Consider the following 68409-nt stretch of genomic DNA (forward strand, 5'->3'; position numbering starts at 1 on the left):
ACACATTTAATCCACCTTTCATCTCCCTGTCCTGCTTCAGCTGAAAATGCCCTCTACCATGAATTACAAGAAAACACTCTTTTGCTGTATTAGACTTTATGTTCATACAAATGGCAGAGGAAACTACTGAGCCAGCTTTACTGCAGTCTGGAGCCACAAAGAGAGCTGTAAGGAGCCAGCACTCTGGTGAGCCCACCTGGGACTCTGCTGGGACTGCCCTGGCTGCAGCTGCTGCCTCCATGTCAGCAAAGAGCACCTTCCTAGCCTGGGCTGGCTCTTCTTCACTTCTTGCACCTGAGAGCTGCTACAGGGTGGCAGTGCTGCCCAGAGCAGGCAGGAATAAACCACTGATGATGCCACCCTTCTAGGGCTTCCTTGGAGAGAGTGGAGAGTATTCTCTGCTTGGGAGAAACAGAGATTGTGATTGTCAGAGGCACTTAACACCTCAGTGTCTAAATGCATTTCTCAACCTCGAGGAGTTGCTTCCCCACACACCTCACAGTGTTAGGAGAGACTCAATATTCTTTAAAAAAAACATTAAAACCACAACTGATGCTCAAAACACCTGGCTGCAATAAACCCTAACCTCTCAAAGTAGCAAGTAATACATTCTTCCCTTTATGACAGCTTAACTTGACACTTCCTCCTAGATCGGGTCAACTCGGTGAATTTTATATTTTAGGGTGTGGTCCCTCAAGTTTGCCTTAAAGCATTGTTTTTTGTGTAGCAATTGTGTGGCAATTTATGATTTTATAGGCTAGGATACCTCATGAGTCTACAAAAGTTTGTAAATCCTGGTTTTGTAATTCTAAGAACCCTCTAAATAAACCAGGAATTTCAAAGAGATGACTCAGCCCTATTGCTTTATTCACTTTTCTCTCTTACCTACTGATTCTGCCTAGGTTCAGGCACCCTGAACAGAATTCTTTTCCACTACAGCAGGAGTAGGAATGAATGGATATTTCTATTGATTCACAAAAACATTAGGACAAGTCTTTAGGGAAAGAGGATTGGAAAGAAACTAGGAGCTTTTTCTTTTCTCTCTGCTTTGCAGGTAAATACCCCTGACCCTGAATATGATTTCTGTGCCAAAATCCAGTTTTTGTGAAATTAAAAAAAAAAAAAAAAAAAAAAAAGGTTTTTGTGAAATAGAAAGTTTCATTCCTTTCCTAAATAAGATTTTTCTGGAAGAAATAAGAAGAAATAATGAGAGTTTGTAGAACATTAAGTGAAATTGAAATATGTAAAGCTTACTCATTAATCTACATAAACTCCTCTTCCAGCTTGTGGGGTAAGGTGATTTTGTTTTATGTGGAGAAGGTGGAGTCTGTAATGGTAATTTCTTTAATGGGATTTGCAGACAGCTGGGGTGGGAGGAGTGTCCTCCTGTCTGGCACCTTCCCAGAGCTCTCTGTCTTTTAGGGCACGTTCCCACATGTTCACTCACCTTACAGGTGTTTTGCCTGCCTTGCTCAGCTGTCTATTTCCAAATTGCTTACACGTTGCTTTCCAGAGGAATTCAGAGATACAAAAGGAGGATGATTGCTTCTAAAGTCTAGATTTCAAAATGAAAATAGTAGAAGCCTAGGACCTTGGTGCTGTGTGAATTCTTGAGTGCTGGACAGGGTCTTTTTGAGGGGCAGGCTGCTGGCAAGCTGCTTCTCCATCAGACACACCTTTGGGTTGGGCTATTTTGGAAACTTAAGTAATTGATGAGGCTCAAGGTATGGTCTGCTAGGAACAAGTGATTTTATTGTGTGTTTTTACACCTCCTTCGGTCAGCTGATGCAGCTGAGTGACAGTCTCCTCTGTCAGTATCCGAGGGCGGAGGAGCGCTGACCTGCAGTGAGCCTTTCCTGCCTTTTTCCCGAAGTGGGGATTGCTGTTCAGGCAGCTGGGCAAGAGAACAAAAGGGGCGTGATATGGGGGTGCCTTTATTTGGGGAGAGCAATGCCTTCTACTCCCGGATATGGAACGGACTAAGTCAGAAACTGCAAGGCAAAAAATCCTGGGATAAACATCTGGATGAAATCTACTTACTCCAGCAGAAAAGGTACAGTGCACTTCAGCCTTCTTGTCTTCCCTTTCTTCTGCTGCTCTCCCTCCAGCTGATTCTCACTCTTTCCCCTTAGGCTTTTCTGCCGGTAGATAAACTTTAAACAACCCTGGAGCACTTTTCTCTATCAGATTTCTTCTTTCAAGGTGGAATGCTTCTGGAGTTCCAATCTTATCTGCTTTCACATGTAGATTGACCAGGTTGCAATTGAATTACCCTGAGTGCAGGACTTCAGTCACAAATTAATAATGTATTATCTTGTCTTTCCTGCTTCATTGGTAAAGCTCACAGGAAAATGCGTGAAGGTTTGTTTTTAATTATTATCATTATTGTTATTATTATTATTGGCATCACTGTCATTAACACTATTATTATTATTATTAGGAGTGTGTGTGATGCATAGGGTGCAGTCAGCTGAAATAGTGGTGCTTTTTTGTCAAGATTTTGCTTTCTGCCTCTCTAAAGGTTGCTCTTACTGTGGGATAGAATAGACTTAATGTTGTTGAGCGTTTTGGGGGTCAGTCACCTCCTGGGTCAGACTGTGGTTTCTCAGCCCTGTGACCTGGGTGTCAACATGTACAGTGACTCCTCTCAGACCTTAGGCTATCCAGAAGATTGGCTGTGTCTTCCCATGTGAACACTGAAGGCTGTTTGTTCCTGCTGTGCAGAGTTGTTCCCTCCACACACAGAAATTTAGGGCTATTCATGGAAATACAGCTGGATCTGGTTTTCATTGTAATTTCTGCATGCACAAATGCTGCAGTACTCAAATAACAAACTGCTTCCAGTGGCTTGTAAAATCTGTTTTTTCTTTCCACATATAACTCTGAACATCTGCAGGGACAAAAAGGTGACTGTGTGGGACAAAATCTATCTATACATATGTATATACACATATGTGTATAGAAATATGCAAAGAAGCAGGTTAAGAGGGACAAAAGTACACCTTTGGGGAAAGAATTATATTGTGATCTAACTTCTGATCAAGTAACAAAGCCTGTTCCAGTTTACTTCAGAGCAGTGGGACTTCAATCCACTTGAAATGGGAGGGACAATGGGAACAATAGTATTTCTGTGGAATGCTGAAGTGTTTACAATTTGATGTGTAATGAAAAGCGTCACAGGTAACTGAAAAATAAGTTCTCATCAGATTCTCTGAGGTCCAAATGAGTACAAAATAGAATTATAAATATATTAATATATTAAATTATTTATATTGATGATATACTAATAATTGATACCAATAAGCAAGAAATTATAATACAATATTTTTTTATGATTATAACATTATCTTAAGCCAAAGAGATAGAGAAGGAAGCTCTGCTGATCTCCATCTAACCTCCCTCTTGAAGCTGAACTATTGCCAGCAAGAGATCACATTGCTTAAGCTCTGTCTAGCTCAGTCTTGAATGCTTCCCAGGACAGAGACTCTGCCATGACTTTAGGTACCTGTTATAGTGCTAGTGAAAGAGGGTTTTTTCCCCCCCAAATATTCAATCTGAACCACCAAAATAATAAATAATAAATTTTGATGATATTCCAGTCCCTTGTTTACCATCTGCTGTTGCCAAGAGGGGTTTGGTCCCTTCCTTTCTGTTGCTCCTTTTCACACAGGCTGCTATTAGCTTGCCACTTCTCTTTGCTCATTAGTCCTCATGAGTCATGTGCTACAGGCCCATGAACATCTTGTGTCTTGTGAATGATACAGGAAAACAGAGAAAATGCCAGTCATATAAACCCTTCTGCATAAACTCCTCTTAGATCACTGCAGTGCAATCCCACTGGCCCCAAAGTTGACTTTTCTGTGTTTCTTTATAAAGCTCTCTGTAAAACACGTGCACAATACTCACTGTGAAATCAGGGCTGCATGGGGACATGGTTGTTCCCTTCCATTTTAGGTCTGTATGATTCCCCCAGCTTTCAACTAACACAAATTAGCCTCCTGCTATGTGGTCACAAATTACGTGGTGTCAATATGTGAAAACTCTTTTCCTAAAGAGGGACAGGACCAGTTCTTCCTCCTATTATCCCACTGTTTCCTTTCTTGTCCCCAGGGATGGTCAGAGTTTGAGGAGGAAAAAAATGAATATTTTGCAGAGGACTAGAATCAGTTTCATTGCTTTTGCATTTTTAGTTATGTACAGATAGAAAAACACAGCAGGAAAACCTTCTTTGGTGACTGGTGTGTGGGAACTACTCTTATGAAACCTCTGCTTTTGTGGAAAACCTGTTGTAAGCCAAAAGGGCTTTTGCTGTGTCCTGTCATTTTGTGGTACAGAACTGCAGTGTTGTGGCTTCAGCCTGAGTTCTTCTTAGTGAAAATGGTGTTGGAATACATACAGTAATTAGCAGACATTAAATTCTACTATTGTCTTACTGAAAGCCAGTGGTAAATATGTTACTATTTAACTGGCATTCTCTGATCACACACAGAAAGTTTGCAAGAGAAGAACAAGGCTTTTTCTCCTGTCTGACGACTGGTGATAATACCTGAAAACTAATTGTTTTGGTATTTGTCACCTTCCCTGGCACTGAAGTTCATTCTCTTTCTTTGTGTGAAACTGTCCTTTGAATCTCACTAGCAGTAGATCTCAGCATTATTCTCAGGAAGGGATTAATATGGCACTCTACAATACTTCCCCAGGGGAATCCAGGTTCAGAAAATGCAATACAATCTACTAACACTGAAGAAGACTTTGAGTTTATTTGGCCTTAATCTTCTGGTTTCTCTCTGTTGAAGCTTGTCCTTTTTAAGCAGCCTGTAGCTCGGTGTGGAGTCCCAGGGGCAGTGGTCACATCTCATATGTCCTCTCTAGAATCATGTTGGGAAGCAAACTCTGGGATCTACACAGCCTGAAGCATATGAACATAAACCCTCAACATAATTCATAATGATGGAGAACAGGAAGATGAATACTTATGAGAATTTGGGCCTGATAGAGGTGAAGAAGAATCACATCTGTCACAGTGTAATAGATCTTCCAGAAATTATTTTCAGTGCAAGAGTTTCTAAGGAAATGTGAAAAAATTCCTCCTAGATTGGGATTTTAGAAATTCCACCCTATAAAAATTGCACTGTTCATAAAAAATAAACAATCTATAAATTAGAGCAAATGAGTACATGGTTGCAGTACCTGTAAGAGTATAACAATCATGTAGTATTATCCCTCCTGCTATTGCCTGTATCCATAACTCTGATTGATAAATAGTAAGTGATACATTAGAGATGCCTAGAGCAACATGCATAATTTGCAGAGAGCCATGGTCATTCCAAAGATGTCACAATAAAACCTGTATTTTCCAAATTCTTTGATGGCTCTTTAGTCTCCCAGACATGCTAGTGAGGTGCTTTGCTTACCCTGGAAACAAATGTGGCACAAATAAAAAAGCAGCTCAGCCTAACACAGGTAAACTGGTTTGTTTAGAAATTGTACAAGACACAGAGAGTCTTCAACTTCTGTATAAATCTTTCTCAAGCTGGTAGTGAATGAAATGTCTCCATAGTTTGGCTGTTCATTTGTCTAAACAATATTACTGAGTTTTCATACCACAATTTAACATAGGATTATGCTGTCTTAAAATCCACAATGCCTGTCAGTATTAACTGGTTCTTTTGCTACCAAAGGTGGCAGTGAGATAAAGATGCCAGCTTCCAGCTCCAGCACCTCATTTACAGCTTGTTTCAACAACAGTGATTCTGAGTAGTCAAGATGCACAGAATAATTGGCTGCTGTGCATAAAATAAAATCAAAAGCATCAATAGCAGCATTTCTGCTCTTTTCTTCTACTGCTACACCTTCATCCTCATGAAAGTTTTGAGACTAATAATGGAAAGCAGGTTCCCTGGTTGCACAAGTGTAAAGGCCCTCCAGAAGTTGTGTTTCCCCAGCAATGCACTGACATACACACACCTGATCTCAGCCTAAGATACATGTCAGGCTCTTAGATTTAGGAAGTTATTTGTAGATTTAGGAAGTTATTTCCAAAACTTGGCCATAGCTTTCCTTATAAAGAAGAAAACATGAAAAAGACCCCACTCCAAATTAAAAAGCTGTTAGAAAAAAATTATTGACACAGGGTAAGGAACACAACTGGAATAAAAGTACAAGAAAAACCCTATTGAGGAAAGCTGGAAGTTTTGATGCAGAATGAGGTTGTTCATCAGAGAACAAATCTGTTTTATGACTGCTTCAGTGATAATGAATAACAGCTAACAACTTCTGAACCATTAAAACAGTTCTACCATGAGATTATTCTTACAATGGTCTCAGATGCAGAATTAGAAAAAAAAAAAGTTAATGCAAGCAGAACACCCTGCTAGTAGTGGCTGATGAAGATTTCTATTGCTTTGTGTGGCAGATAGCTAAATATCTGAAGGGATAAGAATTCCCTATCAGTTTCTTGTCTAGTAACACTGGCAATTATTAACCTGTTTAATTTATTTCCAGAGGAGCTCTGTTTACTCTCAGCTGAAGGGGCTTTGACATACACCAGCAAGAGGTCCCAGTTAACTTGCTGAGTCTTGTTGCTGGTGCTCAAGAAATTTGCTGAGCCTGTTGATTGTCCAAGCCCCTTTTATCTGGTTCTTTTTCACTTTGTGCAGTTATTCCCCAACTCCTTCTTGGGCATCTTGCTAGGTGATTGCTTTGATCCTCTGTCAGCTGGTTGGCTTCCTCTGAGAGCCCTCTGCTCTCCTGAAGGTTTTCACACATTTACATGCACATGCTAGCAGAAAGAAGGGAGAAGATGATTCTCCTCTGGAAATTTCATTATTCATTCTGGGAAATGAACAACAGGGAAAGAAGAGAAAGCTAAAATAATACTCTGATGATGAATTTATAGCTTAAGTTGAAATAACTGCTTTAGAACCTCAGGAACCTCTATGGGCATAAAGCTTGAACAAACTTAAATTAGAGCAAAGAATAGGGAAAGTCCATATAGTGAATGATTGAAGTTGTAGAATCTGATAAGGGAAGAATAGAAAGAGATGCTTCACTGCTCTTCTGGTGAGTTCAGTCTTGAAATAGAATTTTCAGATTGGTTGTTGTCTGGAGAGTTCACCTATGTAATATATTTCCCTGTTCAGAAAGAATAACCATAGCAAGCCAAATTCTTCTTTTTATAATGAAATTAAAACTTATTTACTATTCTTTGCATTCTCTATTTCTCCATAAGTGAAGTGCTCCAAAAGAAGTGCTTAAGAATCTGTAAACCTGAAAGGGTACATGTTACCAGCAGAAAGTGCTTGTGAAATCTTTAACCTTCTTTAGAACTGTTTTACATGACTCCCTCAGTCAGAATCTGACCTACATTTTATCTTCTCTTTGTTTCACAATGGTTTGTTGGGTGTTCCTGATTTTGCCCTCACCTATAATGGAAAAACCTTTTCCTGAGCACATCATGTGTGATGTGCTCAGATTGCACATTGACTCACCTGTGAAGAAAACTGGCATGATCAAGGTTCACCAGCTGCCTCCACACTGACACATTCCTTAGCTCAGTAAGAAGAATCCAGGAGCTCTCGTGGCTCCCATTGCCTCTCAGAATTACTGGTTTGCTATGGAGCTGATCCTGTAAGGCAGCATCCAGTCTGCCTGGTGTTAAAAACTTAACTTAGCTGGGTAAATCAGGAGCTTAGCATTCCTTGATTCCATAGCTATTGAAGGGGATGAACAGGATTAGAACTTAGATGTGCTGAATTATTGTCTCAAGGTGTCTAGATATGCCTGCTGAATCATTTTCTGAAAGCCAGCCTCACCATTCAGTGACATAATGGTACTTTATGGAAGCTAAGCATCTACTGCAGGCAGCTCTGTTAGGAGACATAAGTTACAGATTTTGCCAGCTGCTGCTTTGACACACAATGGGACCAAGCAGTAAAATGCAAAACTCACACTGTGTTTGATCTGTTGGGAAGAAAGATGGCTAAAGATGCTGAAGTTAAATAATTGAAAATGTTTTGAAGGTTCTAAATTCAGGTGACTTCGTTTAATTTTTTATATTAGCAAATTTGCTTCCCTTAGTTTTTGACATTTGTGTGCTCAGTACATTGCTGCAATGTATTAAAAATTAGTTTATAATTAGAACGGCATGTTTTAAATGAGGCTAAAATGTTTCCCCAATTATGAGACACAAAATTAAATGAGAGTAAAAGCACATGCTAGGAGCATGTAACTCACAAACCTTTGAGACATCACAGGCAGTGTGCCATGACATTTTTCAACATTTCTGAGCTCCTCTTCTGGTTTGCTCTTTGGCCTGAGATCTCTGGCATTTTAAGCCCAGTTGGGGGTTGCTACAATAAGAAGAAATGCTTGACAATTTTTCCCTCTGTTTCCAAAAGCTGAGAATAGTATTTTTTAGGTGCCTTCCTCGTAGCAGTATCTTGATTTAATTAGTTGTTCACAGGAGATTTGGTAATTTTTGAGAGAAAGATATTGTGTTTGCACCCTCCCGTGTCATCTCTTGCCCAATCCTTCCTCCTCTCTGAGGTCATTTGAGGGATAAAGGCCTCCCCAGTAAAGCATCAACATATTAATTGTAGCATTGTTTATAGTATTGAAACCCCACCTCTTTCCCACTTCCTGCCTCTGAAACTTGCATTTTCCAGAAACACAGTCTTTCTTATCCAAAATAGTGGCAGAGGTGGCAAGCTGACTTCACTAACACTAAATCTTAGGACTTTTGCTTAGAGTGCCTCTTTATTAGGTTCCTGTTTTTTTGATCCTAGATGCAATTTCCTCATCAAATCATCTTGCCATTAGTTACTAATGAAACTGACACATGAGTAAGCTATACAAGGATTACTTCTCTAACTAGAAGTGTGAAGGACGTGTAAAAATATCTCAGAACGGCTCCCTGATTTGTTGAGGATGGTTCTTTTTATACTGAATGTTTTTATTTCTCCTCTGCTCTCCAGGGGTTTTTTAATTCAGTTTCTAGTGGCATAGATAATGGGGTGGTTTTGGTGACAGGAAGTGTTCATTTTGTGGAATGATAAACATGATGCTCAGTTATGCTTCTATTACTTCTAGCCCGTGTCCATCAATTTATACTTACTCAAATAATTTCTGTTTATCTGTACAATTCAGATATTTTTTGTTTTGCTTTATCCCCCAAGTTTTCTCAAGTGTCCTTCCACTATAAAGGAGAGCAGAATTCTCACATTTCAAGTGAATTAAATCCAGAGATAATGGCATATCAATTTCTTTTTGATTCAAGATCTTGTTGTTCATAAAATAATAATTTAAAGCAAAAAATATATATTCCTGTGAGCCACAGAAGTCATGTTTCAATGTTTCCTATTGTTTTATTGTTAAACTCTCCTGTATTTAAGATCTGTGAGTTGTAAGAAAACATTTTTTTGCTATTTATATTCTCTCTGTCTCTGATGTGGTTTTATTGTGGCTTGTAAAAGAGTTATATTCACAGGCAATGAATCTTCACATCGATGTTACCACTTAATAAAAAGCATCTATTGCTTTATGGAGTATTTACCCCCAAAATCTTGTAATTAAACAATGCCAGAATGCATGGAACATCACCAGGAGGGAGCATTTAGTGTGTCTGCAGGTGCATGGTTTGAGGTGGATGTGCTTAAGACAACTATTGCCAGTTGTTAGATTGTAGTAAAGGGGCAGATACAGGCTGGTGGGAAAACAAGGGCTGGTGTTATCCTTGCTCATATCCTTGAATTTGTCATTTTCTACTGTAATCCTGGACTTATTTCACATCACACATTGCAGCCTGACCTGGGCCATGCTAGATAATTAAGATCAAAATAAATATCTGTACTAGAAAACAGCAGGGGTGAGATGGAAGCACAAAATTTTAATTTGGACAAAAATCTAAAACTGAACTCGTCTTGTTGGGAGAGAAGAATCTCTTTCTATTTCATACTGAAAACTCATGAGACATAATTTTTTTCTTTTGGTTTGAGTCTTTCCTCGCCTTTAATCTTTATCTCCTGAATATGGGATGCTTATAATTGTTTATTTGTATAAAATCAAGAAATCAAAAAGCCCACCCAAAAACCACCTTTTAATTTATGAATTTAAAGCCAAACTTGAAAATATTCAAGGATAACAGAAATATTCACATCCATTTTGTAGATTTTGTTATTCTTTTTTTTTTTTTTTTTTACTTTTGTGTGGCCAACTCATGATTGTGAGCATTGACAAACCTTGTTTGGATGCTGAACAAACACTGCAGGTAACTCTCTTCAGGTGCTTTTACAAATTGATAGGAACACCACCTGAGCCTTGTCTTTTCCAGGCTAAACAGTCACAGTTCTCTCAGCCTTCCCTCATCTGAGAGATGTTCTATTCTCATGATCATCTTTTGCCTTTTGCTGAACTCTCCCCAGTAGCTCCATATGTGTTTTGCACTGAAGATCCTAAGGCCTGGATACAGGGTTTTAGGTATGGCCATACCAGAGCTGAGCAGAGGGGGAGGATCACCTCCCTTGACCTGCTGTTTGCTTCCAAAGGCCTTGCTGTAGTGAAGTTTGGTGGCTATACTTATAAATTCTTCATCCAGCCCAAAAGATATACTCAAATAACCCAGATCCTCATGGAAGACTCAAGGACATGCTTCAGCTACAAGTGAACCACTCTGTCTGGAACTTGTCTGAGTCCATGCTCTTTCCCAGGACATGAACATATTTCAGTTCTCAACAATTTCCTCAATTCTCTCAGCACTAGAGAAAAAAGTAGTAAAGCTAAGCTGTCAAATTTTTCTTTATAACTTTATATATGAAAGAACTACATTTCAGGGCTCAGTCTCTTAATTATAAGAAGTGTTTCTAGAGCACAGATGGAATTCTTTTTTGCCCTTTTCTATGAACTATGGGAGCAATTCAGACAACGACCTTTTCCTAATTTATTTAAATTTTAATTTAAATTATTTAACTTTCCTAATTCGTTGTGCTGTGTGAAGAAACAACTGGGTTTTTCTGGCTCCTAAGATAACTGTCTACTTGCAGGAGGGCTTCAATGACCCATCATTCACTATTTCTGTGCCTCAAAAAGTGGGATATAAAAGCAAGAAACATTTTGGTTGTTTCCCTCTGCTGTCTTTCCCTCTGCTGCCACCATATGGTTCTGCATCAGCAGGTCAAGAGATGGTGGACTAGAGTGTGTTTTTTGAATTGCACTGCTCTGCTTTTTTCTGTTCTTTTAAATTTATTTTTTTTCATTGTGCATTCAAAGAATACCTCAGGTGGTAGATATGCATCACTGATTTTTCAGTGAAAATGTTCAAGACACAAACTGTCTTGAGCAAAGGCCATGCTAGCTCTGGAGAGAGGCACCAAGTCTTTGACTTTGTTCCTTATCAGCCACTTTTTCTTGACTACAGGATCTGGGAATCCCCACTCCTCCAGGCTGCCAAAGAGAACGACCTTGCTGCCATTAGGAAACTTCTCACTGATGGAACGTGTGATATCTATCAGAGAGGTAACTGGGATTACTTGAGAAAAAGGGTGTGCTGTGGAAGACAAGTGCTTCCTACAACGAGTAGATTGTTAGTTTGCTGAAACATTTGCTTCAGCAGACTCAGATGGCTTAACTCTATGTCAGCAGCTTTGCAATAAAGTGAGTTTTCTGGCTTGGTTGTGCTCATTCACTCCATGCCTGATGTTGGCTGTCACTTACTGAAGTTTCTCACCTGAAGTTTCTGCTCAGGTGTCAGATTTTGTTGAAGTGAAGGACAGAGACTGTGCAGTTATGTGGCTGTACCAGGCACTCCTTAAGGAAGGACATGGGCCTCCTGTAATTCCCCACCTCAGTGAATCTATTTCTGCTTTTGTCCCATGCAGCTGAATGTCTCAGCAGTTCTCATGCTTGTCCTGCTGTTTCTAGGAGCAGTGGGAGAGACTGCCCTTCACGTAGCTGCCATGTATGATAACTTGGAGGCAGCAGTGGCTCTGATGGAAGCAGCTCCCGAGCTTATCAATGAGAGGATGACCTCAGAACTTTATGAAGGTAATATCACTGGGAATGAGGATTCCCTGCAGGAGGGGAGAGGAAGCACTACTTGTACATTTGGGAAATTGGCTTATACTCTTCCTGGTTCAATATGTTGCAAAACTGTTACACAGCAAAACCAACATGCAAATGGCTCCTGACCTTTCTTGGAAGGTGGAATTGTATTAAACATCAGTCCACACATGTGTGAACGTGCAAAGGCCTTGACCAGGGAATTGCAAGGGATTGGAAAGGGATTGCAAGGATATATATACAGTTTACTTTCTGACATGATAGTTTGTAAAAAAAGGGATATCTGCCTTACCTCCCCTGAAAAGAGAAAAAGTAATTATTTGGTTGAGAAAATGAGAAATGTGTCCACTGCTTCTGAGTCTAGACTCTTATCCAGATTTTTAAAGAATGCTTCTGGTTGAGTACACAGGAATTCCAGTCTGAGTTTCAAAACCACTAAAATTATAATAATAATGGGGTTTTAAAAATTCTAAAGCCTAGTTTGAAGGATTAGAGGAAGTCTTTGTTAGTTTTGTCTTCATTTCTTATGCAGAAAAGCATAGTCAATCTCACACCTTTCTGTTTGCTTCCCAGAAGAGTGTGGCATGTCTTGATTTTCCCTAGAAAAAAAATCTAGAAAGTGCACCCTGTTGGGGTTTTTTGGCAATTTGTAAAGTCAGTTTTAATAAATTAATGAAAAAAATGAAGTAGAATGGAACCTCTGGAAATTCTCTAGCACAGCCCTTTGCACACAACAGGAGTAATTCAAAGCTCATTCCTTCAGCTGCTGTCCACTTACCATGGCTGACATGTGAACTGCAGGCTCCTGACCAGCCTGAAGTGGCTTTCTTGAAGGACAAGGTTTTGTTCCTGTGTCTTGCAGGGCAGACAGCTCTCCACATTGCAGCAGCCAACCAGAACATCACGTTGGTGAAGGCTCTGCTCAAGAGAGGAGCCAATGCCAGCACAGCAAGGGCCACTGGACACTTCTTCAGACGCAGCTCCCAGAACCTTTTCTATTTTGGTACAGCCTTGACTTCTCCCCTTGCTGCTCTAGGAGGGAACCAGAGTGGTGAGGGGATATGGGGGAGCCTTACTTCAGTCCCCATCTAGAGTGGATAAACAGAGGCTCCTCTCTCCAGGCTTCACCAGACATACACCATTTAGCAGAGAGTAAGAGTTCCTCTGAACTCTTTATATGTGAATATAAACCATATACATTTTATAGATTTGCATGTATGCAAATCTATATATATATAGTATATAAATTGTAATTTAGTGTCTTCCTAGCAGCAAATTACTTGTCAACATTCTTATGGAGGTAAACCACTGAAAAGAGCATTTCTTTGTTTTAGTGTTGTATGGGCCAGGTTTTTTAACCTTTTTGATTAGGATGAGAAGTGGGGCAGGAAATTTACAAGTTACTTAAAGTAACTCCTCCTTTCACATCCTATGGCTTCATAGCATGGATAGATTTCCCTCAGCATGCTTCAACCTCTCCTGCCTCCTGGATCCTTAATGTTGTTTCTCTCCTTTCCTTTCATTTCAGGAGAGCATGTTTTATCATTTGCTGCCTGTGTGGGAAATGAGGAAATTGTGCAGCTGCTCATTGAAAATGGAGCTGACATTAGAGCTCAGGATTCTCTGGGTATGTGCTGTGGGGCTCAGTGAATTGCACAGAGTGGATGTGGACATTTTCATTCAGACTGTCATCTGTGCATGCAAATATTCTTCTCTCACTAGAAACAGCTGTGGGATGAGTGATATGAGGAAAATAAAAGCCATCAGCCCATTCTCAGTCTTTGCACAGGGCTGGGCTATTCCAGATGCTTCATCCAGTCTGCTTCCTTCATAGGTAACACTGTTCTTCACATCCTGGTTCTGCAACCCAACAAGACGTTTGCCTGCCACATGTACAGCCTGATACTTTCCTATGACAGGAGCAAAGAGGGACCAGGGTCACTTGAACTGATTCCTAACAATGAGGGGCTTAGCCCATTCAAACTGGCTGGAGTTGAGGGCAACACTGTGGTGAGTTTGTGTGACACTGGCACCTCTGTGCAAAAGGGAAATGGAGACCTTGAAGTGACATCATTCACAGCAAGGGAGTTTCTGCATGTTCTTAGTGGGTAGAAGATATGTAACAAGATTTTTTTCCTTTAAAAGAAATTTCTTTATCCTAATGAAAGAAATGAGTGCTTAAAGAATAGATACTGTCGCCCAGTGTCTGAAGCATTTGAGTTAAACAGGTATTAACAGACACATTTACCCCAAGTAAAGTTTTGAAATGCTCACAGAAATTATTGTCTTGGTTGTTTAGATTTCATTACTCTAAATGTGATACATGGGAAACCTCTTCAGGTACCCACAGGCATTTATTCATAGACAAAATGTTAGCATTTAATGTAAACCCTCATCCTTCCACTTACTGAAAAAACAAAGATGGTTAGTGTTTCTTCTGTAGATTCACAAGGGATAGGATAATTTCCTTTGTCACACCTCTTTTCTGATGTCTTGTAGAAGAGTATTAAAACATTTTTTTTCTAATCAACATGTAATTCCATCTGAAGTCTATTGTCAGGAACTATAACTGTGTCAAGTAACTTTAGTAGTTTGATTAGAATTTAGAGTAAAAATAACTCATCCTTTACATCAAGAATGAGCTAATAATCAAATAGGAATCGGAAAAATTTCTTCCACTTCTTAACCTCCTGTAAATTGTTCCCAAGAGATATGAGAACCACAACAGCTACCAAGTTCAAGGAAAATGTGTCATAATTAATAAGGGTTTTGAGCAACTTCATGAAATACTGGAAAGCCTCTGATATCTTTGCCCTCCTGTTTTTCTCCTCAGATGTTCCAATACCTCATGCAGAAGCGGAAGCAGAACCTCTGGTCCTTTGGCCCCTTGAGCACTGTGCTGTATGATATCACAGAGATCGACTCCTGGGCTGAAGATCAATCCTTCCTGGAGCTCATTGTATCCACCAAGAAGAGAGAGGTACTGTGGGCACTGCATGTGCTGTGTCTGCAGACCATGGTGATCATGGAGAGGAATGATGGGTTTGAAGGTTCAAGCTCCCTGGTACAATCCATAGAGCAAGGAATTTGTACCATGAGCTGCAGAGGATACATTAAGTACAGGGGTTTATTAATGCTCTGGCTACATCTGATGCTTTATTACAGTTTCTTCTGAGGTGTGGAAATTGAAGGTTATTGAAAGGACTAGGTATGAACAAACTACAGAAAAGGGTTTTCTCTCACCAGGTTCAAAGACTTCCTGTAACTGTGACACTGGTTAACTCTCACAATGTCCTGTGAGACAGGAGTACATTCAAAAGTCCTAAACTGGAGTGCCTTTAAAAACCACTCATTGTTATTATTCCCTTCATTTAATGACAGGTTATGACTCAAAACAAAGTGGGCAAATTATCTCTGCTGTAGGCTCAAAAGCTTGTAAAGGGATTAATAAGGCAAAAACAGCAGAGTGTATTGGCAAGCTTTGAGAGCTCTCCCTAGGACTTTCAAGGTACGCAGCCCTACCAGTTGTAATGACCTTAAATAATCCCAGCAGGACAGGAAATGAATCAGAAGACACTTCAATTAGCACAGTTATGCCCATCCTGTGTTATTTCCACCTATCAAAATTTTAATCAAACCTTTCTAACAAAAGTTTGAGCTTCCTGAGTGCTTTGCTATGGAGCTGCTATGTCTATGGAGCTCTCATTTGCTCTTACGTGAAATCCTCTAAATTTCTATGAGTGGAGATACAGATGGAAATCCACGGAAAAGCAGTCCATGTTAAAAAATATAACAGGCTTAGAAGTTGTCCACTTTAGAAGACTAAACCATAATCCTAGAAAGAAAGCAGAATATTGGACCTCCCTCTTATCCCAGAACACTCATATAGTGCACGCAGATCCAAGAATCCTAATTTTAGAAGATAAGGTGTCCCCAAATATCAAGACATATAATGATTTATTTTCCAGAATGCTATAGCTAATAAGTGATTGCAATTTTTTTTTGATGGACAAGTAGTAATTCTTTTTTGCACTTGGTATGTCTGGCCCAAAATGTTTGCTGTCTCTCTAGAAGAATGCCATGTGTGGCCCCATCCCATCATCCCCTCCCAGTTCAATATTGGACTAGGGAAGCACCTTTAGCCCCCAGCCAGAAGCAGGTTCCTCTTGTGTTCAGGGGAATGCATACACACATAGGTACAAAGATATATTTTCTTATCCTGAAAAGTAAAAAAATAGAAGGGAACTAAGCTATGGGAAGATTACAGTTATCTCCAAATTTGTATTATCCCTTTGAAAATGAAATTTACTCTCCTATGCAAAGAATTCTAGAAAACTGAGTTCTGCAGAAACTAGAACACCCATAGGTGGATTCTCTCTCATGCAGTTTTGATCCTTTATGATATTTCATAGGCCATTCAAGAGTTTTCTTAAGAGTCATGTCCATTTATGGAAACATTGCCTGCACTTTGTGCACTCAGCAATTTTTGGCTGACTTAGAGGAAACAGGGCATTGTAGCAGGAGAAGAAAAACATCCAGACTGCATTAAGAAATTTTTCTTCAAAGCAACCCAGTCACAAACATTTGACTGACATCTTCTCACTTACTTCAGTGGTCCCCTAAACAATAGAAAGTAAGTCTAGAAATATTTAATAGTGTGTGGCTCAAATTCCTAAGTTGTGAAGTCACTCTTGCTTATGCTCTGTCAGTCTTACAGTGTAAGCTTAATATAGTAAGGCTTGATATAGATGAGTCAATTTATTCTCACCCAGATAATAAGGCAGGAACTTAAAAGGCAGCATTTTTACATAAGCCATAGAGCATCAGACAAGTACAAATATCTTTTAGAAAAAAGTTTGTTTCCTTATTTTAAAACATCTGATACAGAAACTTGTTGTACTAACAGGAATATTCTGTCATCCTCAGTTCTATGTTCCTACACAGAGGACAAATTTATTCCAGTGTCATACATGCTTTTCTTGTACTTCCCACTGATACTCGACAGCTGTTCTCTGCAGGATTTATTTCTTTTTTCCAAAGCTCTTTATCATCAAACTGAGCAAATCCAATGCCCAGTGGAGCATTCCACTTTTACAAAGTAAATTCAGTTTTGTAAAGCTGAATAGGGCAGATGAGAATAGTTTTTAACACTCTCTCAGGAAAATTTCTGGATGCTGTTTTATGAAACAATGCACTTTTGGCAATTAATTCCTTCTTTCTCTCTTTCTCAGGCACGCCAGATCTTGGACCTAACACCTGTGAAGGAGCTGGTGAGCCTGAAGTGGAACATGTATGGTCGTCCCTATTTCTGTTTCCTGGCCTTATTCTACATCCTCTACATGGTGTGCTTCACCATGTGCTGCGTCTACCGGCCCCTGAAACCCCGGACAGGCAACAGAACCAGCAGCAGGGACAACACCCTCTATGTCCAGAAAATGCTTCAGGTACTGTGACTGGAGGAGGCAGAGCCCCATTGGGCAATTCCCATCTAACCTACTTAACTGGAAAGTCCAAGCCTTCCCCAGTCCCCAGCTATTGCAGCTCTCCTCCTCCCCTCTTTTGGCCAGCTGACCTTTGCCAGGGAGCAACAGGAGGTGTGCCCTGCTCTCCATGGCTGGGGCTGGGCTGGCTCCTCTGGCATTTCCAGGCCTACTCATGTTTATTATAAGTAACAATAGGCCTTCTTCTCCCCATCCTCTTTTAAAATTTACTATCACTTTCTTTAAAATTTAATTTTAATTTTCATTAACTTTTTTTTCCAGGAATCGTACGTGGCATATGAGGATGAGCTGAGGCTGGTGGGGGAGCTGATCACAGTCATTGGAGCTGTAGTAATTTTGGTCCTTGAGGTAAGAGAAACAGCTATACAGTTTCAAGTTTCATCAAGGAAGATTTTACTTACTAGACAAACATGGATTTGTGCTCATTACTTGGTAGGGCTTATTTGCTTAGTCTGAGTGCTTCAGCATAGGTCTGTGGCAATAGACATTGCCAACAGTATCTATTAGATGAGACAGAGACTGTGACAGTGTCCTAAGCAAGACTCCAGGTGCGGAAGAAGCAATTAGAAGGATCAGTTGCCCTCTCAAATACTGTCTGCAGGGTAATCCATGGTTCCTGTTAGCACCATCCATGGTCCACCTGACTCCCAGATAGATGTTGCTTCACCCAGTACCCATAAATATTCCTGTGTTTAGGGGTGCTGGGTAAAGAGATTTCTGTGCATAAACAGAAAAGTTTATATTTAATTGGGGATCAGTTACTCTATGGACTTGTATAAGGAGCCTTTCTCAACCACCGCCCACTTGATTTTATTATAATAGGAAATAGAAGATTGAAACTTTTGTGAGAAAACTCGGAAGATGATGACAGGAAGAACTGAAAATAAAACAGGTCTTGTAAATAGCTTTCTGCCTATATGGGGTGCATCAGGCACAGTGTAACCAGCTGGCCAAAGGAAGTCATTGTCCCCTCTCTGCTCTGCACTGGTGTGACCTCAGCTTGAGTGTGGTGTGCAGTTTCAATTCTATGGTCATGTTCCAGAAGGACAAGTCCTTCTTCCTGTGCTTAGTCAGGAAGTTGCTCTGGGGCTAGGTCTACAACTAACATAGTGTGAATAATAACAAACTCCTTTGATTCCCCAAGGTCTTTTTTGTCTTTGTTACTGAGGCACCTCTCTGTGGCACGTCTCTCAATCTGGCCAAGCATTTTCAGATTTTTCACCAGTCTCTGTCTCATCCCAAGAAGGGCCCACCTGGCTCAACCATTCTGATTTTAAAGTAGCACAGAAATTGATCCACCAAAGGAGATGTGGCTGACCCTAAGAACCTGTGAATATTGGTGGTTGCCATGACATTTATTAGTATTATGGAAACTGAGTGCTTAAGTTAACAGGATGTCTCTGTCAGATTCCAGATATCCTTAGAGTTGGAGCAGCGAAATACTTTGGACAAACAATCCTAGGAGGGCCTTTCCACATAATTGTGTAAGTACAGAATATATTAATTCTAATAAATATATTGTCTATAGTTTTCCCCATTTTTCTCTTTTGCCAGATGAATCACTTTCTCTATTTTTTTTAGAGTAGTCTTTCTCTGGATTTATTTCTCATAAAGGCTCGACTAATATTTCCTTTACTGAACCTTTTTTTTTCCACTGTCTCTTCTTCCTTGCAGCATCACGTACGCGTGCATGATCCTGGTGACCATGGTGATGCGTCTCACCAGCACCACTGGGGAGGTGGTGCCCATGTCCTTCGCCCTGGTGCTGGGATGGTGCAACGTCATGTACTTCGCACGGGGCTTCCAGATGCTCGGGCCTTTCACCATCATGATCCAGAAGGTGTGAGACACAAACAAATACGGGCTGTCCTGGCACCTCTTTGCACATAGGGAGAACTGTAAGAATGCTTCTTCCTCCCTCAGGACTATTTGCTTAATTTTGCATTAATGTCAAATGGACAAGTTCTTGTCTGCACAGCGCGCTTTGGAACTTTCACATTCTTTCTTTAGTGCAAAGGTTTCCTTTAGTCCACTCAGGGTCTCAGAATCTGGACAAAGGTTTACATAGGGTGGCACTGAGACTTGGTGGAACAGTTGGGGCTCATGGTGGCTCTGTCTTTACAGATGATATTTGGAGATCTCATGCGCTTTTGCTGGCTCATGGCTGTGGTGATATTGGGCTTTGCATCAGGTGAGTCTACAAAGAGAAAATAATCATATCTCTGCCAATTGCTTTGGTATGAATTCAGAGTGTGAGTTTTGATTTAATCTCTGATTGACTTCTGAATAGCTGGAAAAACTGGTGATGATGTTTAGCTTCTATTTCTCTGAGCATGATCACTTTCCTAGTACTGACTTCTGTTCTTAAACCATGAGTTTGGTTTCCACTTCTTGCTCTTTCCAGGGTAATAGAAACCATGATAATTCAGATAATACCATATATTTTTAAGTCAAGGTTTAATAACATACTGCATTTATGATATTTGTCTGTGGAAAATTAGATTAACACACATAGCTCTATTTAATCCTTGAGGATGAAAAGATCACTATTTTGAGAAATAAATAAATAAATAAACAAACAAGGTAATTTTGGTTCATTTTATCATGGAGACCAGTGATTCTAATCAGGGATTTGTCCTTGCATAGAAACACATGCAGGTCCTGCCCAGACCAATTTTTTAAATCAGAATCTCTTATTCTGTTATTCCTCCTGGAATGTGATTCCTCTTGCTAAACTCTCTCTTTCTTTCTCCTGATTTCTCTCTTCCAGCTTTTTACATCATCTTCCAGACAGAGAACCCTGAAAACCTCGGGCAGTTCTACAACTATCCCATGTCCTTGTTCACCACTTTTGAGCTGTTCCTCACTATCATTGATGGCCCTGCAAACTACGATGTGGACCTGCCCTTCATGTACAGCGTGGTGTACTTTGCTTTTGCCATCATTGCCACCCTCCTCATGCTCAACTTGTTGATTGCCATGATGGGTGACACCCACTGGAGAGTAGCCCACGAGCAGGATGAGCTCTGGAGAGCCCAGGTAATCCAGTTAAGGTGGGCATTCCTACCTTATTTCAAATAGCAGTTAGAAGCCCATCAGCCTTTCTTGCCCATCCTGTGTTTCCTAGATGTTTGCTCCCTATGCATGGAATCTCTTGTTAAATAGAATTGAAGTTACATTGAATTAAATTGAATTTTGAAAGTTTGAAAACCTCATTGCTGTGTAACTGAGAGTTAAATTATAATTATAGGCATTGAATGAGGGGGTATAGAACACTAGGTGATGATTACAGGAAGGCCAGAAATGTCTTTTGATCCATTAAAAGAAGTTGGCCTGACTGTCTTGGTCAAAAAGCAAAGAAATTCAACCAGGTTTATAGCTAATCAACAGGAAATCAATTTCTTATGCTTTTCTGTGAAAAAGCAGTCAGACAAATGGTTAAATGCAGTCATGTGGCCACAGTTGCAAGTTCTGATGACAATTAAAGTGGGTATAGATAATGTCCTCTTCTCTAGCTTGCAATTAATTACCCTAATCATTTCCATGAGGTATAAAAGGAAAGAAATGGAACAGTGTTTTAAGACCTCCATTACTTCTTCAAAACATGTCACAGTTAGACCTAAATTAGTGACTGCCTTATTTGAAATGGAGTATACACTCTGTAATTATTCTTTTCCTTAAAGAGTTGTAATGGAAATACAGTAGTGTTGGTGCTCATGAGACTAATATTTTTGAAAGAGAGTCAGATTTTTTGTCTAATTCATCTGAGTTTTTCCTTCTTTCTCCTTCCAAAGGTTGTTGCTACGACTGTCATGCTGGAGAGGAAACTGCCCCGGTGCCTCTGGCCGCGCTCGGGAATCTGTGGGCGGGAGTTTGGGCTGGGGGACCGATGGTATCTCAGGTGAGTTCCTTGGAGTGTGCACTTGTAAGGATCCAACGAGAAGAGCCCAATGCATGGATGTTAATAAAGAGCCTTTCCATGTTCTAGGGACAGTTTGAAGCGCTGTCCCTACAGAACACCCCCCAGTCTGTTTTCTGCCTGTCACTGATGGATAGACAAGCACTGTCACCCTCAGAAAGCTCTGCTGTGCATTTCCTTGTGAAACCAGCTGGTGCCTTCTCTTCCAGTAGTCACCTTGGACAGACCCCAGAAACTGGATGGGTTATAAGACCTGAATTTTTCTTTCAAACTTCTTATAATGAGTATCAGTGGACTGCACTGCTCTGCTTGGTTGGCTGTCCCTGTCCCTTCAATACAAGATATGGCAGAGGCAGAATCAATCTGTCAGGCATTCAGCAGCAAGGAGCTGCCCTGTGAATGACTCAAAATCAGAACAGGAATAATTAAAGTCAAAATTCTGTGTTGTGTGAACCTAGTAAATATGTTATGCTTTGCCATGACTGCTTCAGGTGGCAAAGGCACAGATCCAGGATTTCAGTTTAAAAAAACTGCATGTAGTCTAGATAACACTAAATTCCTCATGATTTCTGATTTTAATTAATATTTATGCCAGGTGAGAAAATAATTAACTTTTGGGCATTTGCCTTTTCTAACTTTGCCATCTTTTGCTGATAAAGCCAGAAGGGGGAGTGGTGACTGTATGAATCATAGAATCATAGAATATGCTTAGTTGGAAGGGACCCACAAGGATCATCAAAGTCCAACTCCTGACCCTGCACAGGACTTTCTGCAGGTTTTGCAGACAAACTGAGCCTTGTGGATTTTCAGATTTACTGGGTAGAACAAGCAGACCTAAAGTGGTGCCAATGTGCAACACTTTCAGTTCAAGACATGGGATATAACAAGATATTGCAAGAGCAGTGTTCCAGAAATTCAATGGGAATAGTTGAGAATGCCAATATTCATTGGATGCTGTGAGAAAAGAGTGTTACTGAGATTTAGTTCTGTCAAATCACATGGGTGTTCATTATATATGTGTGGGATAGTAATTTGGAAGACAATCTGTAAGTAATTTAATTGGTGGAAGTGGAGAAGTTAAATAAAGGTTCAGCAAGAGAAGATATCCTGAGGCTAGAAGCCATAGAGTATCAGAGGAGGAAAGTCAAGAACAGAGAAAATAAATTAATATATGCATATATACAAGGTGTGCCAATTGCTTACAGCTGGCAAAATGGAAAGGGCAAATCACAACTGGGAAATGAGTTAAAGGACAGGAAACCACGGGCAGACAAAGGTACTGAAGTCAGTGATGGGGTGAAGGTCTAGGACCTGTGCTAGCAGCTCCTAGCATCCTGCCCATAATCAGTTTCCTGTGCAGATTTTTCTGGAATATCTCTGTAAGTAGGCCAGTTTTCTGGAGGGGTTTTGTTGATAAGCTGTCACTTTTCTACTTCATTCAGTTTATATTTTCTAATACTTTTCCAGAATTGAAGACAGGATTGATCCCAACAAGCACAAGATGATGCGGTACACCGAGGCATTTAAGGCTCAGGACAGGGAAAGCTATGACAAGGGCTCAGAAAAGCTGGAAACCAGCGGGGACACCTTGTGCAAGAAGGAGCTGTCTGCTCTGTCGCTGTCCCTGTCACGGAGCACATCCAGAACCAGCTCTCACCGCGGCTGGGAGATCCTGAGGCGCAACACCTTCCGCCAGCTCTGCGGGGAGGTGGGTCCTGCTGTGGGTGAGGAGGTCTATGATGTCTAAGAGGCCTCTATTTTCACTCCACAAGATGTGAAGTGGCCCTTTTGCCATGACAGTTGTCTTCTCCAGCTGTTCACACACTCCCCACCATGCCACACACGCAGTCAGCCTTGGAGAACTCTGCTGGCGAAGACTTTGTGAGCAGCTCGTGACATCTGTGCTGTGACAAAAAAATGCAATTTTTTCTCTCCTACTTATAAGCATCTCAGCAATTGCACTGATATTTGCACCAAGCTGGTGGGCTTGTTGAGCTATGTAATTCAAATGATCAAAAGAAGCCTGCAATGGGGTTTCATCCATTTTCAACAAAGTGATCAGTAAGCCCTCTTCCAGACTGTTACATAGAGTATGATCTTCCCCATCCAGTTTCACAAACTTGCAAGGCTCTCATAGCAAAGAATGACTGAAGTTCTGATTTATGATTTGGTACAGAATGGAAGAAAATCCCAAACTCTCCCAAACCCCACAAACCCTGTAACTGATCTCAGGAATGAAGGTAGCTGTTGACACTGTGATGATTGAAAAGGACTGTAACTACTCAGCTGGCATTCAGGGCCTGACAGATTTTGCCCTCTGAAGAAAGGCAGTCTCCATTAACTGCATTTTCAACATTTCTGGCTTAGCAGGACTGTTTTGGTTTTGGTTTGGTTTGCTTGTTTGGATTTTTTATTGGTGATGGATGTTTTTGCTTGTTTGTCTTAATTTTTTGTCACATGAATGCACTTTAAGCTTTTGAAAAGAAGTGACTGCTGTTCCTGGGAGGATTCTAAAGTGGGGACTTCTTTTCCAATTGAGTGTATGACCTGTTTAGGTGACTTTCAGCAGTGTGAAATTTCAGCAGAGATATTTATCTCCCAAGTAAGCTAAAGTTGGGCTTTTGTTTTTTGTGGAAGAATAGGTTTCTGAACCATAGATCCCTGACTTATAACTGAGCCATCAAGGTTGAGTAGTGAGCTCCAATTTAACCCAGGAAGAAATGGTGAGGAGATGTTGGATAGATGAATGAGAGCTATAGCAGAGGCAGTTCAGAAACTGGTGCTCTCTCTCTCTCTGTCTCTCTCTGAAAGTCTGAAACCATCCAATGAACAACTGAGGCATCCACACAGTTCCCTTCCAGGCATGACACTGGCTGTCAGTTTATCATCTGCCTCAGGCCACTTTAAGAAAAATGAAGAAATGTTCAGAGAAATGGGCAGTAATTTCAGGTTTTTGGTTTTTTTTTTTTATTCTCAGGAGTTTCATTCCAGTAGCAGAAGTTAAGCAGAAAGCAATCCATGGTCTTAACATTTCCTTCCAATGGTACTAGTAACAGCAACTTTGTTCTTTAAGAAATTAAAGACTATTATCTAGCACTAGACTTTGAGCCAAATCACCCTGTGATAATCAAAGCAGACAATGAAAAAGCTGAATCCAGTGGATTTCTGATTGTATTGAAATATCACTGCAAACCTCTCTTACACTTCTCACTTGCAGGTGCTCTAATGGGTATCATGACATTTGCAATCATGTGTATTTATTTAAATGTCCACTTTCTCCTACTTGAATGAATGATCTTTTTTATATTTTTTAAATTTTTTTTTGTCCTCCAGTGGAAGACAGACAAAAGGCTGTCACTCTGGAATTCAACTGTATGCTTTTGAGTTGGCTAATGTTATTGAATTGAAGGTGTTGCCTGGTCTCAGTCACTGAAGAGCTGTCAGTCCTTCCCAAAACCTTTGGCCTTGACACTGGTGATCTGTGGAAATGGGAGCAGTGTGGTACATTAACCAGAACAGTGAAATGTTGCTCTGACTGTAGATTAATTTTATTTCATAATGAATAGGCAATAGCAAAAAGGGGACAACTAATGATTTCCAGATCCTATCCCTGGCCCCAAGTATAGTAGAATTTTTACTAGCTTGAAAACCACCAAAATACAATTACAATGGAGCCACATATTGTCATTTCTATGAAAGAACTCTCCCTTGTGACAAAATAATAATATTAATGATAATGATGATAATAATAATAATTATAATGATAATAATGATATTAGTTTGAAGTACAAGCTGTGCAAGCCCTGGTTCTGATTTTGCATTCTTTTTTATTGCTATAAACATTGAAAAATTTGATCTTAGAAATTAAAACAACACTTTGACATGGTAGGAGGCAGAACACAGTTCAGTTACCAGCACCAGGCCTTTTTTTTATTTTGGTATCTGTTCTCCAAGTGCCTTCTTTCATAAAATTGCATCCTGTGATTCTTAGCTTTGAAACTTCCTGCACAGAACCCTTGCAATCAGCAGCATCAGAACTGTGTGATTGATTTTCTGACTTTGGAGTTGCCTAATGTAAATAGGATAGAGAATCACAGAATCATAGGAGGAAGGGACCTTTAAAGGTCATGTAGCCCAGAAACTGAGCAGGCACACCTTCAGCTGGATCAGGTTGCTCAAAGCCCTGTCCAACCAAACCTTGAATGTTTCCAGAGATTGTGCATCCATCACCTCTCTGGAAAACCTGTTCCAGTATTTCACCACCCTCACTGTAAAAAAATTTCTTACAGGCTCCTATTGGAATTTTACTTCCAGTTTCCTAAAATGACTTGTATATTAAAAAAAACAAAAAAAACAAAACCACCCTGGAAAAAGACCTTGTGCAAAAGGGGGCAGAATATTTTACCAATAGTAAACTGATTCCTCAGTCTTTTGTTGATGATCAATGATGCAGACCATTTTTGGAATAATTTATTTATCTGTAGGATAAGTGCCTACACAAGAAAACTAGAGGTGTGGAAATTTGGCAGATGTAATGGGCACACCAGTTGTTGGAAATATTAAATTTAATATGTAAATGTGGAATACCTACCCTCTTTCATTTGGACATATACACATGAGGTGCACCCTTGTGAATCTCAGGTGGTGGAGTAATAGGAAGCACTGGGATAACCTTTGAGCTGTTTCAGTCCAGTCTGGCTCTGACTCAGCAACAGCAGTGACTGCAGTAACATAGAGGCAAAGCACTTTCACTGTAATATTCTGCATGAAGGGGCTGCTTCAACATTGGCTTCAAGTTTTGTGCTTTTTGATGTAGTTATAGCCTAAAATTCTGAAACAGTATTGCTGCTCCTTGCTGTTGCAAGGTGTCTTTCCTCTCCCTCCTAACAATATTGCAATGATTTCAAAGCACACATTCCTCCCTTCCCTGAAAGTGCTAACCTCAAACTGTCTTCTACATTACTGAAGTGTATGATAATGTGATAAGAATGAATGTTTTGATCCACTTGCTTGTAGTTAAATGAGATCTATTTTGCTGACAATAAAAATATGGAGTATCTTGACTGCTTCTTTGTGTCTAAAATAACTCTCGGGAGCCAATTTTTGTGTTTGCTTCTCTAGCAGCAATAATAGACATTAGTTGACAAATTGTTTGTATTGTCATATATGGGTCCACACTAAATCTTTTTTATTAAATCTGTTGTTCCACAGCAATCTGCCTCAGGTATTTCTTTATACAAAGTTTGTATAAAGCTCCAAGTACTGATTCCTGGTTCAAACTATGAATTGTCAAGGCCCTGCTTCTTAAAGTCACTGAGAGTTCAGTGAAAACTGCAGGACAGTTCTCTCTTCTACAGGGAAGCAGCTGTCCTTGCTATAGCTGCTTGCAATAAGTGCACATACATACAGAGTTTTCTCAGTAATACACACACAAGACAGATACAGACAGCTCAGTTTTGCAATGTGCCAGTGTATGATCCTAGTTAACTGAATTTGGTGTTTACACCACTTCTTAAATTATTGCTGTGATTCAAGTTGATTTTTTGAAAACTTCCTAAATGGGAATGGACCAATTCAACAAATACTTGGCTCATAGATGATTAGGGTAATACTTAAAACCATTAACTATTGATTTTAAGAATAAAGTTATCTTAATTTCTGAAATTACAGCATTGAAATCAAGCTCATAGCTGTGCACTGAGAACTCTCTGGCAAGAGTTGTGTCCTGCCCTGAGAGATCTACAATCCAAGACAAAAAACTAGTGTAGATATAAGCAAGTGTCTCTGAGATGGGCCATATGAAAACCTTCTGGTCTTGCTACTGTTTTATGCTCAGTTGATAATTGCAAATTGTTTCCTCTCTGCAGCTCCAAAAGAAGCACACTCTACCATTAACCCTCTGCACACATGAAAACCTTGTCCTTAGAACACCTTCCTACTCATTAATCAAATGCATTGGTTGGCTGAAACTCTCCTTTTGTTGCAAAGAATGAACTGAGACTGTATGTTGGAAAGAATCAGGACTAGGGAAGAAAACACTGCTCTGTAAGTTCAGCCAGCCTATAGTATCAGAATAAATGATTCTTTATAATCTCTGAGAAGTTCTAAGTTAATCTAAGAATTTTAATAAAAAATAAAACTAAATTCAAGTTTCCATGGGGACAATATCTGCAACACACACTAATCCACTCTTTTATTGCTGTAGTCCAGCTGCTCTCAGCCACTTGGCAGCACCATACTGTGCATTGCTCTGTCTGGGTCGTGGATGGAAAACTGAGGAGGAAGTGCTTGCTTCCTAGAATTCCCAAAGAAATAGCAGGGCAAATAATTAATTTCTTTGTACTTCAAATGAAAGATAACAAAGTGACAAGAATAGGTTTTATGGAGGTAGAAGGCACGTGCAGCTGCATCCATGCTCCTTCTGCACATGGATGTCCATGGTGCTTCCTTGTATTATCTTTTATGACAGACATGGAACAGACTCCAATGGATTCAGATGGGAGCTAGGTCTTTTTCCAAGCTTACAGTCTTGTTAATATGCTTGGTCTCCTGGGGAAAGTGCCCTGGGCTGTTAAAGCAATAGAGACTGGCTCATTCTAACGTGATACTCTGGAAATATTGCTGAGATGCTTGAGAATGCTGGCATGCCTCTTCCTCCTGTGTCTCAGTGTTTGGGATGGGTCTCACCCACTCCCACTGGGAAGACTGTCCGATATTCCACGTATGAAATAATCAGGAATGGATCATAAATGCCAGTGTGCAAGAGGTCAGCTCCACAGCGTTGTGTCAGCACTGGCTGTGGGCAGCCTGCACACACATATCAGGGAATCGATCTTCATTCTAAAGCTACTGACCTTTAACAAATGCTGATCTCCCTGGGGCGGGGCTGGTGGAAGGAGTGGCTCACCAAATAGCAGATGGTGATCCTTGCTGCTCTCCTGGGCTTAAAGCACAAAGGTTTCAACATGGTCTGGTGGAATCTCTGCTGGAAGAAAACATGTAGTCAGTCCAGGTTTTTAGGTTGTGCTAAGATGTTCAGCCACCACCTTTTCACAATCAGCCCCAATGCTCTCCTCCTGTTCTCTGTGAAGGGCAAGGAGAGGAGATTTTGAAATGCTGTTCACATATGGTACCAATGCCTTTCCACATCTTCTTCACTTCGAACAGGAGTTACCATTTATGTGTTTGTTCAACATTTTTCCTTCAAGATTATTTGATGTATAACGTTGAACATTGTCCAGGTAAAGCAAGAATCATTGAAAGTGATTTTTTGAGCATTTTAAAGATGACTTTCCAGTATCAGTAGTTGATGAACAGTGCTGGGAGAATCTGAAGGAGCATTGCCTTGGCCATCTTCATGGTGCTCTCTTCTTGACACATCAACACAAATGATCTAGTGTCAGAACTACCTCCTCATGACACACAATAGGTGACCTATTTAAAGACAAATATATATTAATTCTGAAAAGTTAGGGCATTTTTGAACCATAGCACAACTGTAATAAAAGGAAAAGGGTAAAGTGATATAGTCAGGAACTGAATATCTTCTTGGGAAGTTCTATTCTAATACCTTACCTCCCTAGCACTTTCCAAATATTTGAGTGCAAAGATCCAGGCATATAACTGAATGCTAAATTTAAAATCTTTATATTTAATTGTGCCTGCATATGAGCCACCATGTCTGCTATTGACTGGTAGAAGATATTGCTAATATCTAATTAAATAGATCCTTCAGTTTACAATATTTGTGTCTATGGTGTTGGTCATAAGTGGTTCTGACAGACATTTTGATGATCTATGCTATGCAAAACTTCCTCTAGATGTATATTTGTCTTCATGTTTTAAATGCCTCTTTATCTGGATTTTCTTCAGTAGGAAGGAAGGAAGAAATTTTCTGTTGCTGTCATTTTCTTTCTTCACTACTTCAGCAGCTCCTTTCCTAAATACTTTCATATAGTTCTTTGAGTATGGGATAATCTGCCAATTTGCCTTTTAAAATCCTTAGTTTGGGGCCACTCCCTGACAGGAAAAGATATGATCAGAACTTTTCCTGGTTTTATTATATGGTAGACTTTCAAGCTGCTTGTGGGGGTTTTGCAGCTCTGCAACAAATAAATTTCCTTCTCAGAACCACATTGCAACCTAACACTGAGACTAATGTTCACAGCCTGTTAGAAAATGAGACTTTAAAGAAAGATATTTTCCTGGGGCTAAAATACAGAAAAAAAAAAATCTCAAAATTGTGAGATATTCCTCATACCTTGCAATTCAAAGAAGCCTAGAATTTACCTGTCTGTGCAGCACCTCCACTCATTCCCTGAGCTCTGTGCAAAAGGTATGAAAACTAGTACAGTCAGCATGGGCCCATAACAAAAAGTAAAGGAATCCAATTTTAAAAACATGAAATTAAGACAGATATAACTTCACCTGCTGTAGTACAGGCTGTGTATAGTAATACACTAAAATAGTGATGCCCATGACAATAAAGGCATAATAATTCTTTTCCCACAGCAATGGGAAAAAAGCTACATGTCCCTCCTTCAGTGGACTTGTTATTCAGAGTGACATTGCTGAAGGTCAGAAATCAGATAGATCACCAATTTACAATACAGTTTTTCATTATCATCTTTGCAGACTCCTAACCACTGAAATCCATTTAAAGGTCTGTGTCTATATGATCATTTTTTCAAGACTCCTACACCCAAGGTCTCTTCATTTTATGCAAAGCATATTTGCTTTTTGTTTAACTCAGGGGGTTTTACTCCCCAACTTATATCCATGGTGGATCAAGATGCTACATTATTATTAGAATCTTTGTTTTTAGCAGTAATTGCATAGCAGATTTGAGAACTACAGAGTTCAGACTTAGAGAAAAGGTCAGATAATTTCCAGAGTATTTTCTGTAGACATGTATGAAGACTATGCAAACAAGATACAGAAGCATGTAGGATAGCTGGGTACTTAATGAAGTCAGCTTTAAATCATTTTTCCAGAGTTTCACATTGTTTCATTAGACAGCTGTGCTGAGTTTGGAAATTTGGGAGCTGGACTCTTGTTTCGTATTATTACTGTGCCAACTAATTTGTGTACTTCTTCCTCACTATCTTCTGTTGTCATTTTAGCCATCTAGGCTTCCTGCACAATAACATATGCAGAAAATACATTTAATATGCTGCTTTGGGTTGGGATAGAGTTAGTTTCCTTCACAATAGCTTGTACGGTGGTGTGTTTTAAAATTATGATTAAAGGGGTGTTGGCAACACAGGGATGTTCTGGTTGTTACTGAGCAGTTCTTGTACAGTGTCAAGGTCTTTTCTTCTTCTCACAATGCCCCAGCTGCAAGGAGGTTGGGGGTGCACAAGGAGCTGGGCAGGGACACAGCTGGGACAGCTGATCCCAGCTGATGGAAAGGATATTCCATACAACATGATGTTGTGCTCAGCAATGAAAGCTAGGGGAAGAAGTAGGAGAGGGGTGGACCTTTGTCTTTCCAAAAACAGCCTGTTACATGTGGTTGGTGTGTTTCTATTCGTTTTGGTCGCATCAAACACACACCCAACACGCACAGAAGTGGGAACTGCTTGTTTGTAACCACCGAGCATCTTCCTCACTTGCCAACTTCAGCATGCACACAAGTAACCCTTCTCTGTTTGTGTTTGCCACCTACGTGCATATTTTACCTTTGAGACCTGGGAAAAACCCTGTGACACATAAAAAATTAGCAATGGTGAGAGTCCTGTTTGACTAGTTCGACATGCCAATAAATAAAACAAAATCTAGCAAGGACAGGAGAGTTTTTAAAAAGTAAGTGAAAGGAAAGTAAATGCATGAAACAAATCTAGAAGTCACTAACCACTGTTAAACTTTTCTGCAAGTGATGTTTCCTCCATGGTTTTGGCACTGCATATTTAGAAGAAAAGAAAAAAGTCAGAGCTTTTTATTATGGAATACTAAATTTCATTAGTTTTTCATGATATAGAACACAAAGCTATAAGAAGAAATTACTTATTTTTGAAAGAAGACAAGTTTAGTTCAACTTTTGTTCCCTTGTTGCCATATGAGCCCAAAAACAGTTTGTGAGGGAAGCCCATGGACAGAAGTGAGAACCTTCTCTCTGGCCATCTTATTCCTGTGTTTAGGAGGAGATACAGAGCTTGGGTAGAACAAGTGACAATCTGTTTTATTTGACACAGACTTTGTGAGGACAGAGAACTAGGACTTTAAGGGCATGAAATCTTCAGGTTGAAGGGGATATCAGGAGGTTATTTGTCCATGCTCCTTCTCAAAGCAGGGTCTCCTGCGAGGTCTGGCGAGTTTGCTTTGGGATTTCTCCAATCTTGTCTTGAAAGCTTCAGAGGAAAGAAACTGCCCAAGCCCTCCAAAATCTCTTCCAGTTCTGAACAGTCCTCATAATTAAGGCTTTTCCTTGTCTCCATTTGGAACCCCTCTTGTTCTGACTTTCTCTCTTGTCTCTCGACCTCCCCCCATGCACTGCCAAGTAGATTGCAGATATTACACTGGGCTGAACACCCACAGGCAAGTTAAAGCAGTGAGAACCTCACTGAAAATAAGTATTTTTCCAAATGGTTTGGAGAAAGTTCAGGGGTTTTCCACGTATTTCTCAGTGCAGAAAACATAAACACAGACAATGCAGTGAGTTACTGTGGCTTCCTACTGACTTGGTTTTACACAGTACCTGGAACAGAGCCCATGATGACTTCAGATCCTATTAATGGAGAAGATTTTACAGTGGGAAACACCACACACTGCTGTAATAAATATCTATTAACAATGAACAGGAAGATGCCCAGATTCTGTTACACTTGAAGCTGAAAAAGAATGTGAAAGTGATATTATGACATGTAGCTATGCTGGAGAATGTAAAAAGAAGTATTCTATGGCAGTTTACAAAGGGAGCAATGGAAATGTTGGTGATCTGCCATGCTGGGAACCAAACCCTTTCCACTTTATTCATGCAGATGCCAGGAAGATCTCCAATATAACATCAAAGTTACAGTACACTTAGATTTAATTAAGAGGAAGTCTTTCTAGATCAATTCCTAAGTATCACCCCCCCGCCCCCCCAAAAAAAAAAAAAAAAAGAAAAAGAAACAGAAAATTATGAGGAAAATAATATGAAAACAATGTTTGTTTGGATCTGAAAATATTAATAAAGAATTTGCTCATTCTTCTGGCTGAATCATTTGCACAGGTGTTGTCTAATACTGAAGACTCCTAAAAACTTTTGACTCTATTTTTTGCCCATGAGGTACACTGATCTCCATCATTCTTCAGCAAGACATACATACAACTATCCAAAATCTGGCAGAACGGATTTTAAAAGTATTTTTAATCTGGAGAGATTCTTGGATTTCCCTGGAAAACTCAAGTACAAAACATGATTGTCTAGGTATATTCTTGGGTTGTGTTAAAGGCCTTCACTTAGGGGAGTGCAGTGCTACAGCTCTTACTTTCCATATCCTGCTTGAATTTTGAAATTATGTTTTCTCAACTGGCACATAACTGAGCAGCTCTCAAATATTTAAAGCTTTTCTACTTAAAAAATCCCTTTGTGGCTGTCTTTCAAAACATTATGATAAAGAGGTCAGATGCTGGGCCACTGACACTACCCCAACTCCTCATTATGTCAGCTCAGTAAGTCAAAACATTTGCCTCTAGAAATTGAGAACTTATGCAAAATTTTGTTTGCCAAGTCTAGTAATTTTGTTACATTTTTACATTTCAGGCAACTAGAAAAGGGTTTGAAAAAAAAACCCCTAAACCAGAATTATAAGAAAAAAGTAGTTAGAAACAACTTCTAGCAAATAAATAAGGGGCATTTTAATAATCAAAACATCATGAAGCTGTCAGAGATTCCTCCATTTCACTTTCATTCACTTACTAAACATACAGTTTAAAATTGGGCCCCATGGTGCAGTTGCTTCATTCAGGTACTGCTATATTTGAAAATTACCTTGTTCTCTGTGGTTATATTACTGCCTGGGTATTTTCAGAAGGTTTCGTGCATGTGAAACTGGGAATACAATAATTTTAATTGTAAAGGAAAATTTTCTGCTGAGCTCAAATCTACACTTGACAAGATAAGTTTGGACAACCAAGAAATTATTTTCTAATCTAGTTCATTTCAGTGTGTTTTATCAAGACTGTTTTATGAAGTTAAAGTTAAACCTAAGTAAACTTTTTGATGTTCTTGTTTTCTAAAATCTATAGAGAGATGTCAAAAAAGCCTTCTGAAAACCTCAGGACAAGTCACTTTTGTCAGGAATTTTGATATCATTCAGGAAGTCTGCAAGACTGGGCAATTGATCTCCAAACTTGAGCCTGGAAATTGGGCTCCAGATTGGAGGGTTAGGTGCAAGACAGGAGAAATGCAATTTTTAACTGTAAGAGGACAACTGTAGGATCAGAAAATTGTCTGACTAGAACAACCAGAATTTCTCCTTCTGTCTTTCTATTTCCTTGCATTCCACACTTCTAATAAACGTGCTGCTTCATGTGGAGGAAGATGAAGAGAAAAATGATCAGACTATAAATAGAGATAGAGAAGACAGACAGACATAAAAGACATAAAAAAGGGAAAAGAGAAAGTGATTCCCAAAAAGTTTCAATCATGTCTGCATCTTATGCCAACATGAAAAGAAGGAAAAGTTTCTGTGCCATCATCACAGGTGGTGGTGAATGCTCCCTCTAAAACAGCTTGAACACTGCCCAGTGCAGGTGATCACAGACCTGCAGGGAGTGATAAAGTTTTACACTGAACATGAAGGCATTGCCTCAGCTTTTCATCTTTCTCTTGGTGCACACAGGATGTATGAGTTTGGTAAGCCCTAACTAGAACAGGTAAAACATCACAGTCTGAGACAGAAGAAAGGAAAGGTCTCCATGGTCCACAGTCCACTTTGCCTTAATCTTGCCTTGAACAAGTGGGGTGTGTCATGGATAGGGAGCTGTGTTATCCTTGGAGGAGCCATGAGTTTCACAGGATATTTATGCATGAGCAAGTGAAGGTCTGTTCCACATCAGTGGCTGAACTGTCATTGATGAAGGTGATGAAGGACTTGAGTTCATCCAGCCTTGGCTTGACTACTGCAAAAAGGGAAACAAGTTCTGTAGACAGAGAGAGGATCAGCTCCTGCTGCAGACAGCAGAGCTTTGCTGACTCCCAGCATTCATTCTTTCTCAACAAAGCAATGAAGAACATCTGAAATATTTTCTTTATTAGCTGAAAGGACAGCCTGGAGGAATCTCTTTAGAGCCCCTTAAGCTTTCTACAGAGCTGTGTGCATGTTTTATTTTTCATTTGAGAAAACATGAGAATCATTCCATGATTCCATGATGTGGTTTCAATTATTCCTGCTCTTCTACTGCTATGTGGCTTTGTCTTTGCCAATTTTCCTTTCCAGAAACTGTCTCTTCTTCTGTTTTTCAGACAATACACAAGACAATAGACATTGTTTCACATTGTCCATTGTCTAATAGAACAATGTTGGGGGGCTTCCAGGCATTATCAAAAGTACCCAGTACTTAGAAAACAAAAGCACTCATTACTCTTTCAAGCTACAACTCAATACAAGTAGGTGGAAAAGAAAGAATCAATGATTTGTTAGGTCCAATATTTCCCATATTTACTAGAATAGGACTGCAAATTATTTTCATTAATATATACTGAGATCCAAATGAATGGGATTATGAGACATTCTGAATTTTCTGTTTGTGGCAGAGTTTTTCCTGATCAGCACCCTTGGCCAGCCCATGGCTGAAATGAGCAATGAAATCTGAATCTCATGATTCCCTTTCAGCTCAGAGGCTGCCAGTGCATATGTGAGAAAGAGATGTTTCCCAGAGACATGTAGCAAATGTGACAGGAAACCCTGAAACATTGTGACATGAGCAGGGATCCAATACATTGCACACATCAGATTTTGCCAGGCCTTTTTCTTTTTGTTTTCTGCTTAAGGCATAAACAGAAGAAAACAACAGTCCTCAGTAACTGGTCTGCCAGACAGAGTGTGAAGCATTTCTTTGCCTTAACCTTAAAAAGTCTTAAAGATAAAACAAAAAAGATAGCAGAGGATCAGAGGGGTTAAAGGCAAATACAATATTTATGTTTCTTCCAATGAACTCAGTGATTCCAAAGAATGCAGAGATGAAAAAATCCTGCACAAGGTGAGGAAGGTAGAAGGAAAAAATAGCTCTGATTTTTCATTACAGACAAAGAAATGGCCACGAGGACATGGAATGAAACAGAAAAATGCAAGTTAGAAAAGCTGTTGATCATTGAGGGGGGACAATGACTCCTGGCTATTCCTACAGTGCTTACTAGGGACAGCAATTTCCTCACAGAAGATTAGAAAAATAAATATGGACCTCTAGAAAAGCATATACAGGATTCTGAGCTTTGGCCTCGTTCATATCTGTGTGCCTGTCACTTTGTGAATATTCATGTGTGCACACTCGCGTGTATGAATTCACTTCCAGCTTCTGTAATAATATTTTCCTTTCAGTGCTTATGAAAGGTGAATATCAGTCTGGTGCCAGTCTTTTAGGGATACCTTTATATCTTGATGATGTTTTAAGCTGAGTAGTGTCAGATTTAAAGCTTTTTCTCATAATAGCTGCCTAATTTACTTCATAAACTGTCAAATTATAGTTGACATTTCCAGTACCTGTTCATGTTGGGCCATGTTAGTATTCAGATCTCCCTGCTTCAAAGAGAAACAGCATATGAATCAAGCTTCTACTCTGAGGAAAATATGAATACTGCAGAATAGTAATGAATATGTTGAACTGGGAAAAAAAAAGGGAGAAATTAAATGCATTTAGTAAATTCAATAAATTAGGACTTAGAACTGCGAAGTTAACTTTGAAGTTAAGCGTGAGAAGAAAGAGAGAATAGAATTTGTGTTTACATATGTATACATATACATATATACACATGTATATGTAGAGAGAGAGAGATGGCTGCTGACTCTGCTCAGCTATTTAGAGGGGTAATAGAAGAATGAAATAGAGAAGACAACAGGTTTACATTTCTCCATATTTCTGTCTTTATACCTTTGACAGAAGTTGCTTTGCAAATGTAAAACATCTTGAAAACACTGAGCTTTTTCTCTTAACACACAAATCTTCTGCAGCATCTGTCTCTGAAAGAACAATGTCAGAATTGGTACTTTTAGGCAACAGATGAAGCTCATCAAAAGTCCTGTACTAGAGAGCTCCTATTCCCTGGCTTTCCTTAATAAATGGAAACATATGCAGATGTACAATGCTGGACATATGCTCCCAATTTGAGGTTGCATCTTGGTCTGTAAGACCAAATCATGTGGTCAGTTCAGCTGAAAACCTTCCTCATGTTTGGTTTCAGAAGTGTGCAATGCTTTCATCTCGCTTCCTGCCAATTTATCTTGACTGTTGAGTTGCCATTAACATTTTACATTTCTATATCCTTAACTATGCAAAGATGTCAAAACCTTTGACATATCCTACAGAGTGGGACATAATTATTCATTCTAGCAATACTCAAATTCAAGGAGTTGAAATGAAGACTCATTTAAAATTCCCAGAGTTCAGAGGCAGCTTACTTTCAAATCAGGCACACAAGATTTGAAGACCCTTAAGAGTTCAAACTACTGTCCAAAATTTCATGAGAAAAATACTATTGAACCTCAACACAGAAAATTGCACTTCCCTTTGTTCTTACATGTTCCAACCACAGAACTGTCTTCCCACCATGACCTTCTATAACAATGTCGTGTGGTTCAGTTTTACTGAGATTTATAATTTTGCTCTTTGTGGAGACTTAGCTGATCTAGAATAAGACTGACTGGCACACTCATTAGAAATGAGCATTTCCTGTACCACAGCATCTGAATGAATGCAGAAATTTGGCACTTTCCAGGAGCAGCAGATAGGGTTAAATATTTTAGTGGCAATTTTCCATGTTGACAATGTTCTCTCCAGTCCATAAATATCCAGATAGTTCACAACTGCCCCTTTCTCAAGATTGTTTTTCCCATTGGACATACCATCAATCTGTAGTGGTGTTGTTTCTCATTCAGACAACAACTCTGTCTGCATGGAATCTTCAAGCAATATGTCTTCTATTGTTTTCTATAGCTAGATCTGAATTTTAATAATAGCAAAATTACAGACACCACTGATGGCTATCAGCTTCCAGATGTATGAGGCAAATGACGCTAATGATGCATAGCTAAGTGAATAAATTCCTCTATTTAGAGCAGTGATGTCCTAACAATGTGTTCAAGTGGGGCTGGTTCCTCCTACAGACCCTTTGTATTTGCCTTGTCTAAAGGCTCTTTGTTCAGGAAAGCAATGCAACTGAAGAACACATTAAACAACTTTTCCTTCATTCCTTATATACAGGTGATGTCAGTGTTTGTTAATATTGTTATATTTAGAGCTTGTTTTCAAGCTGGGAGGTATGTTAGCCTTTTCTTTCATTAGTGCAGAGAAGTGAAAGAGTGTGGCATTTTCCAGGAAGGGTCATGGAATTTGATTCCTCCCTAAACCTGGACTATACTTCTATATAGTCCTGTTCACAAACTTATCAAGTTTTAAATTAATCACACAAAGTGTAAAAAAATAAATAAATCTCATAAACAAATGCAGGATCGTGAAACACATACAAACAATGGCAATGGACACCAGGCGTATTTCTGTACGTGAGGCCATCTGCTTCATTCCAATTAAAACTGCTCAGGTAATTTCTGACACCAGGCAGGATTTCCCTTAATTTTCATCATAGAAATATTAGGCACTGTCTTAGGCTGCAGTACAGTATGTGACCAAAATTATGTATTCTGTTACCATCTGTTAAAACCAGGTGGGGCAGTCACCTTTATCTTTTCCACAACCCATCCTCCCTCCATAAAGATATCATCTGCTGCTGGGCCATTATGACTGATAAAATTACATCATCCCACTGGGAGATGCTCCAGCCAGGGGGAGGAGCCAAACCTTTCCTACATAAATAAAAAACTGAGATTTTGGACAGCAAGGCACCGTCTTTCCACTGGATTCCAGAGGAAAACTGGACCTTTCCATATAATCCCTGGACCTTCAGAAGAAAACTGCACCCTTCTACAGGAGCACTGCTTCAACTGAACCACATCTGCCACTGCTGGAGGACTGTAGCCACCATTTAATGGGACTGCTACCAACACCCTGACTGACAGGGTGTCAGGTTGTATTCTGACTCTGTCAGGGTTAGGATTGTTCTTGTAATACTGCATTTCTATTTTAATTTTCCTAGTAAAGAACTGTCATTCCTAATTCCCATATCTTTGCCTGAGAGCCCCTTAATTTCAAAATTATAATAATTTAAAGGGAGGGGTTTAACATTGTCCATTTCAAGAGAGGCTCCTGCCTTTCTTAGCAGACACCTATCCTTCAAACCAGGACAGGCACTGATACTGCTCACTGTCAGGTTTTCTCAATAGTCCATAGTGGGAGACTGCTCCAGACAGGATTTCAGCCTGCCTTGAGTGCCTCTCTCAGTTACAGAGTGAACTTGTTGGCTCTCTGACTAGTGACATACAGATCTCTGCCACTTATATTGGCTGCCTGTCCCTGCATGTTGTGCTTCAAGGAAATTTATTTTCTTAGCAGTCACTTAGCAGGATGTCCCTTACTTCTTATTTCTTATTTCTTATTTCTTATTTCTTATTTCTTATTTCTTATTTCTTATTTCTTATTTCTTATTTCTTATTTCTTATTTCTTATTTATTTCTTATTTCTTATTTCTTATGTCTTATTTCTTATTTATTTCTTACTTCGTTAACATGCATGTGCAACTAGTCTAAATTAATGACTGCAGGTTAGTGATTTTTATGACCTCAAAAAGCAGAAATAGTCAGAAGTGCACATTTTGACTTTGATTTCTCTGCAAGTAGTCTACTTTTTGACAGCAATTTCACCCACTTGGGAGCCTTTTCTATATCATGGTAAATATTTAGACAGCTGCATTTGAATCAGAACTACAACAGCATTGAGATACTACATAAAGCTTAACAATTCGTGGTTTCCTTTCAATTTCCCTTTAAAGGAGGTTTATTGTATTTCCCCTTTTAAAAGGGAAGAGCAGCAAATCTGAACAGGTGACATCTTTGGGATTCCATTGAATGTGTCCATTTATTTAATACTTGCACTTCAGATAAATTGTAGTTACAGAAAACAAAAGGATTTCAACTCTATTGTTTCCCTCAGTATCACTTTGGAGGTCTGCCATCTGCTTTGACCTCAGCAGCCTCATTTGCAGTATGAGCTGAATGCTTACAGATCTCAGCATTAGGGCTGCTTTTCAACCAGAAATCCAAAAGGGGTTTTTAACATGCCAAGAACACTTGCTGGAAACTGCTGGACCTGTGGTAGCTCAGTTCTAACTGAGAACATTATTCCACAAGTATAAGGGTATTATTTACTGTATGTAACCCACTTCCAAATGAGATAAAAATTTCTAATACTTTAAAACCAGCTTCCTAAAGACTAAATGAGAGACTGCAGTTACACTGATATTTCAGGATCATTTCCTCTTAACATTCTTGGTTTGTTTGTTGCATCTCTCTTTTTTCCCTTCTCTTTTTCCTTTCTCTTTTATCTTTCTCTTTTTCCTTTCTCTTTTTTTCTTTCTCTTTCTCTTTTTCCTTTCCCTTTTTCCTTTCTCATTTTCCTTTCTTTTTCCTTTCTTCAGAATTTTAGAGTTCTTTTACTTCTGATTTCTTTTCTGGTCTGTGTCTTCAGTTCTGTTTACTCATGAAGTATTTTCCCCTTTCTGAAGATCTTTTCCTTTCTTTCTTTCATCAAAATCCCTCCATTACCCCTGTATTTTTCATTATCTCAATTTTCTTTCCTTATCCTCAACTGACTATGAGAATGCTACTTTAGGTTGTTCTCCACATCTTATACTTCAGAAAATAGCAGGAGTTGCAAAGGTAACCAGAGTTATCAACATGGCCAGGACTCCACACCTGGGAACTTGGCCACATTGACCTTCAATGATGTTGTTGAACTGTTGAATATGGTGTTGAAAGATGGTGCTTGAATTCTCCAGAGAAGGATTTGTGAATATCACCTTCCTCACTCCATCGCTATTCCTGGATTTTTTTTTTTTAATCAAGAAGAGTTTGCTTACTTGAGTTATTTGTTATTTACATGCTTTAAAAGCATCAGCAAGCCTGTCAGGGAGGAGACCCATTACTATGTAATTTTGAAAACCACCACAACTGAGTATATTTAATTGTTTGCATATCTGGCATACTTTGCAAGACTTAATTTTATAGGATGAAGAACATGAAGCAAGATTTCTTGCCTCTTAGACTCCAGGTTAAATTTGTAAAATAGCACTTAATATGGAGCTATACGTTTTTAATTTTCAAATAAAATAGTTGAGTCAGAGATGTCTCTACCAAAGAGTAGATTACAAGTAAGAAGTTTTGTGTATGCTCCATATTGAGGGTTCCCTTCCCAAAGCTGAATTGCAGTTGAAAATGTCTGAACAAGAAAATAATAAAACAGTATCCTCAAATCCTGTTAGAAGGGTCTGGGAGCAGGGCCACAAAGATGACCAGAGGGATGGAGCACCTCTTCTATGAAGGCAGCTTGAGAGAGCTGGGGTTGTTCAGCCTGGAGAAAAGAAAGCTCCAGGGAGACCTCATTACAGCCTGTTAGTACCTAAGTCTATAAAAAGTGGCATGAATCACCTTCTACATAGGCAGATAATGACAGGACAGGGAGACTGGTTTTAAATTAAAAAAGAGAGACTTAGATTAACTTTAGGAAGAAATCCTTTACTGTGAGGTGTTGAGGCACAGGAACAGGTTTCCCAGAGAGACTGTGGATTCCCCATCCCTACAAGCATTCAAGGCCAGGTTGAGTGGAGTTTTGAGTACCTGGACTAGTCGAAAGTGTCCCTGACCATGGCAGGGGGTTTGGACCTGGATGGTCTTTAAGGTCCAAGCCAAACCACTCTATGACTTTATCATTCTATGAAATACATGTTGTTTTTTTTGCTCTTGACTGTGTTATGAAGGGAAGGGAAAAAAATGGAAATGCAGGAATGAATCTTCATATAAAATTAGGTAACTCATGATCAAATTCTAATTGAGAGAAATTCTTGTAAGTGTTAAGCGATAGGACCATAAGCCCACTTAGGTTTAAACATGCATTGTTAAAGCCAGGGCAAAGTGGCTACCCCCTGTAACAGTTCATCACAGCAAATTCCATATGTAAATAATGCTCCTTCTTTGCCACGCACAATAACTCTTCAGCATTTCCTACATCTCTTGCCTACAGAGAGTTGCAAATACTAAGAACATAAAGGTAATTTACTATAGTAGTATTTGTGATTATCATTGAAGATTGGGAGCTAATTGGTCACACTAAGACAAATAAAATTTAGTGTTATTGCTCCCATTTTGTATAAGATGGAATTGAGATATAGAGCTGAGCTGCCCAAGGAAATAGCTGTACTTGGCAGCACAGCTGCTGTCACATTAATGTCACTTCAGTATACACTTGAGATAAATACAATGGTGTGGTAAGAAAAAGAAACATCTTTTCCTCAATATGTCCTACTGGTTATACACAGTGCACTCTTGGATGGGTCAGATCAACTTCAGGGCATGCAGCCATCCAGAGGGATCTCTGCAGGCTGGAGAAATAGGATCTTCATAAAGTCCAGCAAGGGGAAGTGCCAAGTCCTGCACCTGGGAAGGAGAAATCCCATGCACCAATATGTCCTGGGAGCCACCAGCTGGGAAGCAGCTTTGCAGAAAAAGACCTTGAGGTTCTGTTGGACACCAGGTCGACCTTGAGCCCGCAATGTGCCCTTGCCACAAAAACAAATTGCATTAGACTGAGTATTACCAGCAAGGGAGATGATCTTTCTCCTCTACTCAGCTCTTGGAGGTCACACTTGGAATTCTGTGTCCAGTTTTGGACTCCCCAGTACAAAAGGACATACAGGAGAGAGTCCTGCAAAGAGACATGAAAATGATGAAGGGACAGGAGCATCCCTTGGATGAAGAGAGACAGAGAGCTGGGACTTTCCAGGCTGGAGAAGAGAAGGCTCTGGAGGGGATCCATTAATCTGCACAAATATCTGTGGAAAGGATGCAAAGAGGACAGAGCCAGGGTCTTTTCAGTGCTGCTCAGAAACAGGACAAGAGGCAGAAGGCACAATCTGGAACCCAGGAGGCTCTGACTGAACTTCAGGAAATGGACATTTCTGAGTAAAGATAATGGGCAACCCTTCAATGCACCTAAAGGGTTGTTAGGGAGTGAGAGAGTTTGTTTTGACTGGGCAGGACAGTATTTTACCACTTCTAGGCCTTTTCCTGCTCAAAAGTCAGACCCTGGATATTTAATCGCTTTTCAAGGGACTGTTCCTCAGCTAAGAGGACTAAACCAAATTGTGTTTGTCTGATATTTTTCTAAGTGGTCCTAAGAACACAAGCATCATTGCTTCCCTAAAGGAAAGGCTGGTTACAACCATCAACACAACAGTGAAACATAAATTAGGTTTGCTTGTGTGCACACACAATCCCACCTGACCTGAACCTGAACTTGTCAAGACCCTCACACTGGGGTCATGACAGGCAGCTGCACAATACTGAGTTACAGACTTCCCCTTGCCCCTTCACTCATCTCTTTGGGCAAAGACAGACCCTCATCCTGACTGCCCCAGATGCAAGGAGGCAACAGAGGTTCATACTCCCAGTCACTAAGGTTCTCACACTTGTTCATATTCAGTTCCCTCCCAGCAGGCAATTCCTCTGAGAGCAAAGGACCAGGAGCAGTGAGACTCTCTGAGTTCAGAGGGTTTATTCTCATGCACTTCAGCAGACAGACTGTACCCAGAGACCTTGCTCAAGCCAGCTTGCCAAACCTGCAGCAGATTGCAATCATTCCAACTCATGCTTTACAAATCTAAACAAGTTTTCTTTGATTTCTGGTCAGGATTAGAGAATGAAGCTGCTGTCCTTGGTTTATGACAACAGCTAGAGGATGCTGTGGCTTTGTTATATCTTTTTAGCAAGAGACCTGTACCCTGACTGAACTTCACACATCAGTTTTGGGTTGGTGTGCTTTGCATGCTCATTCAGTTCAGAGAAATACGAAACAAGAGCCTGATTCCTGGTTCCTCACATGTTCACATGTTTTTGGGCTTTTTTTATTGCTGATACAGAATGATCAAATTTTCATTCAGGGACAGCAAGCACCTGCAGGGATTATTACGAAGGTGTAACAGAAGGTGTAACATTAAAGAGATGTTATGAAGATGGCTCCTTTTCAGTGTCTCTGCTGATACTTTTGATTTGATGGCTCAAACAGGAGAAAAGAACATCTTAACATGGGCAGCTGTTACCCAGGGCTGGGTTTTAAGCATGTTAAGATGGGATTGCTATTGTCAGAAAGAGACACAGGAGAGAAGTTTGCCTGGAACTTGAAGCAGAAAAGGTTCAAGCAAACCTTCACATTCTCCTGTCACTATACTCTTCTGGCTTCTGCAGACAGGGACAAAATATACATGAAAGAGAAAGAAAGTGAAAAGAAGTGAAGGTAAATTGGAGCCCTTGACAATATTTGGTACACTTCTTATAAATCTGCTGCTTATCTTTGAAATCTACTGTTGCAAATATGTTCTGGAAGTCCTGTGTGGAGTATAAATAAGACTCTAGGAAGCACAGCAGATTTCTTACAACCTCTGAAGAAAGCTGCCTCTCTTTGAAAGAGGAGGTAGTTTAGGAGAGAGGTGTGTGCTTGCTGTCTTTCACTCAGCAGCTCTCCATCAGGCTGTCTGTCCCTGAAACTCAGCCAAGCTGCATCCTTAGCCAAGTGTTGCAATTCCCTGCCACTCTTCCTCACCAACATTTCCTGCAGAAGCATGATTTCCACTTGGGTAGTCCTATCTCAGGTGGGGTAGTCTTATCCCAGGTGGAACAGGGGAAGTGCCATTTACACATGAGAGGGGAAGAGATGGAGGTGATGGTTTGAGTTCAGCTGAGGATGGCACAGAACCACAGAGATGGCCCTGCATAAGTATCATGGGTTGCTCTGGAGCTGTTTTTAGACACTTTACAGAGTGACAGGACTCAGGTCAGGTGTCTGGATGAAATTAACCTACTGCAGCAGAAAAAGTATGTACAAGGCTTGCTGTAACTTTCTGCATTTTGCTTCAATTTTTTGTGTGTGTTTGGGTTTTTTTTTTTAGTATTCTATCCCCACCTGATGTTTACCTGTTTTCTGCCCTAAAGTTGGTGTGTTCAGAGAGCTTGGAAACAGTTTTTCTTTTCATATATCATTGGGTGTTAAAAAATGGGCATTCCAAAGATGCTAAAAGCAAACTAAAAGACACTACAGCTCAATGGCATAGGTAATTTGACAACTGAGAATTCAGCAGCTCCAAATTGTGAGCACAACACAGATCACAGGACTCTCTTGCCATCATTAATAGTTTGTGTTCTTGAGGGAGCCATACTCTGAACTTTGGCCCAATTGCAACCAGAAATTTGGTGTCACACCCATGATTATCACATATCATCTCTGTCTCTTCTCTGCTGAAATGTTTATGGAGACAGACAAATTTTTAAAGCATTTTAAAATTGTGTGACTGTAGAGGAGAGTAAAACAGAAATTACAAGAATGTTCCATCATGCCCATGTAAGGTCCCAGGGGAAGAAAGCCAGCCAGTGGAAAGCTGTATTGGCCTCTCAGTGAGGCTGAATTTTTGTGGCCACAGTTAGATGAGGTACATTTACTCTATCACCTTCCTTGTGCCAGCCTAATGCTAATGTTGCTGTGCTGCAAGCTGAAGACGAGATGTGAGCTTGTTGCAGAGAACAAACCTGAGAAAAATATCTGTTTTCAGCTGGATGGGCTCTTGATGTGTTGTTGTGAGGCTGACATGAATTAACCTCAGCACAAGGAGGTACAGGTGACTGCATGCCTGGGGCACAGACAAGGGTGAGGCTGAGCCCTCCTGGTCTGCCTACCCCACCCCAGTGGTGTGCTGTTGCATCCCAAGACACAAGATACCAACTGCTGATCCATCTTGCCCTGCTGCCAGGCTTTTGGCATCCTTCTCTTCTGGCAGTGGCATCCTGTGAGGTGGGGGATAGCCAAGCAGTTTGAAATTGGGCTGGCAAAGGGACTACCAATGCAGTCTGCTTGGTGAATGGGCAACAAACTTGTTCCTCTGAGCTTTAGCTGTTTGAGAAGTATCTCATCCTTAATTTCAGGGAAGTTCACATAACAATCATCATTGTGACTAATTTTCAGGATCCATAGCATAGGGGCCTTAGCATCTTTTTTTCTGACACAACATTTTCAAGAGAGGGGGGATGATCAAGGTGAGCTGCTGGTCTATACCTGGGTGCTCAGAATACAACCAGAGGAAAAAAAAAAACAAAAAACCAAACTGTTTTCAGGACAAAAAATTTTCACAATCCTAACATAGTACCAGAGTGAACCCTGCTCTTGCAAAGTATTTGTGGAAACAGAGTACTGCAATGTGGGTGATTGTTTCCTGTGGGTGGCCAAGCAGGTGAATCACAGGACTGGCCCGATCAGCTATTTATTCTATTAAGTCTGAGGGTGTGCATACTGTAATTGTATCTGACTTAATCATGATTCAGGCTTGCACCTAAGGAGCTCATGAGCATGGAGGCAGTAAAACTTGGCTTGAAGTCCAGAGGGCCAGTAATAATACAGTAACTACAAGGTTAGCAACTGGAAACCTTTCCTCTAAGCCCTCCTACTCTATTACCAATTAATGCCACTGAATTAATGAACTGTTCAAAACAAATAATGAAATTAATTGAATGTGTCTGAAAAGAGGAAAGGGGTAGGATGTTAGAATATTTCCATTGTTAGCAACTTCATTTTTAAAATTTGAGTCTATTTAAGAGTAGGAAGAAAATAACAATGGGAATATTGTAATCCTTAGGGCTGGAGGCAACCACAAGCTGAATGAGAGAAGTGAACAGTTACAGAGCCAACATCCTCCAGCCTTGGTTATCATATCTTAATAAATGAGGTGAATGTAAGAATGGATACAAAAGCTTATTTAAAGCATAAAGAAAATGTGACATGAGACAGTGTTTGAATTGTTTGGTTTAGGAAGATTAGAAACTGGGAGGGTGTGTACACAGAGGGAAGATTTTCTAAAACAATGAATGAAAAAGAAGAGGTTGACCCTGTCCTTCACATAGTGGAAGATATCAGAAGCTGTCAACAAAAACAAAATTTTCTTTACAGAAGAAAGGCAATTTGCTTTTAAAACAGTAAGTTTTCTACAATGAAAAAATTGAAGCACAGAGAATCTAGGCCTTGGGCTTTTTCTTTGTTTTGTTCAGGGTTTGGGCTTTTTTTTTTTTTTTTTTTTTTTTTTTTTTGTGAGGCAGATTGCATTCATACCAATATCCAGCAGCATGAATCCCCTGTATGCAGTGGGAGATGCAAGACACCTGTTGAACAGCATTCTCCAGGTGAAGCTCTGCCAGGAAAGGGACAGTTAAGTGTCCTGCAGATTCTGCCATCATCAGTGCTGTTATGTGCTGGTTCAGGACAGACATTCATCCCAACAAGCACCAAGCACACTTCACTGCCTTATATACCTGAGTGTATAAGTTGTATCCACGAGTGGATCTGATCCTGATGTTGGCATTTAAGAAGCCTCTGTCATCTTCCTGCATTGTACAGGCCACTGGTCATTCTCTGGTAGGGCACTGAGTGAGCTGCCATTGTGTCACAGTATGGCCAAGGCTATGTTACCCTGGTTTCACAGAATAGGAAAGGAAATCATCAAAGGATCATGTAATCTTGAAATTTAATTGCAGTGAATGGCCTAGGAGAACTTGTACTACCTCTCCTTATTTTCAACCTTATAACCTGTAGGGTAGAGCTTCTCTTTTGGTTATCTCATGTCCCCCAGTAGGTTGATCCAATCTATCTTGATTGAAAACTTTGACTGTATTTTAAGGGGCAATATATTGCAATTCTCATATGCATTAAAAATAGGAGTAGGTTGATTTTCCCCAGGATTTTACTCATTTAAATTATCATATATACTCTGATTTTTAATTTTCAAATTATTAAGTACCATTAGATTACCATATATCTTTAGAAAATGCTTAGTATTTTTTTCAACAATACCTGCATTCCTGATGTAGGAAAGGCCAAGTGCTATCAGTTCATGTTTCATGTTACACCAAAGTTGTTTATTCAGATATCTAAAAAGCACCCCACTGCCCAGCAGGAACTGGAATTTCATGTAGAACTGTCTGGGACATTCTTCTAGATGATTACATAGATAACATGCCAAGGAATGCAGCACTGCTAATAGAGTATTAGGAAAGTAGTCATTACCATAAATGACTGTATTTTTAAGACTGACTTTTTCTAACAGGTTTATCTAAGGAGTTATTATGTAACACAAACAGCCCACAGCCGTTGCATTTTTATGAGGTAAATCCAATTCTCAGTGACACTGTCCAAACTCATTGACCTCAGTTTGCCTGTTCAAGAACAGATGACCTTTTGGCCAGCATTCATCTCCTCTTCTGTTGTCTCATGAGGCTACACAAACAGTTTAGGGTTTCTCTCATGTTTGAAATACAGTTTAAATTTCTTATAAAATTAGAATAGAATTATTCTTGTTGGAAAGTCCCTTTGGCAATCATCAGATTCAAACTTAACCAAAAGTTAAAGCAGGTTATTAAGGGCATTGCCCAAATGCTTCTCAAGCTGAGAGGCTTGTGGCATTCACCCCTCTCTAGGAAGCCTGTCCAGAAGAATGCTGTGAGAAATAGCATTGAAAGCCTTACCTAAATCCACAAAACCTTCACTGACTCTCTTTCCTTCACCCACTAGGCAGCTGATGTTACTGCAGAAAGACATCAGATTAATTAGATAGGACTTTCCCTTTAACTGTGCCTGATGATTTCAGTGTTTCATCACTTTCTAAATGTCTTTCAATAGCATCCAACACGGTCTTCTCCATAATTTTCCAGGTACTGCGGTTAGAGTAACAGTCCTGTAATTTCCTGAATCTTCATTCTTGTAAATTGGAATAATGTAGGCTAGCTTTCAGCTTCCAGTCAGGAATGAATTCCCCAGACTCCCAAGGCCTGTGATAGATAATTTCAGCAGGCGAACAGACCTGTAAACTGAACTGTTAAGTTTAGTACTATCTCTTTTTTGGAAGAGAACCCTGGTCTAGTAAGGAAAGATCATTAATCTTATTTGGAATTCTGCAAGATTTAAATTTTCCTTACCATAGCAGAGGAATATTTGGAATTGTTCCTTAAAATTGGTTTAATAAAAGAGATCTAAAATTATCTACAGTAATTTTAGTGATTTTAAACTTAGACTGACTGTAGGCTTTTCTAACCCAGTGTACCATCTTTGCTGATACTCTGTGCTACATGGTTCTGAAGAAGGTAGAAGAACACCCACATTTAAAACCTTGGAAAATAATTTATTCACTGTTAGCTTTTGTTTTGAAACAAGAGCTGTGTTTTGAAGATTTACTTGATTGTCCCTGAAGTACTGCCCCACATTTATTATCTTTAATAATACACTGAATATAAAATGTTGGCAATTTTCTGATTCTGTTGAAAAGCAAGCAGATATGATCTGCTTTGTTACTTGTTCCTTAGGAGATGTAAGGATGAAGTAACAGGCTGTCCATGAAGTAAATTTGGCTAAAATATCCACTATAGGATGCTCTGTTTGGCATTTACTCCTGAAAGACTCCTGGTGATGTAATGCTACCTTTTCCTGCAAAACTGTGCACACCTCCAAAACACAGTATTTATTTATATCTGTGAAAAAGATCCATGCTTTCTTTCCATATAAGGGTTTACTAAGACAGTAATTCTTATCAATGTGCTTCTTAAATTACACATAGTATGGAGAAGCAAGGCAAAGAAAGCAGCAAGACTAGAAAGGGTGCAGACAGGTCTGCTTAATTTCATGCCAGCTGAGTCCCCACAGCATACTCAGAGTGGTGAACAGAAAAGCTAAAAGGAGACATTAATACATAAAGATATTATGTGTTTTGATCAGAAACAGATGTGCTGAAATGAGACTTGAAAGGGCTGCTAGCATCAACATCTTGTGTTAGACACACCGACATCAGTCAGTGCATGTTGGAATTGTTCCTGGTTAGAAACTGTATGGACTTTGCAGGATCACTTTCCAGAGAGTCCCTACTACTGCAAACAATGGCAGTGTTAGTGAGCCACTTCTGGTCTTTTTTGTTATGAAAATGGTAAATGTCATTGCAAATGCAAAAACTAAAAGGAAGTTTCTTTATTCATCTAGGCCAACAGAACAATTTTTGATAGAGGTCTTTATTTCACATATAGGAAACTTCAGGTATGTATTTAAATTATTTTAAAACAGTTGTATTTTTCCTGTGTATTATTGTTGTTCCTATTGAGAATTTTGCAAGTTTTATAAAGTTCTGTTCTCTGAAAGAAAGTATAAATACAAATTTTTCTGTAATACAGACTTCTGTCTTCCTGCTTTTGTTTTTGTTTTGCTGTGATTACCCATAGTTAAGCATTTAACTTCCAGGAGAGTTTCAAATAGTATGACATCTATGAGTAACCTATTCTGTGAATTCCTAAAAGCATTCACAGAAATTCCATTTGAGTAGCAGCTGGGATGCATCCAAGGGCTCTCTGGTGTTTTGGGAATCAGGTTATCAAGAAGTCGTGGCGTCACCAGTGATCTCAGTGGGGCACAGAACATTCCCCAGCAGCAGAAATATCTGATAGTGTGGCACTGCTGGTATGTTTAAGTGTGCAGTGAGTTCTCTGAGGTAAGAGCCACATGATGCAGTGAAATTGCTCTTGAACCCTGTGACTGGCCTGCTGACCATGAGGAGCACAGCAGGCGTGCCTGCAGCACACCAGGAATTCTGTTCCTTTCTGTGTGCAAGGCTCAACACAAACTGGAGGCTGTGACTTTTGTGTCACCATTCTACTTGTGACACAATATTACTGTCAGAACCACATTTGAAAAGAGAACACATTATTACACATTATTTTCATACTGTTTCCCATGTTTGCTCTTTTCTGCATGGGTTTCCCCATTCAAAGGGAGTGTGATGTTGTGTAGAAGGGACATATGCTCTACCTTGTCACTATTATATAACAAACATACCACCACAGCAGTGCCTGTTCTAATGAGCACTTTCCTGTCTTCTGTCCCTCTTTCTCCCTTTCTTTTTCTAAATAAGCTTTGCCACAGGCCTATGGAAATATGTTTTTATTGGCTACCTGAATGGGCATCAATAAACAAAACTTCTGACACATCAGTTCCATTGGTTGCCATCGGGTGTAATTAAATAACTGAAATTACTCATGCTTAATAAACACCACTGGGTTTGTGTGTGTTTAAACTTCTCCAGACTCTGTTTCAAAATCTCCATAAAGGGGGAAGAAGAAAAAACTTAAAATGCAGCTTAGTCTTTAGAGACCTACCTAAAGTGGAAGGAATTAATGCAATAATAATTGGCCACATATGCACACAGATTACAGGGCTGCAAATTGAGAGCAAACACTAACTGCTGGTTTTTAGAATTTATTATTTTATTCCAGAGGGACACAGAACCCTTTGTATTCTGGTTTTGGAGAGTGCAGAGTGGTGAACAGGTGGCATGGAAAACAGAAAGTTCTAGGCCTGTGCCTGTAGCAGGATGTAAGGCAAGAAGGCAGCAGAGAGTATCTGTGGATAAACCTAAAGGACCAGGGCATTGCTCCTGTTACTGTTAAATCACTCTGTTAGGAAGATGGGAGAATGGAAAATGAGACCAGGTTCTTTTGCTCCAGGGTTCTCTTTCAGGTTTCACTGTGAGCTTAGTGTAAAACTGGATAACATAAAGATTAATGAAAAGAGACAAGGGGCATATCACTGCTGTTCACACTGTCATCAGCACTGCAACAATTAACAGAATAAAGATTAAAACAGAGGAGTTTTATGAGACACTGGGGTTTTTTTGGCAATCTGGATCTATTCTTAGAGATGTAAGTCTCTAAGGGTTGTTTTTATGTTTTTAATAATACAGCTAAATAAACCAAGATTATCAAAGAAGAAAGCTATCTATAACAATGAACAGGGTGGGAGGGGGAGCACAGAACTGAAAACCATTTTGGAGTAGTAGAGGACGAAGAAATCAACAAGACAGTCAGTGTGAAACTCTTGGTGTATTGAAAGTATTATGCAAGAGAAAGAATGTAAAATGTTAATTAATATGTAAATTGTTAAAGCATCTGAAAAGTTAAAAAACTTGCTGATGGGAGCCCTAACAATGAATCAATGATTGGGGAAACATGCCTGACACTGAAATGCTTTAAAAGTACAGTCCATACAAGTATCAAAATAAATAAAAATAAGAAGTGGCATGTTACAAGTCTTAAGTATCTCCACATAGAGAAAATGCCAGCCGAGCAACAGCTCTGTAAAGTACCTGAGAATGATGTAACAAGAAACAGTGGCTTGGAGCTTAAGCCAATGTTAATTTTAAACAAAAGGAGTGATATTATCTGCAACAGCAGCATTGATTAACTGGGGACCAAAATTCCTGCAACAAATGGTAAATTTTTAATCCTCAACACTTTCTTGAAAACAAGCTCCATCTAGACAACTTTACCCAGAGCTCTGGTATGTGGAGAGGTATAAGCATCTAGGATGTATAGAAGTTCAGTCTATGTGATTTTAGGGTTTCTTCTGGCCTTAAATTCTGATAATCCCTTTTGTTTCAAAGAGGTAGTGAGCACAAACTCTGTAAACATGAGAACAGGGGTAGAGAGGAAGGGTACTGAGAAAAAAGTAGGAACAGCTACACATAACCAAGTTCAGGACTTATTCTGTACAAGCATCACCTTCTCTCAAAATGGTGATAAATCACATTTCGTCTTTGACCTTGTGATTGTCCTTCTACGCTGGCTAAAGCCAGAGGTGGAGAACAGCCTGAACTCTGAGGAGGCTGTCAGTGCTGTGCTGGTCAGCTGCAGAGCTGTTTAGTCAGTAGGAAAAATGCCTGTGCCTCATTAAACTGTTCCTTGCATGTTGCAGTTGAAATTGTTCTGCTCTTTGTGATACCATTGCATTCTGTGTCCTCCTGTTTTATAAAGTGGAACAGAAAGTTAGGGTCTTGGAAGGGACCCTAAAGGTCATCTAGTCCCAACCTGCCCTGCCATTGGCATCTCCCACCAGACCAGGTTACTCAAAGCCCCATCCAGCTTGGCTTTGAACACAGCCAGGGCTGAGACATCAAGAACCTCCCTGGGCAACCTGTCCCAGTGCCTCATCACCCTCACAGTAAAAAGCTTCTTCCTAATACCTAACCTCTGCTATGACCAGAGATTGTCAGTCACATGAGGGGCTTTGCTTATACTCTGGCTCTTTGAAATACTTGTGTGCACCTTGCTGGGTTAATCATTGCATGTGAAGTAACTCCTTATAAGATTGCACCAAACAGTGATAACCTGCATATTTAAAAGATAATAAATCTAGTGAAGAATTTCCAGTCTCTGTTTAGAGAGTATATTGTGTGAGAAGTGTTTGAACAGTGTACAACCAGCTAAAATACACACCACCACAGGCTTCTCTCCTGTTTCTGGATATTGGCTAACATTATGATCCAGTCTTGAGTTTTAGTGACTGGGGCCAAGGCAATTAGTGGCTGCTGTCTCATAACTCTTACATGCTCCTTTGCCTCACACATTAAAGGTACTTGCCTTGAAAGTTGCAATTTAAGATTCTAGGCACAATTCTGTGTGACAGAGCCCATCCTATCTTTTATGGGAGAGTGGACTGAGTACAGCAATACCCATGCATGAAATAACTCTTAGGATAAAGTGAAAGGTAATTTTAGATAAGATTTCTAATTTCTGATACATAATATTTGATGATCTTCCCTTTTCTAGCAATGTTATTTTGATCTGTGCTGTGGCTGGACTTGGGATTCTGTAACTTAGAGCACAAACCAAAATAAGGCTCCAGTGCCAGAGGCCTTTGGTGTCTTTTGTGCAGGAGCCCATAGACCCTGCATTGAGCTGGTCACTAGTCACTCTTTTCTGATAGAAATTCTGTGCAAATATATGAGTAGCAGCACTGGTGTAAGTGAAAAACAGACTAAAGACAGACCAATATTCTTTTGTGGCGTTGTAGAATTTCTAAATCAGATTATTTTTCTCAGTATTTTAAAACCCTTCAATCTGATTTCACATTTGCAAAGGTACAAATCTCATATTTTCTTTCCTGTGTTTCAAGGTATATGTGCTGGCTTTCTGAGTAGTTATCTGATTCAGGGGTATTTTTATGCAAAGGACTAAATGCTACAGCATTGAGTACAGCTAAAAAATTAGGAAGACAATAGAATAAGGGAGTGTGAAGAAATATTTTATATAGGTGTGTTTGTGGTAGGTTAGGTGCCTGGGATTTACCCAGTTTTTTGAGCAGGTTTTCTCACCTATAGTGATGCCTGTGCTGCCTTGGTTGCATTTAAAGCCTGCTCAGGTAAATAAGCTGGAAGTGTCATCAGTTTAAAATCCCCAAGTAGGACAACATTTTCAGCTGCTCAGAGAGAAGAATAGCTGTATTTGCTCTCAGCTTGATAGTTCACCAGTTTGGAAGTGCAGCACACACAGAGCAGAGATGTGGAAGTCTCAGGACTGTGCAGCCTGTATTCAGAGCCATGATGCATTTTGAGAATTTTTTCGCTTGTATCCCCACAGAGAGGCAGAATGCAGTGGGTGTAAACTTTCTGGCATTGGTTTAAATACTTCTGTGATGTGTAAGAAAGAGGGCTCATGCATCAACTCCCTTTAAAAAATTGCTGAACCTATTCATTCCTGGCCTTTGGCATGTCGGACAGGTCCACACTCTCTTTCACTAAGGAAAAACAAAAGCCTGCAATCACCTGGGTCACAGCTGATTGCAAACAAGTATATATTCAGCATCTATAATAAGGGAAGAAGAATTCTGGCACAAATTAGTGTAACTAATCTATGAGGAATTTGCCTAGATGAGTTTCCTTTTGTGTAGAATCCAACTTAACTCTACATCAAAAACACAACTGTGATTAAGTAAATGCAAACTCTCTTAAGGGGATCTCAGATATCTGATTTGAGCAGAGTAGTTTTAATTTCAGAATTGCTGGAGTTTTTCTAATTGTCGTTACTCAGAATAAATTGCCACACAATTATTAAAGAAAGTGTCTAATAAAACAGCAAAACTTTATATTTGTAACATGGAGCCAACTTGGGTTAAGTAAGTAACAGTTTATGTTTTGTTGTTATGTCTTCTGAAAAAGAACTGCTTCAAGGGAAAATGTCATTTCAGCAGGTATGCAGGACACAGATATCAGAACTTTTTATGTCCAAGTAGAGATAAAATAAACTTCTGTTTGAACTGAGTATTTTCAGCAATGATTATCTTCACATTCGGCTGATCTGGGTTTCAGAAAAGCTGAACTCCTATGAATTCTGATGGAGTGCTTAGCCACAGAGCAACAGATATCACCCATATAGAAACCATTTTGCTATTTACAAGGGGTGCATGTCTGCTAACCTCACTCACTATTGTGAGTCAGTGGAGAGAAATTATGCAGCAGCTGATGCTTATCATGATCAGATTGAATCACCTCTATCATTCCCTTCTGCTGCTGCTTGGAAAGTTCTATTGTGGCTTTGGAATCTTGAGAACAAGCCCCAATCATCTGCTCATTTATGTAGGTGAATTTTTTCAGTTACAAAAGAATGTAATATGTTTTATTCAAAGATGGGAGGATTTTTGTGGGGAGAGAGGAACCTCACTGAAAATTCTTTTCAAGGGGTCTTCAGTGTCTCGGAATGCAAATCATTATGTACAGCAAGATATTCTTTTCTTCTAAAAGATCTTTTGGGCAAATCTTGCTGTATAAGTGCCAGCCCTCCTTCCATGCAAATGATTCACTCTGAGCAGCACGGAGGAGTTTGTACCGAGGGGCTCAGGAGCCAGGAATGTGGCACAGCTCATGAAAATGTAATTAAATCAGGCAGACAAAGAATGCTACCTTAAAAAAAAAAAAAAAAAAAAAAATCAATTATTTGTATTACAAGAGCTCTGTTAGCTGATATAGCATTTTCAAATGAACCAAGTGAGACTCATTGTCTGAGCCTGGGTGCAGTCAAGCCTGGGAATGAGAACCAGGTGTATAGTTTTATGGACAAACTCCCTGACATTTAGGGGTAGCAGCTGCATTCCAAGGTTGTAAATCAGGCCTCATAAAGCCTGTGCACTTTTTTATATATGGGGTCTGATATACCCCCAGGTGTCAATGGTTTAGCCAAAGAATAGAGTTTAGGAGGGGTTAGGTTGATGTTTGTAGCCACTTGAACTAAAGCCTAGTTCAAATGGCTTGTATTTAATTGGAGTTGGCAAATACATGCCTTCTCCAAACAGAGATAAGCTGAGCAAGTCTTTGTATGTCAAGTTCAGGCACAGATGAATATCCTCAAGCCCTCCCTGTCCTCCACTCAAGTCTCTGCTGCTGCCTTGTGTTCATTTATTCTCACTGCAGCAGAACGGCTGCACCCTCACCACGGCCTGCCTGTGGTCCTAGAGAGACCAGCAAGAGAGTTTCATGTTTTAAATAAACACTTGAGGTAGTCATTTGAGGTAGGCTTTTTTCTGCTGAGTTGGGCAAGGCATCTCTCAGCTCAGCATTTTTTTTTAGTGTTGGAAAAATAAAATGAACTGTTGTTCCTGTCTCAGACCAAATTAATTTACTTTCAAAAACATAAATCACCACTGTGTGCCATCAGATCTGCTGCCATATCAATGATGGGATTGTTTTCTCAAGGACAGTATCATTAAATCTTTAGGAGAGGAGAGGAGAGGAGAGGAGAGGAGAGGAGAGGAGAGGAGAGGAGAGGAGAGGAGAGGAGAGGAGAGGAGAGGAGAGGAGAGGAGAGGAGAGGAGAGGAGAGGAGAGGAGAGGAGAGGAGAGGAGAGGAGAGGAGAGGAGAGGAGAGGAGAGGAGAGGAGAGGAGAGGAGAGGAGAGGAGAGGCTCTCCAAACTAAAGCACTGCAAAAATGAACTGGTCAATATATGTATCCTGCTGTTCTCCTTGAAAAATCCATGTTTCTCAGCTCTGTGTCCTGGACAAAATTATATGTTTATTTTTGCAGGCCACTAACAAACCTGTCAGAACTGTTGTTACCTAAATTATCAGGCCAGCCAATCCTAGCTGGATATCACAAGGCAGCTACCAAAGGGAGCAGATGCTCTGTTTGTTCAAATAAAAGGAAGTGAAGTTCTGTCCTAGGTTAAATACTGTGGCACTGTTAGAGTATTTGAACAAACATAAATGTAATGACAGCCTCAAAATCTGGAAAGGCTATCTGACAGTCAAACTGAAATCATAATTAGTGACCCACCATCAGGCTTTAAGGATTAATAATTAAACAATAAAAAGATTTCATAATTGTATGAACTTCCAAGAAAAGTGACAAAATCCAACTGCTTGAGTCATCTTAATATGAATAATGAGTAACACAATCAAACATTTCTGGGAAGAATAAGTGTAGTGAGGCATGAGTGGATATTAATTCCTCTATTGAAAAGTAAGAAGGGCAAAAAGGCAGGGAGCTCTTCCTTTTTCTCTTTCTTTTTCTCTTCCTTTTTATCTTCCTTTGTTGAGTGGGACTTCACTACAGACTAGCAATAACATTTTAGAGTGTGGAATTACCAGTCAGGTGGTATTTTGATTATATATATATATATAATGTTTCCTTACTAAAATCATTGTGCCTTAACCATTCTCAAAATTCAGATTTAGCTACCTGGGGAAAAAAAAATCAGTAACAAAAAAATGTGGTTTCTTGATTTCTGAACACTTTACAAGCAGTACACACACTCTTTTCCACAGCCCTGTAACAAAAGTTCATGAGATCTGTGCAACTATCCAGTCTTATGTGGATGCACATATCCAATCAGGTGATGAGCACCTACATAAATATCATTCCAAATATTATATAATATATTTTACAGATGTTTGATTAAAGTTTTAATTAATGGCTATTGCATTTACCGTGTCTTCACAAAAATTTTAATAGTAGAATTTATAAATTCACTTTAGGCATTTCAGCACAATGAACATCCTGCTGAGAATAATGACAGAGAACACGTTAGGCACAGATGCAAACAATTTTAAGGCAAAGGTAGAATTATACAGACATTGATCTTATCCTTAAAGATAAAGCAAGAAAATTCGTTAGAGTGGCTCTAAAGAGCACAGGGAAATAAAGAAAATAATTAGGCAAACCCATAAGATTCAGGTGGAATTATAAGAGATCCTTCAGCACAAATACAGCTCTGTAAACCTCCAAAACAGTCCCCTCAAGCACAGAAGCCCAAACATTTGCAATCTAAAAGATTTAGACTTCAGCAGTGGCAAAAAATGTGATTTTTGGCTACCCAGGGTAGATCACAATTAAATGACATTTCAGACTTTCAAGTATATTTTCTTCTGAGAAAAAATATTACCTTAATCTTGCCTTTTCCATATTTTAAATTTCCTGCAACTTCATGTTTAAAATTTTAATTGCTCTGTAATCAGCTGCAAGGTTTTTTGGTTTTTTTTTGGTTGGTTTTTTTTTTTTTTTTCACTTATAAATAATTCAGACTTAATGTGATTAATTCTTGATTCTCTCTAGGAGTAAAAATTGACAGGAAGACCTGATCCATTTTCCTGAGGAACCTGCAGAATTGAGGGACATCTACCTTGCTGCCATCTACATTTTGGCCTTTTCCTAACACTGAGGATGTCACAGTCTGCATGGATAGAGAGAAGCTGTAAAGACTTCAGAACAGCCCCCTTTTCTGTGAAGTGTTCAGAAACCATGCAGAAACACATGAAGGGAGCTACAGTACTTGGTAGAAAGGTTTCTTCCATCTTTTTGTGGGAAACTATTGGGGGATCAGGACCTACTTTCCATAATGAGTTTAGGGTAAATGATGGGCTTATATCTTCTTTCAATGTTTCATTGAGACTAACATCCAAGTACACTTGCATGATACCTCAGTTTCCTTGAGCAGAAAGGCAGCAAAATAGAGGTCCTGGGCTCTGATTGCAGGTGTTTATATTACCCACTGAACCATGAGGAACTATGATAACCTTTATCTTATCTTTTTAATAAATCAGGTATTGCAGTGCTGGTGCAGATGAGTAGCTGACAGCACTACCTAGTGCTGTGCTCAGCCAGTGAATGCTGAACAAGTGCTGACTCTATATTCAAGTGTACTCCTGTCTCTTCATCCTTTTCAGCTCTTTCTTTTTCAGTTTCTGCACCACATTTTGGAGATGCAGGTCAAAGAGACACAGGTCTTTTCCTAATTTTGTTCTCCAGCCTTGTGTATCCGTGGTGTGATACCTGCTGGCAAGATCTCCTGTGCCCCAATCTTTCCCCTTCAGCATGTGTGTCAGTAACTGCAGGCTTGGCTTCTCAATTCCTTAAGCACAGCCCAGCTCATTAAAAGCAGGCAGAAGGGTTTTAATTCCCTCCTTATGAAAAGCATGATGCTGCATGTTGTTAGTACATTTTCTTAGGGTATCACCCTATTTTCCTTAAGTTAATAAAGAGATGAAGAAGAAGCTTCTCTTTTTATTTTGATTTTTTTTCCCCCCATTTTGGCAGATTAAGCTGGCTGGGTCCTTACAAGCAGAACCCCTGTGGCTCTGAGTATCAGAGATAATTACAATGGGCGTGCAGCCAACCTTTATGTTACTTAAAAATTATTTATTTCTCTTAACAATGACATCTTTATTTTCAAACTTTCCAGAGGGGTCATTATGTATTTTATTGAACTGAAGCTCCCATGCTGGGATGGAGCAAGATGAAAGGTTTGAATCTTTAATTAGGATTCTTTTTTATCCAAATTTCCTGGTTAGAGCAGAACGATGAGAATCAAAGAGACAGCTTTGTGTTCTGACTGTGTATTTCCATCTGTCAGAAAGAAAGGATTTGGTGACTGAATTTTGTACTATGGCAAGAATCAATGATACAGTCTACTTGAGAATGGGAACAGAAATGCAGAAATAATGCCAGGAATATGTGCAGTTTCTGCATGGATCTCAGATGTTGCATGCTGAGCCCTGGCTGTGCAGGACTGGAAGGTAATTTGACACCTTGTGCAAAGTCTAGTCAAGTGCAGTAAATGTGCAATAACCCTGGAATGCTGAATTACCGCCGGAGTCAGAATTATATTTCCTTTGTGACATCTTCATCAGCTCCCCAGTCATGTAAAAGCTGAATTATAGATCTTCTGGTCATGCAAAATGTCTGATCTATAAAAGGTGGATCATTTATATGTGTGTCTTGAGAGTTCTCAAAGTGTCAAGTGACCTTGAGAACAAAAACCTCTAACCAAGTCTGGTTTGCTGATGCAGCAAAACTCATTTCCTGTAACAAATGTATTTATTTTAAGATTACAAATGGGCAATCTTTATTGTTCAAGCCTTTGGGAATCTCCCATGCTCCAGGCCTTGGAGGATAACGAGCTATTCAGAAACATCTTGCTTGTAAAATCTGTTGTACTTGTGAGACAGGTAATGCCCCTTCTTGTACTTGTCTAGGCTGCAATACTTTTTTAGAAGAAAACTACTGGGGCCTGTGTGTTTGGACAATGGGTACCACATTGTAGCTGTAGCTGTAGCAGAAAACAAACTTGCCAGCGTGAAGGGGAGATGGCTGAACAGTGGGGACTCAGCACTGGGATGGTAAATTTATTAAATTGTCTCTAGGAGCAGTGGGGGAGGCAGCCCTTCATGTGACCACCTTGTAGCACAGTGTGGGTGCTGCTCAGCTGTGAGGGACACAGCCCCAGAGCTTCTCAATGAGACAATGGCATCTGAGCTGTAAGCAGGTATTAATATAGGAAAGGACAGCATCAAAAATGGGCCAGTAATTTCCCAGAACCATGTTAAAGATTCCCAAAGGATCCCAAAGAGCTAGAAAAAATTACCTGTTCAAAGATGTTCTATTTTATTTACCTATGACTCAGTTTCTTGATACCTCTGGATACCTTGCCTTCACTCCAAGAGGTGAACTGTGCCACCTACATGGTCTGAAACACCCATGTCCCTAAACTGTGCATTTATGATGCCCTAAAAAGCCCACAAATCAATTTTTTTCTTCGAATGTATCTCATTCTCATATTTTTTCCTCCATTTCTTTTTTCCTATTTAATTTGTCTGGATTGATAATCGAGAGAGATCACATTGTGATTGCCTCTGCAGACATGATCCAGTGCTGACAGAAGCAGTTTGGAAGCATCCAGATGATGCTTTTCCTATTTGAAGCTCATTCTCACATGTGTTGCTACACAGACCTGCCAGAGAAAGCAATGCAAACAGACATGGGGAAAAAACACAATTCATGAGAGCAGAATGCATCTGAAATACTTGTAAGATGATGTAGCCCTCAGGAGCAGTTGTAATTACTTGTGGTTTTGCCTAAATTTCAGGGTGAACACTACATTTGACCCTGTGAATTTTTGGAAGGCCATGTTACTTTTAAAAATGCTTTCATAGCAGCTCTGCATTGTTCAAGAATTGCATCTACCTATTTCATAAGAAGAATAAAATAATGTAGGGAATAGTGATTTATGTGTGAAACCTAGTTATGGTCAATTTCCTATCTATGAACAAAGCTCTTCATTTCTCTGTGCCTCAGCTTCTCCATCTGTAAAAGATCATTAATTATTTCAGAGCTATAAACAAAGGCTACTTCACCAAAATCTGGTTAAGCAACATATCCAAGTGCTTGAGATACTCACACAGAAGAGACTAGAGAGTATAAAAATATGTCTGGGAACAGAAGTGGAATAAACAAAGTGCTAAAAGACTTTAATGAGAAATGCTGATAGTGAATTTGTTCAGTCTGAGTGGCAATTCATTTCACAGATCTAGTATTTGCCTTTGGGTCCAAACAAATTGAATCCTGCATGGATGAGAAACTAGATCAGATCTTATGGTCCTTCTCATAGGACAAAACCCAGACTGTCTTTTACAAAGTCACTCCTAACATGAAAATGAGACGAATCTTGAACTGGCAATTTCCTGAGATTTGAAAGAAATCTTATGCTTCATCTCCCTTGTTCCATGGATATTCATCACTCATTGTCATGGAAATCTTTGAAAAACCTGTGGTTTCCTATTATCTCTCAGTTTTTCACTAATAAAATATCTGTGGCTGTGCTGTGGATTTCTAGTTGTTGAAGTGTTCCTGGCACATTTGATATGGTGTGAGAAACAATAAGGAAATTGTGTGTTGCAGGAGAGACTGCTCTCCACAGTGCTGTGGTGAAAGAAACCATCAGTTTGGTGAAGGTGATAATGGAAAAGGGAGATGATGTCAAGAATCCTCAGGCCACTAAATAAATTTTCAGTCACAACTGTTACAATCTCATCTACTTTGGTATTTACCTGTGGGTTAAACTGCTGTGTTTTCTTATTTTTGACATGGGTGTCTCTGCAACTGTCCACCTTTTCTTCCTCTTTCTATCAACCTGTCTAATCAGTAGCATGTCTGTGTCTCTTCCATAAAACCTAACTTCAGAATTGCCAAGGAAGACAAGTCAGAGAACTTTTCTGCAGGAGTTTGGTTTTTAAAAATGAAGCTGTTTTTTGTCCCTGTACCCTTATGGAACTGTGACCTGTGGGGAAATGCCTGTCTGAGCCTGCAGGCAGCCTGATACAGTGAAAAGAAGCAGCAAACTTTAATCCTGTAATATAATGTTACTGACAAGAGCTGTTAATGACTTCACAGTAACCAATTATAACATTAATACAACTACTCTGAAACTTCATACCATGCCTTCTCTCTCATACCGTGCCCAAAACCATCAGCTCTTCACATGCAACTATGAAAATATTCTGCAACCTCAACTGTGAATAGAAATATGCAATATGAGTTCTGATGCCTGTGGAAAGTGATTCTAAACCAAAGCCAGCATAAAAAAATACCTAAAGAACCCAAAAGGGCAGATTGTGCAACTGCATTCACATTGTTAATAATGTTTTCTTTTCAAATGGAACTGTTGTTCTGTGGGTCCAGATGTATTATAAGGTAACATTTAACATCAGACATGGCTTCATAGTTTGCCCTTTCAATTAATACAGATGGCTTTGTGACAGTGATATTATTAATTTAAAATTTAGATGTATGAACATACGTATATATGAAATATTCATATAATCTCTTATCTACCCTTCTGAAATAGAAAAGCATTGATTCAGAGTGCACAGACTTGTGATTTTCTTTCCAAGGCCATCTTTTCAATTTCTTTCTCATGTGGATGCATTTCCTCCTTCCATTCTCTCCTATAGTGTCATGTCATATCACAGCATGCCACATCCTCTCTTCTCACCTAATCATATGCTTCAAAAATCATACAACATTCACAGACAGCAGATATTCAAAAATATCTCAAAAATACAACAACAAAAAAGGGGATGAAATTTGGTAAACAAAAGTGTGGGCTGAGTATCAGGAAATATTTGTGATAGTATGGAACTGGGGATATAAAGCATTAGGCACTTAGCAGACAAATCCCTGCTCCCTTTAAATTAGAGTAGATAAAGTAAAGAATTATTATTAATATGCTAACACTCAGTAAGTCTCTCTCTTGACACAAAACATGTGTCTGTGATTAAAAAATTCTCTTTTTGAAATGCTGGAACACCTCTGCTGCCAGGATTTGGCAAGGCAGAAATGAAAGATCATCATAGTGCCTTGTTGCAAGAGAGAATAATCTTTTCACAATACTGTTAATCTGAATTACCCCTGAAGAGCAGAAAATATCTGCAGGGCAGGTGGAAAAGAATGCAAATCGAAAACAATATTTTTGATTTTTGTATTTAATTTCTGTTTTCATTCCTCCAAATTCTGTAACTTGCTTGTTGTATTGCTTCTTCCTATAATGCTGGGTTTTTCCCCTTAAGTTACTACTGGGCTGAATTGTCATTTGATAAAAACTGGAATAATTCAATAACTGCCAGTATTTTATTTATGTTAGCCAATCAGCTGGCCACTGTATTTAGTGATGCCACAATGCCACAAACTGTAAGGAAATAAGAAGAGAAAATTACTATTACTTTTATACTGACACTTCATTTTTAAGCCAAATATCTGTGTGATGTGTACACCTGTGGTGTGTATAGAAACGTGTACTTATATATGACTTTACTATGTGTATATTACATTTTTGCTTCCATTTCTTTCCTGGGAACTTCAAAATCTTCTGCTACTGAAACTAACATAATAGGTCTTTCCATTACTTTGAGTTTTCAATCTTCTCCTTTAAAACTGTTACTGTTACTGAGAAAGCATAAAAATTTCCAAGAGGGTCACTTATCTTTCCATGTAGAAACTTAATAAAAACAACTTTTCATAAAGTTAGACATTTTTCAAATCAAATCTGCTACAGATGGTGGTCTAATCTTACTCTTGATTACTTCACTGTAAATATAGTGACATTTCATTGAAGTAAAGGCATTTTAAGTGAACTACTTTTATGAGGAAAAAAAAAATCTGTGCGAATAGAGCCATTATGAGGCTGATGAACTCCTTTACATCCTACTCACACTATAAAATAAGATTGAAGTGGGACGTAAGCCTTGCACTGTGCATGATGAACTTCTCTTACATGATGAATGCTAAGTAGGTGCATCCACTCAGGTTCTGTATTGCCCTGCTAATAGACACCATGAGTAAGACCTAAGATTATAAACAGCAGTTATGATTAACTTAAACAATTCCTTTCCCCTTTGTTTGCCCTTTCTAATGTTTGTAAATAATTGTTTTCTTTGTTATGCTTCCACTTGTATTTCATTATATGAATGGTTCTTTCTTTTCATCCCCCAAAATCAAGGACATATTTCTCTTTTAACTCCTGCTCTAAAATAAAATACTGGGAAAAAAACCCCCTGTTAAGAGTCTGGGGATACTGATGGATCACAATTTTAACATTTGAACTTTTTGAACATAAGCCAGCAATGTGTCCTTGACACCAAGAAGGCTAATCCTGGGCTGCATTAGTTAGAGAGGTGATTCTTCCCCTCTGCTCTGCTCTGGTGAGGCCCTGCCTGGAGTCCTGCAATCAGATCTGGGCTTCCAAGTTAATAGAGACATGCAGCTGCCACAAAGAGTCCAAGAAAAGGCCACTAAGACAATTTAGGGAGTGGAGTTTCTTTCCTCTGAGGTGAGGCAGGGAGACCTGGGACTGTCCAACATGTACAGAAGTGTGAAGGCAGTGTTTAAAGAAGGCAGATCTGGACAGGCTATTTCAGTGGTGTCCAGTGATAGAAAAAAGAGCAATCAGCATGAACTAAAGCACAGTATGTTCCATCTGAACATCAGGAAATGTATTTTACTGGGAGGGTGATAAAGCACAGGAGCAGGTTGCCTAGAGATGTTGTAAAATCTAGATTTGCTGCATTTTCAGTCATTCTGAGGCTCTAAGTCCAAGGCAGTTTCTTACTTTAAAATTCTTCATGGGTTTGCTTGTGTCTTATGTATTTGCTCAGTCTGTAAGTTCTTACTCCCTTCTCCTCTGAAGAACATAAATCTTTCATTTGCTCTATCTTTACTCTCTGCTATGACTTGACTCTTGTCAAAATAATTTTCTCTCTCTTTCAGGAAACCCCCCCTAGATTCCTTTACTGTTTTTGCCTTCAGCAAGTAATTCTGGAATGTTGTTGTGGGAATTTCAAATGAAGTGGTGGTGTGTAAATGGAGACATTTGTTGACACAGAATTCTCCCTCTGGATCATTTGAATGGTACTTTTCAACCTCATGGTGAAAAATATTCAGTCCTAAAAGACCTGAACACCTAAATGACTGAGCCTGTCATCCATAGTTGATCCAGCTAATCTATTTCAGTTTCAGAGAGGATGTAGTTTAAGAATTTCTTGACTGAGTTATTTTAGACCCTAGGATACTGCTGTTATGCTTACCCATCAGATCACACATATGTGACTTAAGAGTTCATCTCATCTACCTTTGCTTTGGCTGTACCTTGTAAGGGACCTATCTGACAGGTACTCTCTCAAAGCAGGCATGGAAAAAATTGACAGGATACAAACCAGCAGCCATGAACTAGCACTTGGCAGGTGGTAAAGCCTACCTTTGATAGGGCCATTAGGGATTCAGAAGTTCTGGATCACTTTCATTTTCAGACATTTTATATTTGTAAATTCCTGTTTGTAATTAAAAAATGCTATAGCAATATGGACCAGGATTTATAAGTCCTCTGCCCCTCGAATTTCATCAAATTGAAGTCACAACTTCACTCCCTATTGTATTTAAGAAGGGCTTACAACCCAGGAACAGCTAGATGCTGGATTCTTCTGAAGAGGTGCTGAACAAGCAAAGGAGAACTGTGTCTAGAGAGGAAGTGGCAGACACTGATATATTTTCCTTAATTCAGGCAGTCCTTGCAAATACTTACTTCGAGATTTGGAGAGCAAAGGTCTCATAAAATTGATCTTATGTAGTCCAGACTTGATTTTATGAGCTAACATTTTATGATCTAAAATTTTATGATCTGTTAGACTGAAAATACTGATTAACAACTGCTTAGCATTGTAAAACGCCAATACAAAGATCCATTTTTTGAGAACTCTTTTCTAAGGGTAGTGCTTGACAGCTGGGGGAAAACAAAAAAAAAAAAAAAAAAAAAAGAGAGTGTTTTCTATCTACATAGAATGGGTTTCCTAAAAAAAAACATTTACGTCAGAAGGATCAGAGTGTCCTGATTGAGTCAAAGAACTCAATTGTGGAAGGCTTACTGTGATCTGTGGGTGAATAAGCAGTGAACAGTCATTGTGAGAGGCTGGTTTCCTGTCCATGTAGCGCACTAGTGACACTGTTCTTCATATTCTCTTCTTAGAAAGGAAGTCAGAAAATGTGATGGAGAAGAGAACCATAACAAGGATGGGAGGACCAAACAAGATGTGAGACAGGGAGACATGTAAATATTTCTGTTTTCAAGAATATAAAGGAGCAAGTATGTGACCCAATGATGGTGGAAAATGCAGAAGTATCAGATTACAAACAGCTCTTTATCCAAATTGGGGAGTATACAAAAAGCACTAGGCAAACTGCAATAAAAAATTATCACAGTCATGGGAAAAAACAGTCCAAGGTATCTTGTAGATTCATTATTCCTGAATTAACCAAGATTAGATGCCTTTGTAGCAAAAATTCTTCAGTCTTACAAACTTATGTTTGTAAGTTAAACAGTGGACCAAGAGGTGAAGTGTACTGTCCTGGAGGGTAAAGATCAATGTCCCCTATTCTATCTTAATAGTAGAGACAGTAAGGCACAGTATAATTACTGTCTTTTCTAACAGAGCAACATGAATAGATCTGTTTTTAAATAGCTTATTTCAGCTAGTGCCTTGTCATTCATATCTGTCCAACGAGCTGACTTCTCTGAATAAATCTGATCTTCTTATTTTTAATCTCCTGTTCACTCGCAGAGTTAGTACAGTTCAAAGAGGTCAAGAATCTGATCTCAGCAACAGAATTGTTTATAAATGATCAATCTGTCCCAGCTGTCCAAATGCACAGGCAGTAGTAGGTTTGGCTAAAAGTGTCCAAAATGTGATGAGAGTTGCATAGATGTAACTCAAATTTCAGTTGTAGCCAGCAGCCTCTGTAGTTTCTAGTGTCACTGTAAACTGGAAACAATCCAACCTTTCTTAGCACAGCCTGAATTTAAGGAATTAGTTTTCAGAAGCAAACAGCTTTATCACTGTCAGCTAAGCACACTTGATCTTGTATAAGAAATTTACATAAATAACAGGCCAAACTATTAATATTTGGGGCACAGATGTCAACCCATTGCACTCATACTTGTGACTTACTTTTGCAAATTTGAGTAAAAGACCACATTACTCTGTTTGTTCGAGAAATAGAGATCATGGAAGAAAACAGAAGGAAATCTCAGTATGTTTTCATTAATCTGCATGTTTCAACTGAGAATATTTCAGGAAGAGAATTTTCTCATCACCCAGGAAAGGGAAATGAAATAACTAAGCTCCAAGGCTTTTTGGGGTCAGTTCTGTACTTCAGCACACCGGGACACTTCAGTTCTGTACTTCAGCACACCAGGGAGAGAGATTCCTCTTTGAACAGGTCCCAGTTACAGCTCTGCAAAGTCTAGAAGACACAGTGCCTTTTCATTAGCTCAGCAACACTGAAGTGGAACAGCTTTACAAGAAGAGCACGATGACCTTGAATACCACAACAAAATGTAAATTCTGAGAGAGGTGGCATTTCTTCCATATAGATTTGAAGATTGAAGGATTAGATTAGCTTTTAGGTAGAGCAATGAGGTTTGCTCTTCCATGCTGTCTTTTCATGATATCCAAAGATTCAAATTTATGTGTAATCTTCAATCCTCAGGAAGCCTGGTACTCATGAATAGCTGCTAGCACACTACACATGCATTGCCCCACTAGCAGTTTTGTCTTGAACCCAAATCTACTACCTAGCTGCATCTCTAGGTGTAGAAGACATGAACTTCACGTAGAAGACATGAATTCTTTATGAAGAATTGTGTAGCCAGCTGGTGAGAAAATGTACCAAAAGCAGGATAGATTCAAGCTAGTTACCTACACTTGGAATAGTTAAGACTTTTTGTCTGGAATTATGACCAAGGAAGACCCAGCGGTAGGGATAGCTCTACCTTTGTTTAGTAAAGCCAAGCTCCTTGGTGTTCATCATTTCCCACCACACCCACAGGTTTCATTCAGCTTCATAACATATGAATTGTCTGGGACTAGCTACAGCAGCTTCTTTCTTTCTAGACAGCCCTAGGTACTGAATATA

At 39.4% G+C, this 68409-nt stretch overlaps 1 protein-coding gene across 1 annotated transcript; it reads left to right on the top strand.

Annotated features, from left to right (window-relative positions):
- The first annotated feature begins 1445 nt into the window (after positions 1-1445).
- On the top strand, positions 1446-25210 carry LOC130259734 (transient receptor potential cation channel subfamily V member 5-like). Its single transcript, XM_056504360.1, has 15 exons — positions 1446-2053; positions 11414-11511; positions 11917-12039; positions 12917-13057; positions 13583-13681; positions 13889-14064; positions 14888-15034; positions 17286-17498; positions 17817-17903; positions 18963-19039; positions 19230-19395; positions 19680-19746; positions 20326-20594; positions 21350-21456; positions 22942-25210. The coding sequence occupies exons 1-15, from the start codon at positions 1923-1925 to the stop codon at positions 23219-23221; spliced, it is 2181 nt and encodes a 726-aa protein (XP_056360335.1). The 5' UTR covers positions 1446-1922; the 3' UTR covers positions 23222-25210.
- Positions 25211-68409: the final 43199 nt, after the last annotated feature.

This window comes from Oenanthe melanoleuca, chromosome 1, assembly GCF_029582105.1.
Source record: "Oenanthe melanoleuca isolate GR-GAL-2019-014 chromosome 1, OMel1.0, whole genome shotgun sequence".
NCBI classification, from domain to species: Eukaryota; Metazoa; Chordata; class Aves; order Passeriformes; family Muscicapidae; genus Oenanthe; species Oenanthe melanoleuca.

Excerpts from the sequence above, each read along its gene's own strand:
- LOC130259734 (XM_056504360.1), top strand. The coding sequence starts at position 1,923 with ATGGGGGTGCCTTTATTTGGGGAGAGCAATGCCTTCTACTCCCGGATA. Across the intron at positions 17,499-17,816 it reads ATGTCCAGAAAATGCTTCAG|GAATCGTACGTGGCATATGA; the intron begins GTACTGTGACTG and ends TTTTTTTTCCAG. Across the intron at positions 19,040-19,229 it reads GGGCCTTTCCACATAATTGT|CATCACGTACGCGTGCATGA; the intron begins GTAAGTACAGAA and ends TCTTCCTTGCAG.